This window comes from Diceros bicornis, unplaced genomic scaffold (genome assembly GCF_020826845.1).
Source record: "Diceros bicornis minor isolate mBicDic1 unplaced genomic scaffold, mDicBic1.mat.cur scaffold_95_ctg1, whole genome shotgun sequence".
Taxonomy (NCBI): domain Eukaryota; kingdom Metazoa; phylum Chordata; class Mammalia; order Perissodactyla; family Rhinocerotidae; genus Diceros; species Diceros bicornis.
The window spans coordinates 332,059-404,147 of NW_026691844.1; the positions used below are offsets into that span (position 1 = coordinate 332,059).

The window sequence follows — 72,089 nt, forward strand, 5'->3', positions numbered from 1 at the left end:
GGAGGAACCGAAAGCCTGGTTTTGACGGCAGTTTCAGTATTCCTTGTGTTTTTCCCAAAGAGAAAGTGTTAAACTGAATGCTGGTTTCCTTTGTTTTTAAAACTTCCATCAAACTTGACTTGCATCTCATCCCATTTCTACTCTGTAGAGATAACCATTTTTAACTGTTTTGGTTCTGTCTCTAGATATCATGATTATGCCTGATTTATTGGTTTTGGATCTATCTATTGAATTCTAGCTATGATAGAAGAGGATTGCGTCACTTATGCGGCATCCCCTGCCCCATTCCTAATAGTAAATCACTGTCTTTATTTCTTCTCTTGGTAAGCTTTATAACTTTGAGTAATGTGTCTTTTTTATTACGTCTTCTATTTAAAGTATCCCTTGACTTCTCACTTTCTAAGGTTAGGTATTAGCTTTTCTACCTCTGCTGCTCTTACTCTTCACCCCAAGCTTGCCAGCTGTCCTTTTGCCTTGTTGGCATCCCAAATTAAATTGTCAGGGCTTTGGCTATATATGGGATTGTTTTCAAAGCTGAAAAATCAAATAGTATTGTAAATTCTTGTCACTTTCCAGATTCAAGTTATGCTGTGATACTGTTTCTTTTCTTGTGCTACTTTTGTCTTTTTCTTGGTGTTCTCTTTCTGTTTTCCTCTTTATACGGTTCCACATCCAAACTCGCTGTTTTATTAGGTATTCTATCAAGTCCTCTTTCTTTTTGGAGACTCCTTCTTGAGGTCTTTATTTCTGTTGCTGTCACACCTGGTTCTTTAGGCTTGTTGGAAAGCTGCTTCCTGAGATTTTTAAAAATTCCTTTCTTCATTTGAGGGTACTATTTTCTGATCATCTTTCTTGGCCTAAATCCTTCCTTGGTTTTTATTCTCAATTGAATTCTTAAGAAATGCCGTGCAGGGTGTGAGTTTTCTGAATCTGTTCTACCCTTGTACACATGAGTGGTCATTAGCTAGGCATCAAGTTCGAGTTTGCAAGTTAGTTTCCCTCAAATCTTTGAAAGTGCTGTTCTTTTGACTTATGTCATCCAGTATTTTTGATGAGGTTTTTTTTTTTTTGGTGAGGAAGACCGGCCCTGAGCTAACATCTGCCAATCCTCCCCTTTTTGCTAAGGAAGACTGGCCCTGGGCTAACATCGTTGCCCATCTTCCTCCACTTTATATGGGACACTGCCACAGCATGGCTTGCCAAGCGGTGCGTCGGTGCCCGCCCGGGGTCCAAACCGGCGAACCCCGGGCCGCCGCAGCGGAGTGCTAGCACTTAACTGGTTGCACCACCGGGCCGGCCCTGTGATGAGAAGTTGAATGTTAATGTGATTTATTTATTTAACTGATACTTATGTAGTATTTAACACATACCAGGCACTGTTCTAGGCACTTTATAGATTAATTTATTAAATTGTCATAACAACCACATGACTACTACTCCTTACTATTATTACTATTACAGATGAGAAAACTGAAGCACAGAGGGGTTAAGTAACGTACTCAGGGTCACTTGGCTAATACATGGCAGAGCCATTGTCAAAATCAGGAAGGCCATGCGCTTAATTTCTATGTTCTGCTTTCGTTCTTTTGTAGTTGATCTATTTTTCTTTCTGAATGTTTTCAAGATCTTTATCCTCGGTAGTGTAAGTGTTCATGATTGTGTACTTAGGTATAGATTCTTTTAAAATTTCAGTTTATTTTGATCGGTGCTTGGCTGACTCTGAGGCTGAGGACTTGTGTTATTCAGTTCTAGGGAATGCTCCTTGATTGTTTCTTGACCTCCTTTTTCACTGCCCTCTCTGAACTCTGGATCCTGGTCCTCCTAGGCTGATTTATTTTTCTTTCGTCTCTCTGTTCTCCCCCTCCTCTCGCAGCTTTATTGAGGTATTATTGACCTACAACAAACTGCACATATTTAAAGTGTACAGTTTAATACATTTTGAGATATGTGTACATCCATGAAACCGTCACCATAATCAAGATAATGAGCGTCACCTCTAAAACATTCCTTCTGGCCCTTTGTTATTCCTCCCTACAACTGTGTGCTGCCTGTCGTTAGTCAACCACTGATTTCTGACTCTGTAGATAAGTTTTCATTTTCTACAATTTTATATACATGAAATTATATAATATGTACTCTTTGTTTTACCTGGCTCAGTTACTTTCATTCAGAATAATTATTTTGAAATTCGCCCATGTTCTTACATATATCAATAGTTCATTTCTTGTTATTTTTGAGTAGTAGTCTGTGTTGTGCATGTATCACATTTTGTTTGTTCCTTCACCTGATTGAGGAACATTTGGATTGTTTCCAGTTTTGGGCTATTAAACAAAACACTTCTGTGAACATTGGTGTACAAGTCTTTGTGTGGACATGTGCTTTCATTTCTTTAGAGAAAATACTCAGGAGTGAAATGGTTGAATTGTGTGGTAGGTGTGTGATTAGTTAAAAACTTGCCAAGCTGTTTTCCAAAGTGGTTGTACGATTTTACATTGCCGCCAGCATGTGTGCAGGCTGTAGTTGCTCCACTCCCTCTCCAGCACTTAGTCTGGTTAGTCTTTTTGAGTTTTAGCCGTTCTAGTCTAGTGTTATCTCGTTGTCGTTTTAATTTTCATTTGCCTGATGACAGATGATGTTGACCATCTTTTCAGGTGCTCATTTGCGTGCTGTATATCTTCTCGAGCAAGGTGTCTATTCAGATCTTTTGCTCATTTTTAAGTTGGGTAGTTTGTCTTATTGAATTGTAGAGTTTCTTACGTGTTGATATATCTTTTGCAGGTATTTTCTCCTACTCTGGCTTACCTTTTTACTTCTTACCAGTGCACAGAACAGAAGTTTTTAATTTTAATGAAGTCTGTTTTATATATTTTTTTTTATATTTCCGCTCTTTGTATTGTATTTAACGATCTTTGCCAAAGCCAAGGTCACTACGATTCTCTCTTGTGTTTTCTTAGAGATGTTTTATAGTTTTAATTCATCCCATGGTTTCTGTTTTAAGTTTTTTAATATGATGAATTACATTGATTTTGAAATGTTAAACTCGCCTTGCATTCCTTGGGTAAATCCCACTTGGTCATGGTATATTATTTTTATATACTGTTGGATTCAATTTGCTAAAGATTTCTTCATTTACATTTTTACATTTATGTTCAAAAAGGATATTTGTCTGTAGTGTTCTTGAAATGTCTTTGTCTAGTTTTAGTTTTTGAGTAACCTTGGCCTCAGATTGAGCTGCACGGTATATACCCTCCCCAGTTTTCTGGAAGGGTGTGTCTAGAATTGGTGTTATTTCTTGCTTAAATATTTGGTAGAATTCACCAGTGAAGCTTTCTGGGCCTGAAGTTTTGGGGGAAGGTTTTTGTCTACAAATTCAATTTCTTTAGTAGATATAGAGCTATTCAGATTATCTATTTCTTTTTGAATGAGCTGTTGTAATTTTTAACTTTCACAGGTTTTGTCCATTTCATCTGAGTAGTCAAATGTGTTGACAAAAGTTGTTCATAGTATTCCTTATTATCCTTTTACTATTGATAGAAAATGTGGTGATGTCACCTCTCTTATTTCTGATACTAATTTTGTCTTTTCTCTTTTGTTCCATTAATAGTCTGGTTAGACTGATCTCAGAGAACTAGCTTTTGGTTTCATTGATTTTTCTCTGTTGTTTCTCTGTTTTCTTTTTCATCAACTTCTGCTCTTATTTGTTTCTTATGCTCACTTTGTGTTTAGCTTGCGTTTCTTGTCCTTATTTCTTAAGGTGGGAACTTAGGTCATTGCTTTGGTACATTGCATTTTCTCTAATAAAGGTGTTGAGTGCCATAAACAGCCTTCTAGATACTGTTTCAACTCTATGCCACAAATAATGCCATGTTGTGTTTTCATTTTCATTCAGTAACAAATATTTCCTGATATCCTCTTTGACTTCTTCTTTGGCCCATTGCTTATTTAGAAGAGTATTATTTAATTTTCAAATATTTGGGGGATTTTCCAGACTTTTTTTCTGTTATTGATTTCTAATTTAGTTCCCCTGTCAGAGAACATGCTTTGCATAATTTGAATCTTTTAAAAGCTTATCTGATTTGTTGTATGTCCCAGGATATGGTCTTGGTAAATGTTTCATTTTGACTTTAAAAAGATATATGTGCTGCTGTTATTGGGTGGAGTGTTCTCTAAATGTTATCACGTTTGTTGATAGGATATGAAAGACTTGAACAACATTTACTGATTTTCTGTCTCCTTGTTCTGTCAATTATTGGTAGGGGTGTGGAAATCTCCTATTATAATTTTTTGGATTTGTTTGTTTCTTCTTTTAGTTCCATTGTTTTTTGCTCCTTGCATTTTGAAGCTCTTTTATTAGGTACATAAATGCTTAGGATTGTTATGTCTTCTTGATGAATGTACTCCTTTATCGTTATAAAGTGGCCCTCTTTATCCCTGGTAATATTCTTTGCTCTGAAGTCTACTTTGTTCAATATTAATGTAGCCAGATCTTTTGACTAGTGCTAGCATGGTCTATTTCCATCCTTTTACTTTTAGCCTGTTTGTGTCTTTATATTTAAAGTGTTTGTTTTTGTAGGCAACATACACTTGGGTCTTGCTTTTTTATAGTTTGATGATCTCTGCCCTTTTTTTTTTTATTGTGGCAAAATATATGTAACATAAAAATTGCCATTTTAACCATTATAAGGTTTAGAATTCAGTGACATTAAGTACATTTACAATATTGTGAAACCATTGTGACTCTTCATTTCTGTAACTTTTTCATCATCCTAAACAGAAACTCTATACCCATTACACAATAATTCCCCGTTCTCCCTTCTCCCCTACCTTCTGTCTTATGAATTTGCCTATTCTAGGTACCTAAGATGAGTGGAGTCATATAGTATTTGGCATTTTGTGTCTGGCTTATTTCACTTAGCATGTTTTCTAGTTTCATCCATGTTTAGCATATATCAGAGTTTCATTCCTCTTTAAGGTTGAATAATATCCCATTGTATGTGTTTATCACATTTTGTTTGGACACTTGGGTTATTTTTACCTTTTGACTGTTGTGAATAATGCTGCTATGATCATTGGTGGACAAGCATCTGTATGCCACATCAGTGCTTTGGGTGTATACCTGTGTGTGATTCCTGCTTTCATTTCTTTGGGTATATACCTATGAGTGGAATTGCAACATCATATGGTAATTCCGTGTTTATCTTTTTGAGGAACTGCCACACTGTTTTCACAATCTCTGCCTTGTAATTGGGGCATTTAGAACATTTACGTTGAATGTGATTATTGATATGGTTAGATTTAAATCTATCATCTTACTGTTTGTTTTCTGTCTCATCTGTTTTTTGTTTCCCTTCTCCATTTTTTCTTCTTTTGGTGTATTTTTTATGATCTCGTTTTATCTCTTTTTTTAGCCTTTTAACTATTAATTCATTCAACCATCAATTTCTTCACTTTGTGTCCTTGGCTCATACAGTCCTCCATTCGTTAGCTTTCTGATCTTGGGAAAATGACTTAAACTCTCCTAAACTCGAAAGAACTGGAGCTTCTTGCATTACACCACACTGCTCCCTACCATCTCTATCCTCTGGTCATTTCTGTATGAGAGCTGAAGTAAGGCAGAGTGTCACCTTGTTTGACCTCAACTGGAACGTGTGTGTTGATAGACTGAAATTTTTCACTGCTCTGCTCATGTTTGCGAATGACCATGAGAATGCTGCAAATACTGATTTGGGATTCCAAAAAACTTTTAGTGAGTAGGTGAATTCACAAATATGGAACTTGTAAATAATGAAGATCAGCTATATATGTACCACATAGGGTGGTTGTGTGGATTAAATCAATTAATACAAGTTAAGTTCTTCAAACAAAGCCTTACACAGACTCATTTGATGTTTCAGAAATTTATTTGGTAAGTGAGTTTTTAGTAGTTTGTATGTCCAGGTATAAGTGAGGATATTTTTATGTCTAATTTTTGGTGACATTGCATAGTGTAGAATTGTGCTCTTTTCATGTGGTGAAATCCAGGTTTCCTACCCTGCTTTTTTCCTGTCACTCGTCTACTTCATTTAGTCCTTTTTTTTTTTTTTTTTTTTTTTTTTTGCAAACATGCAGGCATGGCTTTAAGGGCAGGAAGGATTAATGATGAACAAAAGCGATGTTGCTCTCTGACCCTACATTCTGCTTTCTTCACTATGATGTTTTTTTTTGGAGCTGGCTACAACATTTTTTAGGCAGCTTTATTGAGATATGATTCACATACCATACAATTCACCCATTTAAAGTTTATAATTCAGTGGTTTTTTAAAATATATTCACAGATGTGTGTAACCATCACCACAGTAAATTTTAGAATATTTTCATCACCTCAAAAAGAAGCCTGAACCCTTCAGCTACCATCCCTTTATCCCCTGACCCTGTTTACCCCATCCCTAAGCAACCACTAAGCTACTTTTTTGTCTCTATAGATTTCCCTATTCTGACTTTCCTAGGAATAGAATCATATAGTATATGGGTTTTTTTTTGGCTGGCTTCTTTCACTTAGCATTATATTTTCAAGGTACATTTATGTTGTAGCATATGTCAGTATCTCATTCTTTTTTATGACCAAATAATGTTTCATTGTGTGGATATACCACATTTTGTTTATCTGTTTGTGTGTCTTTGGACATTTGGGTTGTTTCCACCTTTTGACTATTATGAGTGATGCTGTTACATTCACGTACAAGTTTCTGTGTGGACATGTTTCCATTTGTTGGATATATACCTAGGAGTAGAATTGCTGGGTTACATGGTAGCTCTATGTTTAATTATTTGAGAAACTGCCAGACTATTTTCCAAAGTGGCTGCAACATTTTACATTCCTGTGGCAGTGTTTGAGGGTTCCAGTTTCTCCACATTCTCACTAACACTTGTTATCTAACTTTTTTAATTTTAGCCATTCTAGTGGGTATGAAGTGGTATCTTATTGTGGTTTTGATTTGCGTTTCCCTTATGACTAATGATACTGAGCATCTTTTCATGTGCTTATTGGCCATTTGTATATCTTCTTTGGAGAAATATCTGTTCAGATTCTTTGCCTATTTTATATTGGGTTGTCTTTTTATTACTGAATTGTAAGAAGTTTTTTGGGGGGAGGAGGTGGGGAAGATCAGCCCTGAGCTAACTTCTGTTGCCAATCCTTCTCTTCTTGCTGAGGAAGATTGGACCTGGGCTCACATCCGTGCCCGTCTTCCTCTACTTTATATGGACGCAGCCACAGCATGACTTGATAGGCAGTACGTTGGTCTGTGCCTGGGATCAGAACCCATGAACCCTGGGCCGCCAAAGTGGAGCGCGCGAACTTAACTGCTACACCACCGGGCTGGCCCCAAGAGCTTTTTAATATATGTTCCGAATACAAGTTCCTCATTACATATATGATTTGCAGATATTTTTTCCCATTCTAGATTGTCTTTCCACTTTCTTGATAGTGTCTTTTGAAGCATAAAAGTTCTTAATTTTGATGATGACGTTTAACTTATTTATTCATTTATTTAGTTGTTTCTGCTTTTGGTGTCAGATCTAAGAGTCCATTGCCAAATACAAGGTCATGAAGATTTATGCCTGTGTGTTCTTCTAAGTGTTTTATAGTTTTAGCTCTTCATTTGAAGTGTATGATCCATTTTGAGTAAACTTTTGCTTATGGGATAAGGTTAGGGTCTAACTTCATTCTTTTGCATATAGCTATTCAATTGTCACAGCACCATTGGCACCCTTGTGAAAAATCAGTTGACCACAGGTGTATAGGTTTATTTCTGGTCTTTCAGTTCTGTTCCATTGATCTGTATGTTTGTCCTTGTACCAGTACCACACTGTCTTGACAACTGTTGCTTTGTAGTAACTTTTGCAATTGGGAAGTATGAGTCTTACACTATTTATTCTTCTTTTTCAGAATTGTTTTGTTAGCTGTAGCTTGTTGCCTTAGAATTCCGTATGAATTTAGAATCAACTTCAGAGTATGAGTTTTGCATTTCTTTGGTTAATTTATTCCTGGTTTTGGATACTATTGTGAATGGAATTGTTTTCTTAATTTTACTTTTGGGCTTTTCAATGCAAATGTATAGAAATTCAATTGGGTTTTGTATATTGATCTTGTATCCTGCAACCTTGCTGAACTCATTTATTACTTCTAATAGTTTTTTGGTAGACTCCTTAGGGTTTTCTATATACAGGATCACTTCATGCGAATAGAGATAGTTTTACCTCCTCCTTTCCGATATAGATGCCTTTTATTTCTTTTTCTTGCCTAATTGCCCTGGTTAGAACCTCCGCTACAATTTAGAATAGAAATGGCAAGAGTGGAAATCATTGTCTTGTTCCTAATCTTAAAGGGAAACCATCCAGTATGTCACCATTAAGTATGATGTTAACTGGAGATTTTTTGTAGATGCCCTTTATATTGAGGAACTTCCCTTCTGTTTCTAGTTTGAGTTTTTTTTTAAATCGTGAAAGCGTGTTGAATTTTGTCAAATGCTTTTTCCTACATCTGCTGAGATGGTCTTGTGATTTTTTGTTTTTCATTCTATTTGTATGATGTATTACATTAATTATTTTTGGATGTTAAACCAACTTTGCATCCCTAGGATAAATCCCACTTGGTCATGGTGTATAATTCTTTTTATATATTGCTAGATTCAGTTTGCTAGTATTTTGTTGAGGACTTTTACATCCATGTTCGTAAGAGATATTAGTCTGTAGTTTTGTTTTCTTTTTTTTTTTTTTTGGTGAGGAAGATTAGCCCTGAGCTAACATCCGTTGCCAGTCTTCCTCTTCTTGCGGAGGAAGATTGGCCCTGGGGTAACATCCGTGCCCGTCTTCCTCTATTTATTTTTTTTATATGGGACACCGCCATAGCATGGCTTGACAAGCGGTCCATCAGTCCATACCCGGGATCCAAACCTGTGAACCCTGGGCCGCCACAGTGGAGCGTGCAAACTTAATCTCTACGCCACCAGGCTGGCCCCTGTAGTTTTGCTTTCTTGTGACATCTTTGTCTGATTTTGGTATAGGGGTAATATTACCCCCATAAAATGTGGTGGAAAGTGTTTCTTCCTCTTCTTTTTTTTTTTTTTTTTTTTTTTGTAAGAATTGCTGTTAATTCTTCCTTGAGTGTTTGGTAGATTTCAGCGGTGAAACCATTTAGGCCTGGGCTTTTCTTTGTGCATAGTTTGTGGATTACTGATTCAATCTCTTCACTTATTATAGGTTTATTCAGATTATCTTGAGTCATTTTTGTAGTTTGTGTTTTTCTAGTAATTTGTGTATTTCCTCTAAGTTATCTGATTTGTGTACTATTATTCATAGTATTTGTTTATAATCCTTTTTGATTCTGTAAGGTTGGTAATCTTGTCCTGTCTTTTTTTTTTTTCCCTTCAGTTTTGTCTTTTTTTTTTATTGATGTTTTAATAGTTTTTAACATTGTGAAATTTTGGGTTGTACATGTTTGTTTGTCCATCACCATATATATGTCTCCCTTCACCCCTTGTGCCCACCCCCCACCCCCCACCCCCATTGCCCCTGGTAACCACATACAGTTTTCTCTGTCCATGTGTTGGTTTATATTCCACATATGAGTGAGATCATACAGTGTTTGTCTTTCTCTTTCTGGCTTCCTTCATTTAACATAATACCCTCCAGGCCCATCCATGTTGTTGCAAATGGGACGATTTTGTCTTTTTTTATGGCTGAGTAGTATTCCATTGTATATATATACCACATTTTCTTGATCCAGTCATCAGTCGAGGGACACTTAGGTTGCTTCCACTTCTTGGCTATGGTGAATAATGCTGCAATGAACATAGGGGTGCATAAGGCCCTTGGGATTGTTGAGTTCAGGTTCGTTGGATAGATTCCCAGTAGTGGGATAGCTGGATCATAGGGCATCTCTATTTTTAATTCTTTGAGGAATCTCCATACCGTTTTCCATAGAGGCTGCACCAGTTTGCATTCCCACCAGCTGTGTATGAGGGTATTGAAGTCTCCAACTATTGTTGAATTGTCTGTTTTCATTTCTGTTAAAAGTTTCATGTATTTCAATGCTCCATTAATAGATGCATGTATGTTTTTAATTGTTGTCTTGAAATGTTGACTATTTCATCATTATAAAATGTCACTGTCTCTAGTATTCTTGTTTTAAAGTCTGTGTTGTCTGATGTTAGTGCAGCCACTCCAGATTTCTTGTGGTTGCTGTTTGCATGATATTCTTCCCCATCCATTTACTTTCAGTGTTTTTGTCTCTGTGACTCTCGTGTGTCTCCTGTAGACAACATATAGTTGGATCGTGTTTTTTTAAATCCCATCTAACAATCTTTCCCTTTTGATTGTTCAATCTATTCACGTTTAATGTTACTGATAGAGTTGGATTTACATCTGCCATTTTAGTTTTTGTTTTCTATATGTATTTTCTAATGTAGCATTTTAATTTCATTAGTGATCTTTTTTTTAGTTTTTTTTTTTGAATTTTTTTAAGTCATTGCTCTGGGGTTTACTATACACGTCTCATCAGCTTTAGATTTGTACTAGCTGAATTTGGGTAATATGCAGAACCTTTACTGCTATGCAGCTTGATTCCCATTTTCCCTTTTTTTTTGGTATTGTTGTTATATGTATTATATCTGTTAATGTTACAAACTCAACATTGCATTGTTATAATTATCATTTTACCATCTGCAGTCATTTCCTTAGCTCATTGCAACTTTGCTTCCATCCACCTCCTTTTGGGCTGTTATAGGAAATACATTACACTTACATTAAATTGTGCGTTTTAAGCCATGATACATTGTGTGATATTATTTTATACAATTGGTTTTTAAATCAGTTAAGAATAGAAAGGATAAACAATATGTATAATTACCTTTCCTGGGGTCACTTGTTTTCAGCCTGAAGAACTTTCTTTAGTATTTCTTGTAAATCAGGTCTACTAGCAATGAATTCTCTCAATTTTTATCTAGCAAAGGCTTTATTTTTTCTTCATTTTTGAACAGTACCTTTCCTGAATATAGAATTCTTAGTTAACGTTTTTTCCTTCAGCACTTTCTATGTGCTATCCCACTGCCTTCTGGCCTCCCCTGTTTCTGCTGGAAGCCAGCTGTCAGTCTTATTGGGTTTCCTTGTAAGTGACTCATCATTTTTCCTCTTGATTCTTTTAAACATTTTTCTCCTTGTCTTTTACCTCCAGCATTTTTTACTCTGATGTGTCTGTTTGTGGGTCTCTTTGTGTTTATCTTACTTGGAGTTCTTAGAGCTTCCTGCATGTATAAGTTATTGTTTTTTAATAAATTTGGGAAGTTTGGGGTTATTATTTCCTTGAATATTTTTTCTGCTCCTTTCTCTCCTCTCTTTTCAGTACTCCAGTTCTGTGTATGTTCGTGCATTTAATTGGTCCCGTATTTCTATCAGGCTCTGTTTATTTTTCTTCATTCTTATTTCTCTCTGCTCTTCAGCTTGCATAAATTCTATTAATGTATCTAAGTTTGCTAATTCTTTCGCCAATTCAAATGTACTGTCAAGCCCCTCTAGTTGAATTTTTTATTTCAGTTACTGTAGTTTTCAACTCCAGAATTTCCACTTGTTTCTTTTTTGTAATTTTTATCTTTGTTGATATTCTCTATTTGATATAAATTGTCATCATAACTTCTTTTATGTACATCTCTTTAGTTCTATGAACATACTTATAATAGCTACTTTAAACTCTGTTCTGTTAAATCTAACATCTGGATGCTCTCACAGGCAGTTTCTGTTGCCTGCCTTTTACCCAGTGTATAGGTCATACTTTTCTGTTTTTCTACATGCCTGGTAGTTTTTTGCTATAAATAGGACGTTTTAGATAACATATTGTAGCAACTCTGGGTATTGGCCCCCCACCCCCAGACTCTTTCAGGGCTTGGTACTGTTATTTGTTTATATACCAGCTGGATTATTTTAGTGAGATGTATTTCTTCCTCACTGTGTTAGACCTCTGATATTGCTCTCTGGGTGGTGCAGTTTGGGGCATGCCCAGAGCCACCCTAGGATGACAGGTACAGGTAGGACTCTCTCCCACTCTTGCCCTCATTACACCCAGCAGTTAACCTCCACAATTGTGGCCCATTGCTGTGTTGTTTTCAGCAGTGCCCTGGGGCATAAATTCCTCTACAGACTAATCCAGTCAAATTGTGGCTCCTGCCGGGGATTAGTTTCTGAGGTTAATGTTTGGTACTTGTACGAACCCCAAGAGGGCTCTTCCCAGCTGTCTCATTCCCTGGTTCTCTCCTACAAACTAGCTGGCCTATAGTCTGGGCTGTATCTTCATTAGATCCAGGATTCTCTTCCCACTTGCTTTTCACCACAACTTGCACTGTTCTTGAGAGTGTCTTTAGGTTGAAACTTTTCCATGCTCTGTTGTATTGTCAATGCTGAATTTTCTTAGGTTTTTGTGACTAGATTGCTGTCTTGCCCTAGGACCGTTTCCAAGGGCTGTAAATGGTGTTATTTTAAAAAAAAATTCACTAGTTTCCCCGAGAAGCAGGTGAGCAGAGCTACTCACGCTGTCACGCTGGAAGTCGATCTCTCCAGTGTTATCTTGTGTCTTAGAGAGCGAGGATCAATTTCACACGTTTTACATGTTTTGTGTCCTCTGTAGCACTGGCTGTAGTCCTTGATGCACATTATAAATGTTCAATAAATTCATGTTGAATCTAGTGAAATTATAATCAGTCAGTCTAACATACTGGTTAAGATCCCAGCTCTGATTCAAACTGCTGGGTCTCTTGGCAGTAGTGTGACTTTGGAGAAGCCACTTAATCCCTCTCAGCATTTGTGTTCTCATTTATAAGTGGGCTACTCTGTACCTCACAGGGTTCTTGTGAGGCGAGAGGGGAATAATCCATGAGTAGAATCCCTTAGAACAGTGCCTATCACATTTTAAGTGCTTTGTAAATGTTAGTGATAATTAATAGTCTTTGTTGACTAACACGGTATAAAAATGAGGACCTAAGATACATACTACTTGAAAAAATACTAATCACTAAAGATGTTAAAATTTTCTATTTGGCAACTGTATCGGTATTTATGGCCTGAATTTTTAACCAAAATGCTGCAATTTGAAATTTTCCTTAGCCTTTTGACCATTTCTCCCCAAAATATCACCCATGTTTTGCAGTTCTTGAGTTCCAAGCTGCTTTAAGGGAAATCTAAAACCAAATGCTGTAGTTTGGCATCTGACTTCCAGTAGTGAGAACTCAGTGTTACAGTGGAACCTCAGGCGTGATTCATGGTTTTCTAATGCTGCTGTTAAATACTGTGCAGGCTCACACAAAAATGCATACGCTTAGCTGTCACTGACAGGAGTGGCTTCAGCTTTACGTTTGAGGAGCCGGAAGCCTTATTATAAGATTGGAAGAGGAAGGTGGTGGAAACTCATTTTGGGGGTTTATTTCAAAACCTGTGGAGTGTGTTTTTATACAGACTCACTATTTGCATGTTTGTACCATCTTTAATTCTTTAAATATCTTCTTTTTTTTTTTTAAACAGTTTTATTTACTTATTTTTTTGTGAGGAAGATCAGCCCTGAGCTAACATCCGTGCTAATCCTCCTCTTTTTGCTGAGGAAGACCGGCTCTGAGCTAACATCTATTGTCAATCCTCCTTTTTTTTTTTTCCCCCAAAGCCCCAGTAGATAGTTGTATGTCATAGTTGTACATCCTTCTAGTTGCTGTATGTGGGACGTGGCCTCAGCACGGCCGGAGAAGCGGTGCGTCGGTGCGCGCCCGGGATCCGAACCCGGGCCGCCAGTAGTGGAGCGCGCGCACTTAACCGCTGAGCCATGGGGCCGGCCCTTAAATATCTTCTTTATCTTGATTCCTTGGCATCTTTGTGTACAAATAGGATAATTTCCCAACTGCCTATTGGGGATAAATAGATCTCTTTCTTTTTCCGTGAAGTGGAGGAGAAGTGGGATTGCTGCTTGGCGGAACTGCTGGGCGGCCAGCCCTCTGGGCAGATGTGCGCCCTGTTGCTCTGGGGAACCGCTAGTGAGCCAGCGTACTGCGCTGCTTTTCCTACTCAAGCGCCCGGGTTTTCTGGGAATCCTGTCTCCAGTTGCCTGCTGCACGTGGGACCTGAGGGGGTGAGAGGAGAGTGCAGGGGTTGACCCACCTGGCTCTCCCTGCTGCTGGTGGTGATGGATCATCCAGAGACTATCCCTTGAGCCCCCTCTCTGGGCCTGGAGCCTTCTTGTGTTCTCCCACTGCTCGGCTGCCGAACTCCTCTCTGCCTGTTTTAGGCTGTGTGCTCCATCTTGTCAGATCTAGTTTTCCACATTTCAGGCATCCCTCATGGTTTCTCAGCCGCAGAGGGTTCTTCTGGTATTCCAGTACAGTTATGCAGTTGTGATTATTTGTTTGTTTTTAGTCTTTCATGTGGTCTTGGAGTAAAAAGGGAAGGCTGCAGTGTGTGCTCAGTTTATCATCTGGTAAATCCAAGAGATAGTGAAAAGTTCTTTGAAATGAATTGTTTTTAGGGTTCAGAGTGGCTCTCCTTTTAGCTGCCCTTTGATTGAGGATCCCTTTAATGCAGCAGGAGACACGTTGGCTTGTGTTTGGCAAGGCTCTTGAGGAGTGAGTTCCTTTGGTGAGCATCAAAATCTTCTCTTGAAGAAAGAAACTCTAAGTTTACGTAATTAATGTGTTGACTATATCTACAGTAACTCCTGAGAGGAAAGTATATTCAGTTTTCTTATTGGGAATGCCTGGAGCTCTTTTCTCAAAGTTAGGACCTCCCCATGCACCCTTCCCCGTGCTATACTTTCTAGGTAGTGGAAGTAGAAATTCTCATGTAGCTATACGCAACATCTGTGAAGAGCTACAATATGCCTAGTGGTGTGCTAGGCGCTAGGGCCGAGGTTAGCAAGCCAGTGTACAGTTTTTGTAAATAAAGTTTTACTGAAACACAGCCATACCCATTCATGTCTGTATTCTTTATGGTTGCTTTCACTCTACAAAGGCAGATATGAGTTGTTGCAACTAAGGTCATATGGCCAACAAGTCTAAAATACTAACTATCTGGCTTCCTGGGGAGCATAAATAAAGTGGGTGTGGATTCTCCTGAGTCTGGTGTCTATTTGGTGCAGGAGAGAGGAAAATGTGGACTTTGGAGTGTAGAGGTTAGTTGGATAGGCAGAGAGCCTCCTGCCTTCATAGAATTTGTTTTGTTATGTTTGGGGGTCATCAGGTTATCTTTTTCAATAGACCCCCCAAAAATTGACCTCCTGTTTTCCTTACCAGTTATCCCATTCACTGCTTCTGATTGAACCCCTCTTTCCTGATTCATAGCACGGAGTATGGAACACTGTCTGATAGCTTCTTCCCTATTCTGCCCTTAAATCTCTTTTGATATCCTTTTTTCCCAATTGTAAATCCAAACTGAAGCTCAATCTCATTCCTTTCCCTCTCTCTCAAAGATAACCACTGTCCTGAAATTGGTGTTTATCATTCCTTTGCTTTTCTAATTTTGCTTTCATTGCATATGTATTCATCCCTGAACAATACCTAATATTGTTTTGTCTGTTTGATAACTTTGAATAAGTGGTATACTGTATGTATTCTTCTGCAGCTTGCTTTTTTGTCTTAGCAATATATTTGTGACCATCCAGCTCTATTTCTTTGAATCTCACTTCTATTTGATATTCTACTATATGGACATATCACAGTTTATTAATGCATTCTTTGGGCTCTTTTTTTTCCTAATTAAGTTGACCGTTTATTTATCTATTTTTAATAGCTTTATTGAGATATAATTTATATACCATAAAGTTCACCCATTTAAAGCGTACAATTCAGTGGTTTTTAGTATATATACAGAGTTGTACAACAATCACTATTATCTAATTTTAGGACATTTACATCACTCCCAAAAGAAATGTTGTACCCACTTGTAGTTACTTCCTATCTCCCTTCCCCTTCCTCTACCCTCAGATTAAAGCTAATCTATTTCTGTCTCTATTGGTTTGTTTATTCTGGATCATATAAATGGAATCTTTCGTGGTCTTTCATGACTGGCTTTCACTTAGAATGTTTTTGAGGTTCATCCATGATATAGCATGTACATAGTGGGCTTTTAAATTGTTCACAGTTTTTTGCTGTTACAAATGATGCTTTGCATGTGTTGGGGAACTATTATTTTTTAAGTGACTTTTACTATTAGTAACAGTAAAAACCTATCTCATATTCTTATCATCTGCTGAAGCTCTGGGAGAAAAAGACAAAGGTAATGTTTATCACAGAAGTATAATTGAGTGCCTCCAGGAGTGAGTAAGGCACAGTCCTTACCTCTTGAAGAATGCACAGTGTAGCTGGGTTAGAATGACAAATTAATTATAAAACCATGGAAGTGCTACAAGTGAATAAGCAAAATTCTGTGGAAATGCAGAAGGAAGAGCAGTTCATTTCTTAGGAGATGAGTACAAAGCGTTATAAAATGAACGACATTTGATCTGAGTCTGACCCTGGAAAATTACTAAGATTTCAGGAAGTGAGTGTTGAGAGAGAGAAAGCAGTGTGCAAAGACATTGAGAGATGAGAGCGTTTTCCAGGAACTTAGACGAGATGGGCTGGACCTGAACAATATCGTGGTGGGACAGGAGACTAGGATGGGTCCAGGCTCATTGGTTTACACCCGCTATGGGAATCACTGGGAGAATCAGGCAAGATTAAGATGCAGCCTCATTTGTATTTTAGAAAAAAAAACTCTGACAGCATAGAGGGCAGGCTGGAGACGGGAGAGTCTAGAGGCGGGCAGTCCACACGAAGACCGTTCCAGTCTTGTAGGTGAGAGATGATGCCCTGATGCTGTTAGCGTTTTTCATGTTAAATTGACAGGACTTATTGGAATGGGTGGTAAGGGAAAAGAATTCTAAGGTGACTCCCCTGGTCTCTCGCTTGGACAACTGAATGATTTGGAAATTTGATAACTATCCCCCACATAGAGAAGATTAACTTGTGTTGGAAGCTGTCTCCTTTCTACAAATGAAATATCTACTTCAGTTTGCTTTAAGGAATAAGATAACTTATAATTTAAAGATTGCTTAAAGTGTTTTATTTCCAATTCAGAAATGAAACACAGGTATTTACTGAGCCTAGGTTATATCAATTTCAGACTTGAACAATCAAACTACTATTAATTGTCATTTCCTCATAGCCAAAAGAATGCAATGATGTAAAGATTCCTGTTGATGCCAGTAAACCTAATCCAAATGACGTGGAGTTTGGTAATCTGTATTTGGATATGAATGGAATCATCCATCCCTGTACTCATCCTGAAGACAAGTACGTAACCTGTTTTTGTCACTGACATCACCAGTTACTGAGGAGTACTATATTATATTACATTGTTTGCTTATCATTATAGACCGGCACCAAAAAACGAAGATGAAATGATGGTTGCAATTTTTGAATACATTGACAGACTTTTCAATATAGTAAGACCAAGATGACTTCTCTACATGGCAATAGATGGAGTGGTAAGTGCTAAAATAATTAACTTAGAGTCTTCCGTTTTTGTTTTTGCTGTGTTCCCAGTGTCTAGAATGAAAGTCAGCTAAATAAAGAAAAATATTGAGTGTGGTAAATTTGAGAAAGCAAGCCTCATCCTTCAGTCATGCATTCAAACACTTTTTATGCCTGTTTTGTACCAAGTACTGTGAAATGCTGGGGATGTTGGTGACTGCCCTTGCTTTTGAAGGGCTTACCAGTAAAGGGACAGAGACTTAGATAAATGAGTGAAGTTAGTTATTTATGGGCTTTATAGGCACTAGATAACACATGCAGCATGTTGAGGGAAGAAGGTATCAGTGCTACTAAGAGAGTTGGAAGATAGAGAGGAGGTGACTTTTGTCCCATTTCTTGAAGGATAAAGAATAATTGGAGATTGGTGGGCAGTGGAAGGGGATGGATGGGACAGATATGGGGAGGGAGGACCTTATGGACTTCTCAAATGTGGCAGGTAAACACACTCTCCATGCCTATGATCACACTGACATATTTGGGCAACTGTAGGAGTTTTAGATTGGAAAGGGAAGTAGAGTGATGACTTGAAGAAGGCCTCACCTGCCACACTCAGGAGTTTGGATTTTATCCTATAGGCTGTGATTAGTCATCACAGGACCTTAAGAGGGGAATAACTTACTGACCTATGATAATAATATCAAGTAGCTTAGGTTATAATTGGTTAGCAAACTATATACCAGGGTTCAAGGAAAATTAAGGTAAATCATAAGCCTAAATTTATTTATCCATATGCAAATAGATTCTCTTTATCTTTTAGATTTAGCAATTGTAGTAGCTAATGGAATGATTTTGAAAATCCAGAAAACTTTGGGTCCAAGAAGATTAACTTTTCTGTGAGGTTCTCTTTACTCAAAGAAAAATCTTAGCTACCTGATAACTTGTTAAGTTGTAGTTAAAGTGGAGTAAAGAATAAAGGGAACAGGAATATGTCTTATTTGGAGCATATTCCAATTCACATTAGCTAAGTTTCTTGAAGAAAATTTTTAACTTTACTGCAGTATGCCCTTACTGCTAGATCAAGTATAAAATATGTACATATTTGTGTGCGTTGTGTACGTGCTCATGTCTGTAACATGTTTTTTTCTTAAAATATAAATGTAGATCATAGAACTTGGTGCTTGAAAGAATTAGATTAGGTGGTCTCATTTTACAGAAAAGGGAACTGTTTAAAAGAGAATATAAAATAACTTATTTTTTGTAGACAGGATACTTTAGAGTCCCTTCCAACCCCAAAACTCAGTTCAGTAACTTCAGATCCTTACAGTCCAGTTCCCTTCATTTAGGTTTATCCAGTGATTTAAATTTCACTTGGTTAGAGTGATTTAAAAGTACTTTTGGTAAAAACCTTGTTCCCTGTCTCCTGCTGTGCTTGTAGAGACAGAGTGGTGATTATGAAGCTTATTGTGGGAAGTACAAAATGGAAGTGCCTTGGGGTCCTACAGATCAAGTAGTTTTCTTTTGCTTTTATAGGGCATTGTGGATCTCATTTGGAGACCGTCCTTCCTCTTAGGCAAGGACAGAAGGAAGCTCTTCCTGATCCTGGTTCTGTAGTCATTGTCTGCTGGCTGAGTCTTTGAGTAAAGTGAGCTTTCTTCTTGGGTGCTTTGAAGCACCATAACCCAGTGGAATTGGCATTAGGTCGTGGGGCCTGCACTGTTAAGTGCTGTGGCTTCATAGGATGTTTGTGCATTTGATATGTCACTCACTGAGCTCAGCTTTTAGGTTCTTGGTCCAAATTTAAGTCCTCAGGATCTCCTGTCTGTCGTGAAAGGATTATTAGACATATTACTTACCTTTTCCATTTTAGTGTACTAGTTTTATAAAAACAACTGATTCAAAATAATGTGCAGATTTAGTTGCAAATATTTTGAATAATATTATGTGAATGTGAAATACATGTTTTTCAGGAACCACGTGCTAAAATGAACCAGCAGCGTTCGAGGAGGTTCAGAGCATCAAAGGAAGGAATGGAAGCAGCAGTAGAGAAGCAGCGAGTCAGGGAAGAAATACTGGCAAAAGGTAAAGAAAATGAGTCTTGAAGGTGGACTTTTTATAAGATGTATGCAGAAGGGGGAGGGGCGGCAACTTTTTCTTTCAAATAGATAAGGTTTTAATTTACTTAGAATCCCAGAATATGCAAGGAAAATTTATGTTCACTGTTGAGGAAAAGTTGTTAATGGAATTCTTCACTATTTGTTTCCAAACTCTGTAGTAAAAGAGAAACTTGGGAATACAAGGAGAGAATTCTGGTAGGGAGAGCAGATTGTCAGTCCCTCTCAGGACAAGTGCAGCTCTTCTGCTAACTTTTCTATATCTGTAAAACAGAAATATTTTAAGTGCTTCTTACTTCTTTTTTTCTAATGGGGGCTATTAGAAAGCTAGCATTCTGTAAACATTTTCCTCAAATCAGTCTTGGTAGCTTGCCTGTTGCTTCCTCTTAGAACTCAGAGGTCTACATGAGGAGGCCTGGGATGATGTGATCCATATTCCAGGCTTTCACCAAGTCACACACACTGTCAGTCTAGATTGATGTAGCAGGAACCGAGGCAGTGAGGTACCCAGGGTTCTCTCAATTTTGAGGAGGGGAGGGGTGGGATGTGGCCATTTTTGCAATTCTTCAAAGCCTTGAAATTCCTGATGGGTACATAGGTAGGAGTTGGCTAAAGCTCAGAGAGGAGAAAGGTCAAGAGGTCTTCATGCCCACTCTGACTGGTTCTTTCCCAAGACACCTGTGTGTGAGATGGGGCGTGGTTGTAGCAGAGTGGTTTGTTTGGTGCTTTGTTACATAGGGCAATATGATAGACCAGGAAAGCCACAGTTTATTGGCTCAGGATATTACACTTGGAAGTTGAAAAAGGATACCATGGTGTAGTCAGGTCAAGCCTGCAATTATGATACATTCTATGTTATTTTAATTTGCTAGAAGTATGCGAGTATATAGTTACTTTTAGCTGTAGCTTATACTAATACTCTAAAACCTGTTTGTATCTATAACAGATTGTCTTTGATTTTAAAGATGTCTTCTTTCTTGAACATGTTATGAAATATGTTTGTGTCTTGAGAAAAAGCTAATCAGTGATACAGAGGGAAAAATAGGATTTTTGTATCCCTCTAGCTGATATTTTTATTTCTTATCATTTATTTCTTATCATAAGCTGTGATAAATTCAGCATTTTAATTTGTTTTTCTTTTTTTTTTATAATTTTTATTTATTTATTTTTCCCCCCAAAGCCCCAGTGTATAGTTGTACGTCATAGATGCACATCCTTCTAGTTGCTGTACATGGGACGCAGCCTCAGCATGGCCGGAGAAGCGGTGCCTCGGTGCGCGCCCGGGATCCGAACCCAGGCTGCCAGTAGCGGAGCGCGCGCACTTAACGGCTAAGCCACGAGGCTGGCCCTAATTTTGTTTTTCTAAGGCACCTTTATTTTAAGAACTGGTATCAAATTAGAACCCCTAACCCGTGTGTGTATTCTGCTGCAGAGGGCCTTAGGAAGAACATCATAATTTTTATATTTTTATATAACAATATAGTATCTTTTGTGTACTATATATTGTTTGACACTTCTGTTAAAGCTTTATTTAAATTTGAGGAGAGGAATCTTATTTTCTTCCCAGAAAGGGGAACATTGTTCCTCAAGTGACAATACTTCTCATTTTTTTGTATTTGAACTTACTGTTTTTGTTGTTTGGGCTTAATATTGTGTAGTTTACCTCACTTTTTATGGCGATAACAAAACATTGCCTTTTTCTCTAGGTGGCTTTCTTCCTCCAGAAGAAATAAAAGAAAGATTTGACAGCAACTATGTTACACCAGTAAGTAGTCTCAGACTTTGCTGGCTATTGCTAACTCTTAAATGATAGCTTAATTTATTTCCTTCTATCATTTTAGGGAACCGAGTTCATGGACAATCTTGCTAAATGCCTTCGCTATTACATAGCTGATCGTTTAAATAATGATCCTGGGTGGAAAATTTTGACAGTAAGTTTCACATTTTGGTACTTCAAAAAGATGAAGGTGATATTTGAGTCTATACTTTGATATGACTGATAGTATTTTTTTCTTTTTTCCCCCCTGTGAAATCCTAGTTGACTGTCAGAGGAAAGGAGAGGCTGCCAGGGTTATTAGAAATGGGATGTCTTGCATGATCCAGTTTTAGACAGTCGAATTTTCTCTCAATGCCAATTTTTTGTCCTCGTACCGTCACTATGAAGCCATAAAATGGTACTCATGGTTTAAAAAATATCTATTTATGTATGAAAGTAATTTTTAAATGAAAATTTCTATTTGAAATCAAAATATAGCAAAATTAAAGTCGTGGGTCTGCCTTGAAAGAATCACTGTGTTCTCCTAAGTATTTACGTAAAATTTAAACAAACTGTTGTGTGATTTTAGGGTCATAAGCCTATTTCCCTGTTATTAGGTGTGGGAAATTGTGTTTACTGGGTGTCTTTTATTGATTGCTCCCAGGGTTTGTGTGCTTCAGTGCTGTGTCCTTAGGTGGCAGTGAGAATGGTGGAGACTTGTGACTGGTCGGTTTTACTAATGGCTAAGTTTAACCCAGACATTTGATTTTCTATTCCATGCAATAAGTAAATAGTTTTGGTGTTTAATACACACACACCTTATTAAGAAAAATTTCCAATTAATAACATCTTAATAGAATTATCCCAGTTTATTTTAAGATACTCAGTTCTGTTGATTTTTGTCCTAGAAAATTGGAGATGAGCTGAAAGTGTTAAAAACTGTCTTTTATAGGTTATTTTATCTGATGCTAGTGCTCCTGGTGAAGGAGAACATAAAATTATAGATTACATTAGAAGACAAAGAGGAAAAAATCACTTATGAATATCTGATTGACAAGCCATTATATAGAAAATGGTAAAATGTGATATTCCTCTGGTATAAATATAATAAATATATGTTTTCTCCTCCTTTAGCTCAGCCTAACCATGACCCAAACACTCATCATTGCTTATGTGGAGCAGATGGTAAGTTTCTTCTTTGGAATTTGAGTCTCTTGGATTAAACCATAGCAAGTTGATGACTTGGTGTATAGTAATGAATTATTCATGATTGCCTGGAAATTCTAAAGTGCCTTGCTGATTTTATGTTTGAGAGGAAATTAGTACTGAGTTATTTAATCTGTGATTAATGTTTACCTATCTTTAATTTTTTTCTTACATTTTTCTACCTTTTAATATGGCTGCACATACCTTTAAAATGGACGAGTGTTGACTCCTGAGTGGTAGTCTACACTCTAGGCCCATGTATCTGGGGGACATCTTGTTGACTGAGAACTACTAGGAAGTTTTAGGCATTTTGACTTTGCTGCCTCTGTTTGTGTGCTCCTTTGGGCTTTTCTTTGTGTTGGTGTCTTGTGTTATGGTAATGTCTTATGTCTTTGGTTATGGTAAGGATCTTCTGAAAGTGCTCACTGTTCAGTGTTTTGTCATTGTTGATTGATAGCTGATCTCATTATGCTCGGCCTTGCTACATATGAACCCAACTTTACCATTATTAGAGAAGAATTCAAACCAAACAAACCCAAGCCATGTGCTCTTTGTAATCAGTTTGGACATGAAGTTAAGGACTGTGAAGGTTTGCCAAGAGAAAAGAAGGGAAAGGTAAGAAATTTGAGATGGTAGTTGCCTCATTTTTAAAAATTTTATTTTATTTTTTTTGTGATAAAATATATATAATACAAAATATACCATTTTAACTATTTTTAAGTGTATAATTGAACAGCATTAAATATATTCAGGTTGCTTCATTTTTAAAATAAAGAGAAGACTATTTTTGATTAGATTTTTTACCTACTTACTCTGTTCCCTCTCATAGAAATGTGTCTTTGAAAACTCTTTAAAGACACATTCAAAAGCATGCATGTGCTCATTCTTTCTACTCTCCACTTTTCCTAACATAGCTTGTAAGTATACGAGGCTTAAGTCTCATAGGTAATAATGTCCATGGCACATGATTTGTTTGTACAAGTAATGTTTCAAACGGTTATTCTTAAAAGGAACTACAAATCAAATATATTAAACTTGTTGATACTTTAAACTTGTTGATACTTTTAAGTTACTCCTAGTTTCTGCATATTTTGGGTTCACTTGATTATATCCAGTCTCTAAAGAGGTTTCTATCTGTTTTAAGAATATGGTACCTCTTTAAAAGACATAGTGAGTGAAAAGAGCAGGTAAGAAGTATACTGTATGCTCACAGAGAAGGGTCTAGAGGCATACACATCAAAATACTGGTTGGCTATCCGTCAGAGATTGGCAAACTCCAGCCCTCTAGATTTGGCCTATGAGCTAAGAATGGTTTTTACTTTATTTTTTATTTTTAAAGGAAGATTAGCCGTGAGCTAACATCTGTGCCAGTCTTCCTCTGTTGTATGTGGGTTGCCGCCACAGCACGGCTGACTAGTGGTGTAGGTCTACGCCTAGGATCCGAACCTGCGAACCCTGGCCGCTAAAGCGGAGCATGCCAAACTTAAGCACTATGCAGGGGGCCGGCCCTGGTTTTTATATTTTTAAAAGGTTGTAAAAACAAAATAAAACATGAAAGAATATGCAACTGAGACCCTGTGTGTCCCGCACAGGCTAAAATATATATATTTACTATCTGGCCCTTTGCAAAAAACATTTGCCGATCCCTGGTCTAGGTATGATTGGGATTATGGGTAATTTTTATTTTTAAAATGGTTTGGTGTGTTCTTTTTTTATTTAGTACTTGTAATATTAAAATGGATCTTGCTTTAAAAAAAGCTATAATGTTCGTTTGGCTGGAAACAAATTACAGGGTTTAGAGTAGACTTGTTTAATCTTCACTCCTTTTGTTGCAGCACGATGAACTTGCAGATAGTCTTCCTTGTGCAGAAGGAGAGTTTATCTTCCTTCGTCTTAGTGTTCTTCGTGAGGTATGTAGCAATAATCACTAGAATCAGCCCTCTAAAGCAGAGTGCCGTTTCATAGCTTTAATGGCAGCATTCCTTTTTGGTTGTAGTATTTGGAAAGAGAGCTCACCATGGCCAGCCTACCACTCACATTTGATGTCGAGAGGAGCATTGATGACTGGGTCTTCATGTGCTTCTTTGTGGGAAATGAGTTCCTTCCTCACCTGCTGTCGTTAGAGATTCGGTATGTGTGTTTGTGTGGGTTTTTAAACTACTGTTGTAGCCTTCTTGCTTACAGTGCGTACTGGTCCTAATACATAATGTTTGTTTCCTGGTGGCAGGGAAGGTGCAATTGACCGTTCAGTTAACATATACAAAAATGTGGTTCACAAAACTGGGGTAAGTTCATTCTTGAATAATTTCAAAACAGATGTATTTGCTTTTATAAGAAGATCATTTTACATGTATTTTATCACTTACAGGGTTACCTTACAGAAAGTGGTTATGTCAATCTGCAAAGAGTACAGATGATCATGTTAGCAGTTGGTGAAGTTGAGGATAGCATTTTTAAAAAGAGAAAGGATGATGAGGTAAAGTGTTTCTATTGCAGTAGCTAAATTGCTCCTCTCTCTAATAGGCTATGATGATCCTGTGATTGTACTTTTAACCTCTTTGAGTGCGTTGTTATATTATTATAGTGTATCAAATGCCAATGTAATCATGAGTGGCCAGTGCTTTGATTATTTTATAAAGGCTGTGATGCTTGCTGTGTGGAACTGTGTATTGCACACTGTGTGAATTGCACTGTAATTTTTTTCTCTCTTCATAATCTTGATTAACATAAAAATCCAAATACGTGTCTGATCAACAGGATGTGAAATGAGGGTTCCAAGACTGGAAGAATGCTGGGAATGAACTAGTGGATGCCATGTTTTATAGGAAAAGTTTATGCTGTGGAAGTCAGGTGAAGACCTAGGAACTCTGTACTCTGGTAGTGGAGTGTAGGGGCCTCTGGGTTAGATAGCATCAGTCTAGGCAGAGGGTTGCAGCTCTGAGTAAGCAATTAAACATAAAAGAAGGAAATAAAATAATAAAGCACTTGGAAATTGATGACATGTGATAGAGTGAGTGCTTAGGTAAGAAGTCCAGTCTGGCTTAGGCAGTTGGGAGTGTGGTTGGGCCGTTCATGAGACAGCAAGCAGTGGGGGTAGAGCAGGTTGGGGTGAGGACAAGGTAGAAATTGAGGTTCATTTTGGAGATACTGAGTTGGAGGGGTCACAGGACACCTGAGAGGAGAAAAGTCCGTGAAGCAGTTAGATGGATATGTGTAAAGCTCAGGGCAGAAGTCTTTTGGAAGGAAATTTGAGAACATTAGCAGAATACTTCACCTCATGAGTGTGAAGTTGAAATCCCTGGAGCTTTGTATGGAGTTCAAGTGCCTCCAACAGAAACCTTAAGAAGCATGGAGGTTAAGGAGAAAGGGGAGTCAGTTCTAGAGAGGTGGGAGGAAATCCTTGAAGAGATGAGAAGCCACTGGTGCTGCCAGAGGCGTCAGAGTGAGATAGGCCCCTAGATCATGGCCAGGGTTTCAGAGGTCCTGAAGCGTTAGTGGGGTGGGGGGGCAGTAGCCTGGAGGCAGAGTAGGTTGCAGGGTGATTGTGAAAGAGTGGCAAGGGAGGCAAGCAGTGGGTAAAATGAGCAGATAGTAGCTTTTTAGAAAGAGAGTGAAGGAAATCCTTTTAGAAACTGATTTTATAAAAAGTCACATGGCTATTTTGAGCAAATAGCAACATAATAATATTGCTACATTGCTTCATTATCTCCTAACAGATTAAAACATGTCATTGCATCTGACAAGATTTTATATTTTCTTCAGCTTTGTATGCTATAGCTAGTGATCTCTTTTTTAGAACCTTGGGTACCATTTTATATACCAGTGTGAGTAGACTGTAAGTGTTCTTTTTAAAGCCTTTGGTACTTGGTAATCTTCTGTGAAGGCAAGAATTTTTCACATGTAAAATTTAAATAGCATAACTGACTTTGTCTAGGATATCAAATGTCTATCAGGACAGCCATTTTTAACTAAGCCTTCAACAATTATGGTGGCTCCACCTGACCTGCTGCCATTTATGCTTCAGAAAAAACTACACAGACGGTGTAGTACTTGGTGTAAAAGCCTCACGTTAGAACAGTCCTTTTATGTGGTTTTAGGTTACTCTGTACTATTAAGTATTGGTGATATTTGCCGTTAGAGTGGGATGTATGGGATTTGATAGATACCAGAGTGCTTCAGATTTGAGTAATAAAGTTTCCAGCTGGCCTGGCAGAGAGGGCATTTTAAAGCTTTGGATCGTTTTTGGTATCCCTGACATCATATGATGTTTGTCAGCATGGTTGGACATCGGGGAAATTTATGAACCCTCAGAAATTCAATATAATAGTATCTAGGTGTGTGTATTTTCCCAGGAAGTGTGTCTCCGGCTTTTGACAGACTTCCAAAGGAGTTCATAGCACACAAAAATTAAAGATCAGTAAAGTCCAACCAGGTGTACCTATTTTGCTTATGTGTAACTACCACCCTTAGAAATAGGTATTTAACTGACCAGCAGAATACGTGGTAAAAGAGGAATATATCAATATTTATTATTAAAATTGAGCAGTTAGGTCAGAAATATGATGCTTTTTATTTTATGAGCTTTGATGTTTGCCTTTTGTCTTGCAAATCTTCTTCATTTATTCAGCATATATTTATTAAGTGTTTACCGTGTGCCAAATAGTATTCTGAGTGTTACTGATACAACAAAAAACAAAAGAAAAAAGCAGACAAAAATTCCTGGCCTCACGGAGCTGATATTCTTCCGCGGGAGATGGACAATAAACACAGAAACTGAGTAAAGTGTGTCATGTGTTAGAGAGTGATAAGTGCTGTGAAGAAAAAAGCAGATGAGGAAATATCTGGGAAGGTGGATGTGAGGACATTGCAGTTCTAGAAAAGATGACTAGAGAAGGCCTCACTGACAGATGACTTTGAAGGATATGAGGGAGTAATCATGCAGGTGTTTGCAGGAAGAGCATTTCAGACAGAAGGAATAGCCAGTGCAAAGGCTCTAGGGCAGGAGCTTCCCCAGGATGTTCACGGAACAGCAAGGAGCCAGTGTGGCAGGCACAGAGGAAGCAGAGGGAAAGTAGTAGGGGTAGGAGAGGAGGTCAGAAAGATGGTGGAGGGCCAGATCTGGTAGGACCCTATAGGTCGTTATAAGAACTTTAGCTTTCACTCTGCATCAGTGGAGGGTTTTGAGTATAAAAGTGACAAGATCTGACACATATTATAAAAGGATCACTCTAGCTGCCCTGTTGAGACTAACTGTATGGAGGCAAAGATAGAAACAGTGAGCCCAATTAGGCTCTTTTGCGATAATCCAAGGGAGCCAACATGGTGGCAGTGGAGATTGATAAGAGGTAATTGGATTCTGAACATGTTTTGAAGGTAAAACTAGTGGATTTGGCTGGTGAATTAAATGCTAGGGGTGAGAGAAGGAAAGCTATTAAGAATGACTCCAAAGCATTTTGTCTGAGCAATTGAAAAATGGTCTGAGCTGCTGTGATAAAGAAGACTGGGAGGCACAGAGCTAGGGGTGGGGATGCCATTTGGGGCATGTGAAGTTTGTACACCCAAGTGGAGATGTTGAGTGGGGAGAGGTCCTGACTGGGGAGTCATCAGCACGTAGATGGTGTTTAAAGCCGTGAGACTAGATGATCACTCCCATGAGAGTGAGAGGTCCAAGTACTGGGTGAAGAGGAACGCCAGTATTAAGGTGTTGGGAAGTTGAGGAGTGAAGGCATTCAGCAAGAGTGAAAGAGGAGAACCAGGTGAGTGTAGTGTCCTGGAAGCCAAGTGAAGAGCACGGATCAAGAAGGAAGAGTCACGGTCAGATACGGACTGAAAACTGAGTAATGGATTTCACAGTCTGTGGGTCATTGGTGAGCTAGATAAGTTTAAAAATGGGGCAAAAGCTTGATTAAAGAAATTGGTGGTGTTGCTGTCTTAGGAGGTTTTAAGGTCGTCAGTCACCATGTATCCAGCATTCAGCCCCTCTCCTGGCAGAAAGCACAAAGTTCAGATCTCAATAGGGTGTTATATTGCAGGTGGCAGTACTGACTTGGAAGTGATGGAAGTGCAGCTGCTGGTAGAATGACAGTCAGTACAGGACCTGCTGGCCCCTGTTTCAGTCCACAGCAGCAGCCCTGGCCACCGTAGCTGTCGTCTCAGTGCCTTGATGCTCACAGAAACTTGGGCGTGGGAGGAGTGCTTTCTGGGGTAAAGGAGGCCTTTCAGTGGCCCAAAGTAAGTGGGGAGTTACTTATTTGTATCTTCTCCGTATTGGTGGGCTACTTGCTCCAGGGTAAAACAGAGGGTCTTTGTTATGACTCTTGCATTCTTTCCTGAAATGATATCAAAAACTATCTGAAAAAAATTAAGAGGAATAATTAAATTGTATCTAAACTCAATTTAGAATGCTCTCTGTCTATCTAAAGTTCTGATAGGCAGCACTTTGAACATATAGTCCATTGCCTAGTTTAATTAGTTACGTTTCTGGGGTCTTCCTTTAAAACTTTGTCTCCCAAATCATTCCTGGTAATGATTTTTGTGTAATTATTTGACAGAATATGTGGATTTTATACTTTTAGGACAGTTTTAGAAGACGACAGAAAGAAAAGAGAAAGAATGAAGGTGAGTTATAATTAATTTCATCAGATTGGCAATAACATACATTTACAATTTGGGAGGAAGATAGCTTTTTATTCCTTACTCAGTAGTTTGTTAGGGACGTAATGTCTACCCAGCTGCCTCTTACCTGGAGAAAGAATGCTGGTGTCAGTTTTAAAGAAGTCCTGTCTAAGCTCTAGAGTCTGAGGGGATACACTTGATGGGCCAGAGGGGCCGGGTAGCACTTAGCTGTTTGAATTTTTTACGGTAATTGGGTATTGTTTTTGTAATAAAAATAGTTAGCTCTTTGTATCTTCTTGAAAGTTACTACACTCTGTCTATATCCTTGTCAGGTTACTCTTCCTAGAACACAACACTCGAAACTTTGTTGTTTCTCTGCTCAGAAATTACCAGTGACTCCTTAGTTCCCGCAGAATCCAGTTCTGTCTTAGTCTGGCGTGCAGAGCATACTATGATCTGGTCAAGTTCTCACCCTGCTTTTCCCCAGTTGTCTTCTAAATATACCAGGTCCCTCCTGACTCAGAGCATTGCCTTTGTTTGGTCCCTCTCAATGGGTTTCTGACTTCACGGCTCCCTCCCATCTTACATTTTCCACGAGGCCTCCCTATTGCTTCCGCTTGTAATCCAGGTTGAGCAGTCCTTCCCTTTAACTCTAGTGCTTCTCGCTTGTGATATTTGTTTGCTTAGTTAATTGCATAACACTTTATAGTCACTTAACTTCTTAAGTTTTTGTTTTTCTTGTCTTCCTTACTGGATTTTAAACAAATGGAGTTTGGGGACTACCTTTTATTATTATGTTTTATTAGAATCGAGCAATTTCAGGAACCTATAAGGGAGAAAAGTAGAGTTATTGATTGTTGCAGGTGGGTTCAAAACCACTTAGATAGGGAAGGGCATGTTTGATGTCTACCTTATGTATTATTATTTTCTTTCAGTCAGTGTCTATTTAAAAAATATCTTTTATCAGTCAGCCATGACTGTCACCTACTGTAGCTATAATCATAGCTCTAACTAATTGGAAACAAAGAGTTAAATTCCATCAAGGTGAAGGATAAATAGAAGTTGTATTTCCTAAGTATAAATCAAACTCTTGGCTTATTTTTTTACCTTAATAGTTATCTTTATTTGCCTAAAATTGTGTCTTGAATGCGTTTTGAAATTGTAAGTGAACATAAGGGAATAACCTAATGAGATTTGAATAGCTTCTGTGTATCAGAAAAGTGTATTATATGTACTTTTATAGCAGAGTTATTAAATATTACAGACTATTGTTTACAGGGTAAGTTACCATCAAATCAAACTGTAGACAACCCTGTAATGTTAACGGAAATCCATTTCATCTTTAAAGAGCTTACAGCAGGGACTCTTTTCCATTGCCTTCATTTCTTCCTGTCATCTAACTGTGTTGTGATTTAATTTTAATTTCTACATTCATTTCCATTTATGTTAGAGAGATCAACCAGCTTTCACTCCTGGTGGAGTATTAACCCCTCATGCCTTGGGTTCAAGAAATTCACCAGGTTCTCAAGTAGCCAGTAATCCGAGACAAGCAGCCTATGAAATGAGGATGCAGAATAATTCTGTAAGTAACTTGTTTTTATGTAGCATTGAAGAGTGGTGACTTTCAGATGCCTCTTACAGTTGTGTGTGAATTTATCACTTAGCCTGGCGTTGTTTTGTTTTATAGTTTTTCTCAATTTCTTTTGCCTTGAGATATTTTTAACTCTGTTAAATCCTTATTAATATGAAAATATCTAAATGATGTGAAAGAAAAGAACATACATGTAAATGTGGATAGCTAAGTGGCTGCAGTGTTTCTCTAATGCAGTCGGGCCACAGTGCTTCCTGCTTCCCCAAAGGTACTGGGTGGTGATGGTGCTAGAAGCATGACAGGACATCCAAATGTCTCATAGCTAGAGCAAGAGAAGAGGGTAGTTTTACTGCCGTATTTCCCCTTTCCTCCCAGGGATCAGTTATGGGCATTTTGCAGAATAGTATTCCTCAGTTTGTCAAATACAGGTACTCCTCACTGTCTACACTCTCACTCTCCAACTCAGATGTGGAATATATCTGAATACATATTTTAAGGTAGCTCTCATTATCCAAATTTTTTTTGAAGCTCTTTTTTTGTTGCTGGGAAAGATTTGCCCTGAGCTAACATCTGTTGCCAGTCTTCCTCTTTTTTTCCCCCTCCTCAAAGCCCTAGTACATAGTTGTATATTCTTGTTATAAGTCCTTTTAGTTCTATGTGAGCCGCCACCTCAGCATGGCTACTGTCAGACAAGTGGTGTGGTTCTGCATCCGGGAACCGAACCTGGGCTGCCAAAGCGGAGCGCGCCAAACTTTTTTGTGAGGGAGATCAGCCCTGAGCTAATATCCGTGCTAATCCTCCTCTTTTTGCTGAGGAAGACCGGCTCTGAGCTAACATCTATTGCCAATCCTCCTCCTTTTTTTTTTTCCCCCCAAAGCCCTGGTAGATAGTTGTATGTCATAGTTGCACATCCTTCTAGTGGCTGTATGTGGGACGCGGCCTCAGCACGGCCGGACAAGCGGTGCGTCAGTGCGCGCCTGGGATCCGAACCCGGGCCGCTAGTAGCGGAGCGCACGCACTTAACCGCTAAGCCACGGGGCCAGCCCTGAGCGCGCCGACCTTTAACCACTAGGCCATCAGGGCTGGCTCAGTTGCTCCCTATTTATAAACTCAGGAACTGAATGGATTTGCCTCGTGGTATTCCTCCTTATTTGAACGTTGTAATACAGACTGCAGAAGCAAATCATCTCAGCCAGCAAGGCTATGCTCTGTTCAGTAGCTTCCTGTAATGGCAGCAGACCATGAGCTCAGAGCACCCGGCAGGGCAGCAGCAGGGATAAGGGAACAGACCGTGAACTAATGTACACAGACAAAAGGTAATCAAAGCTATTGCTTATTTCAGGATAGTAGGCATGAGAGAAAGAGAGAGTGTTGTAGAGGGAGGAAAGATATTATATAAGGTACAGTATCCTATGTAAACTTTTGCTGTGATATATCCAAGGAAATTACCTAAGTTGGGACATTTAAATTTCATTATTCTAATAGTTATCCTATTGATGCTCAAATCCTTTATTACAAGGCAACCCTATATGTGAAATTTTTGCCATATCGTGAGACTGGTTGAATTTATAGTCCCATAAATTCACACTTAGAAGTTTTAGGACCTTAGATTTGGAATTTGGAAACAGATTTTGCATCTTCTGAGAGAAGCGGCTGGAGTTTCTGTTGTGTTTTTGTTCTGTTTTTGCTTTCTTGTCTTATTCCTTACACCATTAACAGAGTGGGATATGGAGAGTCAGTGAAAGGTTTTGCAATGAGATGCTTGTGTAGAATGGAAAAAGCTGATGTCCATCATTTAAGATTATAGTGACTACCGTCCTCACAGAATGAACTGAGAGTGACTAGTATTGCTAAGACCACGTTGATGATAAAATGCTTTTTTCTTATTCTCAGGGAGGCAGGTAGGTTTAAACTTTGCCAGCTATGATTGCTTTGAGAAAGATTCCAATATTCAGGCTCCACAGGATTAGACTATATTGATTAATAATGTCTGCCATGGGAATGGGAATGGGGAGATTGGTGATTAGGTTGCTTATTTGATCCTGTCTTAATTCTCCTTGAGACCGTTCTTTCTACTGGAATCTTTGCATAGAGGAGTTTTCATCTAGAATGTGTTGAATTTAAGGAAATCATGAAGCCAAATTACCAGTTTATTTAAAGGAAGGCTTTACAGTTATGGATTTTTGCTGTGTTGTTTTTTCTGAGCTGTTTGGGTGTGCTGGGCTCCAGTGCTTGACTGGTATCTACTGATGGTCAACATGGTTAATGTTTTATTAGATAGCTTCTGTTTCCTCATAAATATGTTTTTAAATTTTGCATTCTGAAGTGTAGTTTCATTATATTTGCGACCATTCTCAGTTTAATCAACTTTGATTGCAAAAACAGCTTTTTAAAAAGAAATTTGAATGAATTGGTATGACTCTGGTATGTTTAGGAAAAAATATTTCTGAATACTTTTGTTAGTAGAGATAGAGCAGAAAAGAGCAGCAGATCTTTAGCATTAAAGAGCAAACAACTTCTTTTCTTCTTTTCTTCCCTCGAAGGTATATTATTTTTGTTGTCTAAAGATAATTTATATCTTGTTTGTGAATTTGGGAAAGATTGCTTTGTTTACACCTTCTCTGTACTTAGATGATTGACAGGAATATCAGTCTCCTAATTTAATCCAAATGGATTAGTGTTGTTTAAAATCTAATAGGGACGACTTCCTGAATGGTTAACCGCCATGCGCCAGGCAGGCAGCTTTGATGGTTCACATATATTGTTTCATTTACTCCTTGCTATAACCTGTAAAGAGATAGAACAGTATCGTCCCTGTTTGAAGTTGAGGCTGACAGAGGTTAAATAAATTGCCCAAGGCCATACAGCTGGTAAAGATTGGACTTGGTATTTCAGACTCAGATGTGTCTGACTGAAAATACCCATCTCATTCTCCAAGTACAACAGTGCCTTCCTGGATTTATTTTTATTCTTTGTGGTTTGTTTTTTTTTTTTTTTGGTTTTTTTTGGTGAGGAAGATTGGCCCTAAGCTATCATCTGTTGCCAATCTTCCTCTTTTTGCTTGAGGAAGATTTGCCCTAAGCTAACATCTGTGCCCGTCTTCCTCTATTTTGTATATAGGTGGCTGCCAACGAGTGTTTTAGGTCTGTGCCCGGGAACTGAACCCGGGCCGCTGAAGCAGAGGGCCCCAAACTTAACCACTAGGCCACAGGGCTGGCCCCTGTTTTCTTTTTTCTTTTCTTTTTTTTTTTTGATAGTATTAGCCATACAGTATCATGAATAAAATTGATATTATACATTTATTAAAGGAAAGTGTTGTGAGCTCTATGTGAAATATAGTTTTGCTTTGTTGTAACTTTTCTTGGCCTTTGGTGTGAACTACCTTCATGCTGAGGTTTTAGTTACAGTATCATTAAAATAGGCTCCTGAGTTCTCGATTTAAAAATAACTTACTTGAAATATCTAATATACTGTGAATAACAGAAGAAAAACTTTACCATGAAAACATTTTCTGCCACTTAGGTTTTTGGTCATTTAACATTAAAGTTGCAGAACATTTTAATTTTTGTCTGTGTGTGTGTGTGTGTGTGTGTGTGTGTGTGAGAAAGATTGGCTCTGAGCTAACGTCTGTTGTCAATCTTTCTCTTTTTGCTGAGGAAATTTGGCCCTAAGCTAACATCCATGCCCATCCTCCTCTATTTTGTATGTAGGATGCCACCACAGCATGACTTGCTGAGTGATGTGTAGGTGTGCGCCCGGGATCTGAACCTGTGAACCCCGGGCCGCTGAAGCGGAGTGTGTGAACTTAACCACTATGCCACCAAGCTGCCCCTAATTTTTTAGTTAAATATTAAAATACTTTAGGGTGCTACTATGTTCATTGAGTTAGGTACACAGGGAAGATAATGGTAAATTTAAAGTGGTATCCAAGTCTTTGAAATAATAATAAAAGCTGCATTTTTCTAAGATGACTAATAGATTTTATTTGTACAATGAATTTTAAAACAGCATGTATAAAATAGTTTAACAGATATCTGGCGGAGTCTCATTAAACTGTTGCTTTCTAGAATGGTTGTACTAGGTTGAACCACTTACATCTAACTTTATTCTCACCAGCATTATTTTATGTATTAATTTATATACATATATATATATTTTTCCCCTTACAGCTTTGTTAGTTAATTGGTGGAACGTGATCACAAATTCATAACACGAGGGAAGCACCAAAGAAAAAAAATGTTCAAGTCCTATAATTAAAAAAAAAAAATCTATGAAATTAAGTTTTTCTTATTTCTTCTGAAGCAGTTTTTACCCTAATGTTCAAATTCTTTTGAGTCTAAGCGTAGGAGGCTTGGTACTATATTATTCTTTTTTGGAGAGGTGGAGTAGGCCAAGATCAGTCTTTATACTTTCTAAATATATTTACCATATCTATTTAATAGCTTTAAAAAAATGTATTACTGTGAAGCATGGTGGTAACAGTAGTTGGATGTAACTTCTTACGTGAAATGAATAATTAAATCCTTCCTCTGTAATGTCATAATTGTCTACAGAGTCCTTCAGTATCTCCTAATACGAGTTTCACTTCTGATGGCTCCCCGACTCCGATAGGAGGAATTAAGCAAAAAGCAGAAGACAGTGACAGTGAACCTGAACCAGAGGATAACGTCAGGTGAAGCCATTTTTTGGTAGCACTTTGTTAGCAAATTGCTGAAATAGACGCCGTCTAATTAATGCTGTTTAGCTTAGAGCAGCAGTGCCTTCAGATGCTTGCCTGTGATCTTTTTATCCACCAGTAATTAATGTGGAGGGTTAGGATAGTCAGTAAATTCCAGTGAGATGTGTAAGCTATAGCTGTTAAACCTAAGTATCTAGATTAGTATGCATGCTGTTTTTTGTCCTCCAAGCCCCTTTTCCCTCTGAGAGCAGGCACTAGATCGGCTAGACATGAGGTGTTTAGCTCTATGTGATCTGAATGTTACTGTTATGTGATTAAATTTTCAAGCTGCTTAACCCAGAAAGTTCAGTTACATTTGGTTACTTGATATAGTTTGTTTTAATCATCTCAATTGAAAAGTTTCTTCTTTAAAATGAAATATGCAAAAAGCTTTCGGTTAAGAGAGAAATGTATTTTTAAAAACCCCGAACTTGCATATGCACAACTATATTTCATGACAGAGAAGTTTCCCATTAGCTATATACTTAAAATTTATAATAGGAATATTGGATTCTTTAATTTATACAGAAGTTTGAGATCATTATATAATAAGATTAACAGCTTCTTGTGTGATTAAATCTGGATTTGAACCCTGGGCTCAAGTGCAAAGGGCCAACAACCTCAATAATTGTAACTCATTTAGAATTTTGCAAAATGATTTATTTCAAAGTTAAACAGTAGTGGTTCACAGCTCATGCTTCTTTTATAGGACGTGGATGATGTGTTTGTATTTATGATTAGAAACTTCAAAAGTGTGATGTCTGGTTCTGTATTTTCCCAACATCTTTTGATGTCAGATTCAGAGATCTGTGGTGACTTGTGATTGAGCATTTACCTGATCTGAGTTTTTATCCTCTGCTTCTGCAAGTCTTGGAGTATATTTTTTGTTTTACCATGTAGCCATCATGATCAATATAAGCTTAATAGTTAACTTGATTTTTTTAGTACTTTATTGTTTAATTTTGGTGCTGAAGATAATCAAAGTAGAATTGCTTCTATCAAGAAATGCTTGGAGTTCTTAGCATTTATTTCATTAATAGTTTCTGTAAAATAGTGATATTCAACATTATGGATAGAAGATATTTCTCCTAATTGATGTTCTGTAAATCTTTTGCGTGGGGGCAAAGTTAAAATTGCTATGGTGTAGGGGCCGGCACGGTGGCACAGCAGTTAAGTGTGCACACTGCGCTTCGGCGGCGTGGGGTTCGCAGGTTCAACCGCTTGTCAACCCATGCTGTGGTGGCATCCCCTATAAAGTAAAGGAATATGGGCATGGATGTTAGCCTAGGGCCAATCTTCCACAGCAAAAAGGGGGAGGATTGGCATTGGATGTTAGCTCAGGGCTGATCGTCCTCAAAAAAAAATGTAAATAAAAAAATTGATATGGTGTATTCTGAAACATGACTGCAATTAATTAGTAAGATCTGGCACATGGTAGAAAAGAGCCCTTAATGGAGAATCATCCTGACGTTCTTGATCGTTCTTGATTTTTTTTTAGTATTCTTTGGCATCTTTAAATCTTTCAGAGATTGAGAAATGAGTACTTAAAAAAATAAAGAAATATACTTTGAGTGAAAATGTGGTTTTTCACATTGTATTTTCAGTGATTAATGAAAATTTAGTGAATTGATGACCTCCTTCTAAGTTTTACCAGAACGTGTGTGTGTGTGTCCGTGTCCTTCACTTATGCCAACAATGCTTTGTTGAATGAGGGAGAAGGCCCAAGGATAGGGAGAGTAGGTATATACCTAATTTCTGCCTGGCTTCTAGATTATTCTTTTTTAAAAAAGTAATTTAGTTGACTTTCTTTGTGTAATTTAGATATACTTTAACAAACTGAGGAACTTGAACTATATAAAATATCTTCAGTATTTGCATCTTAAAATGTAGTTTTAGAATTGTTCTACAATCAAAAAAACATGTAAAACAGTATGAAAATCTGAGCAAACAAGTGTTGTGTATCTACTTTAATAAATGGTTATTCTCTTTTTTTTTTTACTGTAGTTTTGTAATGATCTTTCTAGAATCAGTGTTTAAGTTTTTAACGTTTAACTATCTTTAAGTTGATAATAAATCCTGTGAAAGTGGACTTTTTAGAAATAATTAAATGAAGCTATGTTAATATTCCTGTTTAACTCATTTACATTTTACCTGGATATTAAGTATAAATTGATTTGGATGATAAATTGGTAGCTAGTTACTGAAAGTGTATGAATTCAACATGAACTGGCTTTGCCTGATTTTTAGGCTTTGGGAAGCTGGTTGGAAGCAGCGGTACTACAAGAACAAATTTGACGTTGATGCAGCTGATGACAAATTCCGTTGTAAAATTGTACAGTCTTACGTTGAAGGGCTCTGCTGGGTTCTTCGATATTATTACCTGGTACAAAATGAATATTTTCCTCTAAATCTCTAGTTAATCATTTTAAGAAAATAGTTATTTCTATAATAGTGTGTGTTGTTGAGCTATATTCTGAAATTGAACCCAGACTCATATTTTCAAGCTTCCTATAAAGAAATTCATTACTTTAAATAAGATTTGTTTGTAAAGCCTTTGAAGCTCCTTAGGTGTTAATATATAAACGAAGCTAATTTTTGTTATGCTAAAGAATTTCAGCATTAAATACTGTGGTTGAGAGTACTTGGTCTTTAAAATTATTAAAGTTTATTGTTTTGTTTAGTTGGAATAAAAAATAACAGAGTAACTAATACACAGTCGCTAAATGGCTGAACAAAGGACAAAAGCCTGGAAAATAACTGGTAAGAATTTGAAAGGAATTTGAATGCTCCCATTTCCTCCATATAGTGTAGTGATGTTACATGAAGTGCATTCTCATTGGAGTAATCTGTATCTGACTTAAAGCTTTTGATAAATGAGATGTCAGATTGGTGAGAGATTAGGCGGACATATAGGGGATTGTAGCACTGATAATACCTGGTTTCGTGCTTGGGGAGTGAAGCAAATTTGATGTGACTTGGGAATAGGTGAAGTTTGTTGGAAATTAGAAAGTAATTTAATACACTAAGTATCAATTGTAAAATATTCTCATTTCGTGTTTTACTCTGACCCTCAACATTTTTCTCCCCAAAGCTGCCAGTACCTAGTTGTATATCCTAGTTGTAAATCCTTCTGGTTCTTCTATGTGGGACACCACCTCAGCATGGCTTGATGAGCGATGAGTAGGTCCGAGCCCAGGATTCAAACCGGCGAACCCTGGGCCGCTGAAGTGGAAAGTGTGAACTTGACTGCTGTGCCACTGGGCCCGCTCTGACCCTCAGGATTTTAATTCACTAGGCGCAGAGTCAAAACTCATTTCAGGAAGGCTTCTCTTTTCTTTGAATATAACTTACTGTTTTTTATAGTTAAAATAGTGAAGTCCAGAAACAAAGTAAAAGTATTTGGATTCTTCTGTATATTTTTTACTACTTTTTTTCCCCTGCTTTCCTTGGCCATCAGTACCCTACCCAGTAAATAAAAGTGATGTGTGTTTGGGAGAAATTCTTATAACAGTCATTTTGTTCTCAGCATACCTGTAAGTCATTATTTTTATTGGTTCCAGCCATGTGTGGTGGGTACCGGAGCATGAAGGCTGGTTTACCTGCAGTCACCGCTGCGTGTGTTTTGTGTCCTAGCTAGAAAGAGTGACACCCAGCTGAGAAGTAGGAATTATTAGAGTTAATAAACTCTTCACTGTCTTGGGCCCACAGTCGTCAGTTCTAAAATTCTTTTATAATAAGGCCTTTTTATTTTCATCTTTTAAAATAAAATTGTGAATTTTGTTTTTACTAGGCCCGGGATTAGTGACCTGATATCTTAATAACATTTTTTAAAAGGAATGAAACTTCATTTTCTTATCAGGCCTGATAACTTGAATGAAAGTTGTATCAAATTCTTTATAACAGAAATATGTGACTTTTGTTTTGAATCTTCGCTTTTCTCCCTGATACAGGATTCTAGTATAATTGACTTCTACCCTGAAGATTTTGCTATTGATTTAAATGGGAAGAAATATGCCTGGCAAGGTAAAATTTAGACATTATTCCTTTTTTTTTTTTTTTCCTAAGGTGAAATTTTATTTATTTATTTATTTATTTTTGTTGTTGATGTTTTAATGGTTTCTAACATTGTGAAATTTTGGGTTGTACATTTTTGTTTGTCCATCACTATATATATGACTCCCTTCACCCCTTGTGCCCACCCCCCACCCCCCACCTCCCACCCCCACTGCCCCTGGTAACCACAGTCCAGTTTTCTCTGTCCATGTGTTGGTTTATATTCCACATCTGAGTGAGATCATACAGTATTTGTCTTTCTCTTTCTGGCTTATTTCACTTAACATAATACGCTCCAGGCCCATCCATGTTGTTGCAAATGGGACGATTTTGTCTTTTTTTATGGCTGAGTAGTATTCCATTGTGTATATATATACCACATTTTCTTAATCCAATCGTCAGTCGAGGGACACTTAGGTTGCTTCCACTTCTTGGCTATGGTGAATAATGCTGCAATGAACATAGGGGTGCTTAAGCCTCTTTGGATTGTTGATTTCAGATGCGTTGGATAGATTCCCAGTAGTGGGATGGCTGGATCATAGGGCATCTCTATTTTTAATTCTTTGAGGAATCTCCATACCGTTTTCCAAAGAGGCTGCACCAATTTGCATTCCCACCAGCTGTGTATGAGGGTTCCTGTTTCTCCACATCCTCTCCAACATTTGTTGTTTTTTGTCTTGGTGATTATAGCCATTCTAACAGGTGTGAGGTAGTATCTTAGTGTTGTTTTGATTTGCATTTCCCTGATGATTAGTGATGTTGAGCATCTTTTCATGTGCCTATTGGCCATCTGTATATCTTCCTTGGAGAAGTGTCTCTTCATTTCCTCTGCCCATTTTTTGATCGGGTTGTTTGTTTTTTTGTTGTTCAATTGTGTGACTTCTTTATATATTATGGAGATCAACCCCTTGTCAGATGTATGTTTTGCAAATATTCTCTTCCAGCTGGTTGGTTGTCTGTTCATCTTGATTCTGGTTTCATTTGTCTTATAAAAGCTCTTTAACCTGATAAAGTCCCACTTGTTTATTTTTTCTTTAGTTTCCCTAGTCTGGGTAGGCATGTCATCCGAAAAGATTCCTTTAAAACCAATGTCAAATAGTGTGTTGCCTATATTTTCTTCTATGAGTTTTATAGTTTCAGGTCTCACCTTCAGGTCTTTGATCCATTTTGAGTTAATTTTTGTGAATGGTGATAGCACGTGGTCCACTTTCATTCTTTTGCATGTGGTTGTCCAGTTTTCCCAACACCATTTATTGAAGAGACTTTCCTTTCTCCATTGCATGTTCTTAGCACCTTTGTCGAAAATTAGCTGTCCATATACGTGTGGTTTTATTTCTGGGCTTTCAATTCTGTTCCATTGATCTGTGTGTCTGTTTTTTGTACCAATACCATGCTGTTTTGATTACTATTGCTTTGTAGTATATTTTGAAGTCAGGGATTGTGATGCCTCCTGCTTTGTTCTTTTTCTTTAGGATTTCTTTAGCTATTCAGGGTCTTTTGTTGCCCCATATAAATTTTAGTATTCTTTTTTCTATTTCTGTGAAGAATGTCATTGGGATTCTGATTGGGATTGCATTGAATCTGTAGATTGCTTTAGGTAATATAGACATTTTAACTATGTTTATTCTTCCAATCCACGTGCATGGGATATCTTTCCATTTCTTTATGTCATCATGGATTTCTTTCAATAATGTCTTGTAGTTCTCATTGTATAGGTCCTTCACCTCCTTGGTAAGATTTATTCCTAGGTATTTTATTCTTTTTGATGCAATTGTAAATGGTATTATCTTTTTGAGCTCTCTTTCTGTTAGTTCATTATTAGCATATAGAAATGCAACTGATTTTTGTAGATTGATTTTGTACCCTGCAACTTTGCTGTAGTTGTTGATTGTTTCTAACAGTTTTCCAACAGATTCTTTAGGGTTTTCTATATATACAATCATGTCATCTGCAAATAGTGAGAGTTTCACTTCTTCGTTACCATTTGGATTCCTTTTATTCCTTTTTCTTGCCTAATTGCTCTGGCCAAAACCTCCAGTAGTATGTTGAACAGGAGTGGTGAGAGTGGGCAGCCCTGCCTCATTCCTGTTCTCAGAGGGAAGGCTTTCAGTCTTTCCCTGTTGAGTATGATGTTGGCTGTGGGTTTGTCATATATGGCCTTTATTATGTTGAGGTACTTTCCTTCTATTCCCATTTTATTGAGAGTTTTTATCATAAATGGATGTTGTATCTTGTCAAATGCCTTCTCTGCGTCTATTGAGATGATCTTGTGGTTTTTATTCTTTGTTTTGTTGATGTGATGTATCACGTTGATTGATTTGCGGATGTTGAACCATCCCTGTGTCCCTGGTATAAATCCCACTTGATCATGGTGTATGATCTTTTTAATGTATTGTTGTATTTGGTTTGCCAATATTTTGTTGAGGATTTTTGCATCAATGTTCATCAGCGATATTGGCCTGTAATTTTCTTTCTTTGTATTGTCTTTGTCTGGTTTTCGTATCAGGGTCATGTTGGCCTCGTAGAATGATTTAGGAAGCGTTCCATCTTCCTCTTTTTTTTTGGAATAGTTTGAGAAGGATGGGTATTAAATCTTCTTTGAATGTTTGGTAAAATTCACTGGAGAAGCCATCTGGTCCTGGACTTTTATTTTTTGGGAGGTTTTTGATTACTATTTCAATCTCTTTACTTGTTATTGGTCTATTCAGATTCTCCATTGCTTCTTGGTTCAATTTTGGGAGGTTGTATAAGGCTACGAATTTATCCATTTCTTCTAGATTGTCCAATTTGTTGGCATATAATTTCTCATAGTATTCTCTTATAATCCTCTGTATTTCCATGGTATCCGTTGTAATTTCTCCTCTTTCATTTCTAATTTTATTTACTTGAGCCTTTTCTCTTTTTTTCTTAGTAAGCCTGGCTAAGGGTTTGTCGATTTTGTTTATCTTCTCAAAGAACCAACTCTTTGTTTCATTAATCCTTTCTACTGTTTTTTTGGTCTCAATTTCATTCATTTCTGCTCTGATTTTTATTATTTCTCTCCTTTTGCTGGCTTTGGGCTTTGTTTGTTCTTCTTTTTCTAGTTCTGTTAGGTGTAATTTAAGGTTGCCTATTTGGGCTTTTTCTTGTTTGTTAAGGTGGGCTTGTATCGCTATGAGTTTCCCTCTTAGGACCGCTTTTGCTGCATCCCATATGGTTTGATATGGCATGTTATCATTTTCGTTTGTTTCCAGATAGTTTTTGATTTCTCCTTTAATTTCATCAATGATCCATTGGTTGTTCAGTAGCATGTTGTTTAATCTCCACATTTTTGTCACTTTCCCAGTTTTTTTTTCATGGTTCATTTCCAGTTTCATAGCCTTGTGGTCTGAAAAGATGCTTGTTATGATTTCAATCTTCTTAAATTTATTGAGGCTTGCTTTGTTTCCCAACATATGGTCTGTCCTAGAGAATGTTCCATGTGCGCTTGAGAAGAATGTGTAGTCAGCTGTTTTTGGATGGAGTGCTCTGTATATGTCTACTAGGTCCATCTCTCCAGTTTGTCATTTAAGTCTACTATTTCTTTATTGACTTTTTGTCTGGATGATCTATCCATTGCTGTAAGTGGGGTGTTAAGATCCCCTACTATTATTGTGTTGTTGTTGATGTCTCCTTTTAGGTTTGTTAATAGTTGCTTTATGTACATTGGTGCTCCTATGTTGGGTGCATATATATTTATAAGTGATATGTCTTCTTGATGGAGTGTCCCTTTTATCATTATATATTTCCCTTCTTTGTCTTTCTTAACCTGTTTTATCTTGAAGTCTACTTTGTCTGATATGAGTATGGCAACACCTGCTTTCTTTTGTTTGCCATTAGCTTGGAGTATTGTCTTCCATCCTTTCACTCTGAGCCTGTGCTTGTCTTTAGTGCTAAGATGTGTTTCCTGAAGGCAGCATATTGTTGGGTCTTGCTTTTTAATCCATCCTGCCACTCTGTATCTTTTGATTGGAGAGTTCAATCCATTTACATTTAGGGTAATTATTGATATATGAGGGCTTAATGTTGCTGTTTTGTCACTTATTTTCTGGTTCTTTTGCATTTCCTTTGTTTCTTGTCCCATTTGTTTTGGACTGCCAATTCAGTTTGGTTGTTCTGTCTTATGACTCTTCTCCTGAAGGTTTTTGAGGTAGTCTAAACATAGTTGTTAAGAACAAGTAAATTAAATAGATCTAAGTAGGATAAAAAGTTTTATGTGAACTTTTAAAATAGCTTCCCCAAATCTTTTTGGTAACCTGAAATTTTACAGTTTTGCTAAGTTACGTTAAATGATGAGTTAAGTTAAATTCATTGAATATTCAGATCATTTCTAAATAAGATAAAATACTGAAATATTAATTACTGAACATAGGTTTATCCACATTTTGCTTTACAAAGGAATTAAAGATATTTGGGCCTATTAGTAGACATGTGTTGTGCCACACTGAGAAATTTACTACAAGAAAGCACGTTTCCAAAAATTATCAAAAGTATTTATAAATTTACCAAGCCACAGAATGCTATTATAAAAGACAGTTCATAATTGTTTACTTCTTTATTTTCACTAAAAAACTAAGGTTTTTTAGGGTTAAAAAATTCTAACACATGTGATTTAAACTACTAGAAGTAATAAGGGAAACATGTCTGTAAGCTAGGAAAGTAGGGTATCTGTTTTTGATAGGAGAAGTTATGAATGGAGATGCATTTTCTGAGGGAAAAGAAAGTAATTTTGTCCTAAAGTGAGGCTGGTTATTTCAGGATGGGAAGGAGGAGAATAAGGACTAATTAAATAGAAAATTGGGAAGAGAGAAAGGGAGAGAGAGAATCTTGCATTGTGTAAAGTTGGCTAAAATCAAATGAATTTATTATAAGAGACATAAAATTAAGTTTTAAAATCAGCAATGTATTTATGTAAAACTAGAACATAATTTTCTTTCATCTGATAAAAGGACAAGGTTTTCTTAGACTATTAGTCTGCTCCTGATTAGAGATTTCGAAAGGTTTTTCTTTACCTCTTAAGTAATCTGCTTAGAAAACAAAGAATTTGTGACCTGTCAAAATAATTTCCTGTGCTGTCTTTATCAGGTCTTTGATTACTGCTGAATCTTCTTTATTAAAAGAGTTAAGGTTTTTGACAATTGGGTAACATTCTATACTTGCATGTGAAGTCTTTAGTTGTCACTATGGTTAAATAGATAACTAGGTATTGTTACACAGTGTCCTATGATCCTGTTTGACCAAGTGTTCAAAAACCGTTCTTATTTTTTTGACAAACTTCCCAAAAATCAATTCTAAAATGAAGTCTTTTTGACCTCAAATTAACTTTGGGATTTTCCAGAGGGTTCCTGGAACATCTCAAAAGATTTGTTTTCTCTCCTTATAAAAAGAGAGATGTTAAACTAATTAGGCTTATTTGATATGTTAAATCATATGGGAAGCATTGTCAAATAAGAATTAGTACAAAGCCTCCTTTATGGTGTATTCGTATAGGTACAGGTGTGTTATAAGTGTTTCAGAAATTGTATGAAATTCCTAATGTCTAGTACATCCTGGTATAATGTTATCAGTCATAATTCCAGTTATTATCTTAAAATGTTACATGTTACAGAAATAACCAAATTTCCTTGTCAATTCCATTATAATGAACTCCCATCAGATCTTTAACAATGAGCATCTTTAAGACTTTTCACAGACAGTTATTGTTTTACTCTGATGTTTTGCAAAAGTGTTCCCACAAAAGTACTTCATCTTCAAGGAGATTCATGGAAAGGGCTTTTGACAAGTTCAAGTTTTTAATAACTTTAAAATCATAAAACTGAACTGGATAAGAATTTCCAGAAATAATGGAAAACTGGATTCTCACAGAACAAAAATTAATCACATGGGACAGACTAAACTGAGGAGGATGATTAAAATTTTAATAACTTTTTCTTTGAAATATTACCAGTTCCTTGATATTTTATTTTTCCAGATTTAAGGAAACATTTTCTCCTAAGGTGTCTATGAATACCAGCAATTTGGTAAAGTACACCCTTTTAAATAAAGATGAATCATTTACTTTTTCTCCCTACTTGATCTCTCCACAATTCAGAAACTCATGAGTATTCTTTTTAGGGCAATATAGTTATTTGCATAAGTTCAGTAAGAATCTGTTATCCTTGTAACAGAACACAATTGAACACATTGGTTATATTACTAAGGCTTTGACTAGAATGCCATATTTCGGGGAGATGTACATAGATTTGGAGATGCCCAGAAACCTTTAAGAAACTAAAGTTGGCTTTATGGAGCCAATAAAGCCCCTTGGAGAAATCAGCCTGATATCTTGCTTACAAAGTTCCAGCAAAGCAGTCTTAAAAAGAGCTTATATGGTCAATCACTATTCTTCCTGCACTTATGAAAATAATCAAGATAAGTTTAATACAAAGCAATTAGTTTTACTGTGATTATCTTTGATAAAAGAAGAGCAAACATAGAGAGAAAAACTATGCTTGCATATTTGTCTATATAAGATTCTAATCCCATTATCTCTTTGAGGTTTTGCTATATATCTGTAAACTGGACTGGATCCTGAATTCTTCCAGTTTCCTAAAATATCTGGCTATGAATCTCCAAACTAGCATTTCTAATTTTCTCCTACCCCTCTGAGTCGGAATCACTCAGAACAAAGCCTGCCCTTGGATCTCCTTGGAAGGGACTATACCAGCTCCTCCTCACCACCCAGCTGGCAGTCAGACTCCAGGGACTTGAGGCTTGGGTACACTTCTCACAGATGACAAAGCCTCCACCTGACACCTGGTCCTGTACAGATGCTGAAGACGTCCTAAGCAAAGTGACGAGGAAGAGAAGTAGCCAACATCAAGGAAGACTTGCTTCCTCCCAAGAGGCCAGATCAAGACTTCATACTTTAACTAAATGTGAAACCCTGTCCTCTTCTCTTTCTTTCTTTATGCTGACGTGGGCCTAGAAAGATAATGCCATCATCTGTATCTCCTAGGCCATTGCTAAGGGGGGTCACTTTTCAGACTGCTTCATTTGTCATCAAAAAACACATCTGTCCATAATGCTAGAGACCCCCTGGTCCGTTTCCCTGTCTCTGGTTAACAACCCCAAACTTAGGGAACTTTGCATCCAGGATCTATGCAAAGAAAGGGACACAGGCAAGAATCACCAGAATAAAACCATCTGTATGGTCTACAGACACTTAAATTTCACCGGCCTCCAAGGCTGTCACCTTTCCAGTCCTGAGCCACAGATTCAAACGGGAGTTACTAGGAGGCATTCATGATTCAGGATTCTCTTCCTTTGGCAGAACCCTACTTTCTTGGTTAGAGGTAAATATAAATGAAGCTTTGATTGGAAACCTCCTCTTAACTCTTGGAAAGATTGTAGAATCTGCTGCTAAAGCAACAACCTGCCCAGTAAAAATCCTTAGACTCTCTGGCCAAAGTGTTCTTGATAATAGGAAAGCCCTTGATTATCTTTTAACTGAGCAGGGAGGTGTCTGCGCTGTGGCGAACACCACCTGCTGCTCCTGGATTAACGCTTCTGGGGAAGTTGAAACTCAGTTACATAAGATCACTGAGCAAGACATTTGGCTTAAAAAGGTGACTCCTTCAATTGGGTCTGTCTTTGACTTGTTTGATTTTGATTGGTTTGAGTCTTGTGGACCCTGGCTTTGAGATGCACCCCAGACATTGGGAATTATCCTGCTCATGATAATCATAACAATCTTCCTGGTGTGTTGTGTTCTCTCACAAGCTTTAAATGCATGTTGCCAGCTGCTGACCACCAAACAAATGATCTCGCTAAGGGTGGAACATCAGAAAAGGAACAAAGAGAATGTCTGACTTAGAGATTGTGAACCTGAAGATGTGACCTGTGAATGTCACAGTGATTAAACAAAAAATGTCATGACCTATGGATACCACGCAAAGGATCCCCAAAAGCTGCGAGCAGTAGCTGAGAGTGGTGCTAATGCCTTAAATTTTCATCACATCTCTCAGTTAACATGAGAGTCTGATCAAAAAGGGGTAATGGTTAAAAAAGAGACAGTAGGCCCAAGATGGAGCCACTTGAGCTAAGCCCACGTCACCAAAATGTGACTTAATACCTCATCTAATTGCAGTTTCAACCTCCCCCAGGAAAGTAATCTTAACTGATCAGTCTGGAATTTCTTGGTCAGTGCTGTGAGATAATCCTCCTAATAGACCCCTTTTGTCCTTCAAAAGAAGGTGAACTTGCTCGAAAGAATCTTTTTTTTCTGTTCACGACTTCCTTGTCTCACTCCCTCTCTGCCTTCAAAAACCTTTCCTTTTGTAAAGCTCTTTGGAGCTCCTTTCTGTTTGCTAGATGGGATTCTGCCTGATGCATGAATCATCAAATAAAGCCAATTTGATCTTTAAATTTACTTCGTTGAATTTTGTTTTTTAACATCTTTGACCACCACCTCCCATCTTCCCCTCCCCCCAGCCCCTGGCAGCCACCATTCTACTCTCTGCTTCTATGAGTTTCTTCTTCTATGAGTTACTACTGTAACTTCCACATACAAGTGAGATCATACAGTATTTGCCTTTCTGTGTCTGGCTTTTTTCAAGTGTCTAGCAATGCTGATTTGAGGGACTTCTGGCCATGACCCACTGTGAAAAATACATTTTACATCACAGAGATAGAGGGAAGTGAGCCAAGTTTCAGAAATCAATATTCACCACATGCAGCATCTGATACTTTATAATTATAGTCCTTTTCATTTCTTTTAAAATGCTGGTTGTTACCTACTACGTTGGTTTCATGGCCCCGCCCCCCACCAGTTGGTCATAAGCCGCTGGTTGAAAAATACTGACCTGTAGATACTTTGACTGTGAATAAAACACACAATTCTTTCACTGTGAGCCTGGCATTTAACTGCCCTGATGTGTTTATTTTGGAGATGAGGTGTGTGGCTTGTAAAAAAGGTTGTTAATTCGCTATGCAACTTCAGTAAACTCGCTCATCTTTTTAGATTTTGTTTTATTCATTTTTAATGACAAATTGCTTATACATCACATTGGCTTCAGACTCTGTTTCTTAAAACTTTCTTATTTTAATTCACCTTAAGCCCCTTAATACACAATTCACCATCTCTTTTGAGCATGCTAAAGCATTTCAGTGAGTTCCATACTACCACTTAAAACACACATTCCTTGCCCAAGCAGAGGTGCGAAAATGAAGGTAAGATAGATGCCCCTATAACAACTTTCAATAAATAAAGCAACAGGACATGTAACGAGGTCGCCTTGAAAATTTTTCCAAAGGCAGAACATTTTTCTAGACCCAAGATCGCAAGTGAAACATTATCTATTTTCTGTGGCAAGACGCTAAACCACTTCTTACTTACCCACAAGATGAAAAGTTCTGGCTTCTCATCCAGTCTGGAAGCTTCTCAGAGCTAACAAAAGAGGAAATATGTCGCTTCTCATCTTGAGGTCCAGTTCTTCAAGGAGTCTTGTGGGTGGCAGAGAGGGCTGGGAGTGTTGGGTGGGGAGTTTTCATAATGCAGGGTCTGTTAGTTCTCTTTTCATTCAAGTAATTTAAATAGTACATTACTAGGGTGGACCCTACTAAGGTGCCTCAGAAAACGAACTTGGAAATGGTGATGGTGTCCAACGGGGAAAACCCATAATGAAGAGTGGTGTCAACTTCCATCTACACCAAGAAAATGGGTCCAACTATGTGGAGGCTCCTTTAATATGGTGAACTTCTTAGTGAGAGAGTTGAAGGCCAGGATGTGGAAGAGAGTCACTGTATCTATGTATAACCCAGTCCCTCTCACGGTATCACTTCTCATTTTACCACCTTGGGAAAATGATGTACCATATTCCTGGTCTTTGAGATAAGGTCATCCAACATAATAACACTCATCTACATGGCTGGCAAAATTCCCATTTCCATGGTGTCGTGAAATTTTCTTCTCCTTTGTATTAGAAGAACGTTTTCCGATCCAGCACAAATATGGCAAATATCCCCTAGCTTGACAAGTCAAAATACACACTTAGTGATTTACTCCTTGTCTTGGTTTTATTACATTTATGAAATGTGGCCTTATTATCCCTAACATTAACATCTTCCTTTTTATTTTCCCATTTATTTTTATAAGTAAATTAGAGCTAATGCAATAAAATATTCAACTAATCACCTAGATCTGGTTGTCTAGGTGGGCTGGCAGTCAGCTTCTCCATGTGAGACACAAAATATTTGCTTTATGTTATACTCAAAATGTTTCTTTTGAATGACAAATGAAAGAGGGTTTATGCCTATAATTGTCAGCTGGGCTAAAGTGAAAATGGTCTGAATATTAAATTGAAATGCTTAACTCCAAGAGAAGTCCCTGAAATTCTGAGCATTTCATGTGCTCACAGCCTAATTCTGCATGTGACAGATTATTTGCACAAACAGATGCAAGAATTCCCCCATTTTCGCATGTAGTCCTCCATGCTGACTTTAAATTTGGCCAAGTGGCTGGCTTTGGCCAATGAAACAGCAGCCAACAGGATGTGAGCAGAGATTTGAAAAGTGCTTGCACATTGGGGTTTGCCCTTTCTTCCTGCACTTGGAACAACAGGCCCCAGAGGAAGGGGCCTCTGTTGTCCATCATATGGCTGACCTACTTCTTGAGGAACTCCCATGTCAATATCGTTAGCTCTTTCCTCTGACAGATCGTGGGACTTCTCAGTCTCCTTAATCGTGTGAGCCAATTCCTCGTAATAAATCTCTTTATATATTTATATATCCTATTGGTTCCTATTAGTTCTGTTTCTCTGGAGAACCTGACTATTATACCACCTCATAAAACTGTTGAGATTACTGAGCAAAACACTACCATGAGGTGCTTATCACAGTGCCTGGTACACAGTATGTGCTCAATAAAATAGGTCTATTATTGTAGTTATTAGTAATAAAACTACCGTTAGTAATATATCCATGTTAGCTCAGGGCTGGTCTTCCTCACAAAAAAAAAAGGTGCAAAAGACTTGAACAGACACTTCACAAAAGAAGATATCCAAATGGCCAATAAACATAAAAAGCTGCTTAGCATCATCAATCATTGAAGATATTAGGATTAAACTACCATGAGATACCACTATACACCTACCAGAATGGATAAAATTATTTTTAAAACATGACAATACTCTGTAGGTGAGGATGGAAGCAGCTAGAACTCTCATATACTGCTGGTGGGAATTTAAAATGGTACAACAGGCACCTTGGAATACTGTTTGGCAGTTTCCAATAAAGTTAAACATACGTCTACCCCGTGGCCCTACAACGCACTCCTAAGCATATACTTGAGATAAACGAGCGCATACGTCCATAGAAAGTCTTGTAGAAGAATGTCTACAATGGTTTTATTCATGATAGCCCCAAACTGGAAACTACCAAACATTCAATTGGTAAACGGAATAAACAAATTGTAGTATATTCATGACAATGGAATTCCACAGAGCAAAAAAGAAAAACTGTTGATACACGCAACAACATGAATGAGTCTCACAATCATTATGTTGATTAAAAAAAGCCAAATAAGAAAATAGGACATGTGGTTTGACACCATTTATATGAAGCTCAAGAGGAAGCAAAACTCATCTATGCTGACAGAAGTTAGAACAGTGGTTACTCTAGGGAGCGGGTGTCGAATGGGAAAAAGTACAAGGGAACTTTCCAGGATGATGGAAATATTCTTTATCTTCAACTGGGTGGTGAATACACTGGTTTACCAACTGCACGATGCATTATGTGTTTACAATCTGGGCAGGTACGTATCTGCACGTACATTAGACCTTCATTTCACACAGCATCAAGAATTTTAGAGCTAGAAGGATCTTAGTGAAGATCTGCTCCACCCTTTAACTTCATAGATAAGGAAACTGGTCTCCAGGTCATGGATCAACGTTACATTCTGAGGTTACAGAGCCCTCGGTGGCAGGGTCAGGACAAGCAAGGCGGGGTTTTTTATCTATGACACTGCAGGCCCTCCATCTGCTTTTAGCTTTTTGCCACTCTTTAGGACAAACCCTTAGGATAGAAATTTTTTTGTGTGTGTGAAGAAGATCAGCCCTGAGCTAACATCTGATGCCAATCCTCTTCTTTATTTTTTTGCTGAGGAAGATACCCTGGGCTAACATCTGTGCCCATCTTCCTCTACTTTATATGGGACGCCACCACAGCATGGCTTGACAAGCGGCACATTGGTCTGCGCCCGGGATCCGAACCTGTGAACCCCGGGCTGCCAAAGCAGAGCACATGAACTTAACCGCTATGCCACTGGGCCGGCCCCCCAAACATATTATTAGACTACTATTTTTTCCAATTACAGCATCAAAGGCATTTAATTCGGCATTCCTTTCAACACATTACATACACTGTAAAACCTCTGTCTTACTGTTCTCAGACCAGAAATAAAAACAAGTAAGCCAGAAAGCTACGGCCACCCCTGCCACCCACCACCAATGCTGACCCCTAGAAGTTCTGAGGGTTCAGCAAACTTCTTCCTGGGGATCTTTTGCTGTCCTGAAGGGAAGAGTAAAGGAAAGCTATAATTATCACAGGCAGATCTTCCAGACGACAGACTTGGATTGCCTCTTGCTATGCTCCTCTGGTGTGGGTTAATGGGATTCTGCTGCAGACACAACACAGACACACCTCCAGAGGCTCAAAAAGGGAGGACGCCCCTACAGACCAAGATTACCTTGGGAGTTTGGGTGATTTGCTAGCTCGGGAGATTTTGGGAGATTTCTTGGCAGCCCAGTTGTCACTCAGTTCGATGTCACTGGAGTCTGAGCAGTTGCAGCTGTCGATCATGGTAGAAATCAAGCTGTTTCCATAGATTTCATCGGGTAAGATACCAACCAGTAGATTTTAGGGAAGTGACATCAGTTAGACCCTCACGACGATCATTACTAGGAACTAAGGACAGCCTGACCCTCTAGGCCACCGTTTGAAGTCTACAGGTTGAAACAGAAAGGAGCAGAGCATTGTCTGCCTTTTACATTTTTATGCCATTATATTTTCTAAGCAAAAGTAGTCCATTACTTCTACGGTTAGCAAATGGGCGTGGAATTTTAATGCCTCTGGAATGTACAACAGTCTGGCACTGTTTGCTGTGCCAAACCTGGCAACAAAACGGCCGCACTATTGTGCCTCACCACACACCAGGCTCCATCTGGGTTCACACGGGCAGCCTGGGAACCCAGGCTGGGCAAGGGGCTTGCTGACTCACTGACTCCCCCAGAACCTGCTTCTGCCCTGGGACCGGGGAAGGCCCTTGTTGGTTCTGGGCCTGCTCTGGACTCAAGACCTGGCAGAGTCGGGTCCATTTCAGGGACTCCGAGAAGTTTATGTCTGGCGTGTCAGAACCGTCTCCTGGAACCGCCACAAGGATGCTTGTGGGGGGGCAGGGGGTGGCTATCCCACCTGCTAGAGGTGCCTGCCTGCTTCGAGCAACGGCTGGAAGAAGACCTGTGTGGCAGGACTTTCAGTGGGAGCTTTGGGTTCTCCTGAGGGTGCCTGCGTGGAAGCCACTCAAAACAACCTTGTCAATTGGCCATTAGGTAGAAGATTAGTGGCCCCAAGGCAGAAGACAACAGACACAGCAACGGGGCCATCACAAAACTGCAGAGTAGATGAAGTCCATGTTTAACATCCTCCTCAAAACCCCTTCTCCTTTGCTGCCTTCCTCACACAGCCTCACACCCCCTCACATCCCTTCACCACCCAAACCCTGCTCTGCCCCACCCCAGGTCTGCCCTCACTGGAAGTACCTCATTCTTCAAAATCACTTTGTTTTGCTGACAAAAGCCTCATTCCCTCAAGGCTCCAAGAGCCTTGCCAGGCAATAAAAAAGCTGCATCATTCAATCACAATGAAATAATTTATAGACTATGAGCGATTTTACCATCCAAAAGGGCTGTTTACATTTGAAAGAATGAGTTTGTAATCCAAACTAATCTCTGTTTCTGAACACGTGGAGGTGACATCTGTGTGGAGGTGACATCTGTGAACAGGGCCTCTCTGAGGGCCCGGGAGGCAGAGCAGAACAACTTGGCGTGCTACTTGGAAGGAGACTAGCTGACGCCCGATCGGTGTTACTACATCAGCCTCTTCGTCAACTACTTCCTGAATCAGAAGGCACGACTCGTGAATCCAGCAAGCTGGAGTGGTGTGCATCTGAGTTCCAGCAAATAAAAAGGCTTAATTCACACGGCCCAAGCAGTGCTTTACATTATTTAACTTAGGAGCCCTAGATCAAAGGAAGCTTGGCCACGATTCCAAAATGCATGTAAGCCCACAGAACGCTTCCCCTGTGTTCATGAGCACAGAGCCAGTTCACCGACCTGAGGAAATTCAGTAATGTATTGTCCACTCAACTCCTGATCGACTTGCTGATGCCGGGGTTTTGTAATTGCTGGATGTCATACCCTTTGCTTTTTTCCTTTACTCACGTCTTAGTCTGTGTGGGCTGCTACACCAAAATACCACAGACTGGATGGCTTATAAACAATAGAAATTTACGTCTCACAGTGGGGAGGCTGGAATTCCGGGATCAGGGTGCCCGTATGGTGGGGTTCTGGTCACGGCCCTCTTTGGGGTTGCAGACGGCTGACTTCTTGCTGTGTCCTCGCATGGCAGAAGGGGCTACTTTCTGGAGCCACTTTTATAAGGCAATAATCTCATGATTATAAAGGCTCCGTCCTCATAACCTAATCACCTCCAAAGGCCCCACCTCCTAATTCCATCACACTGGGCATCAGGATTACAACATACGAATTTAGGGGGGCATAAGCATTCATAACCACTTTTATTTTATTGTCTGTCTCCCCAACTAGTGGAAGGAGAGTTGCCTGTCTCGCCTCCTGCTGTAACTCTAGAGACCAGAACAACGCAGAGACTCGATAAATACTTCCTGAAAGAAAAACAAGGTCTCTCCCTGCTTCCTGGCTGCACCCCAGACTAACTGCAGCAGGATCCTGGGAGTGGACGCGGGCACTGTCGATTTTTAAGGCTCCCCGGTGATTCCCATGAGCAGCCAGGGCTGAGAACCACTTGCCCAGGAGCAGAAGGACTTCCCCATAGAACGGACTTAAAGGGGGCGGCGTGAGAAGAAGGGAGTTGCTTTCTGAGACAAGCCCCAAGTCCTGCTTGTTCAGTGTTACAGTTACACACTTGGAGGCTCATCACTCTGCTCCCTGTCATCAACAACTAGAAATTCAGTGCAGCACATCAGAGTAAGACCCAGGGAGCCTGGGGGTGATGGACATCTGTACCTCTTATTTCTAGAGATTCTGTGTCATTAATTTATCATGAAAATTCTGGAAGAAACATACAAGTTGTAGATAAATGTAAGTTGATATTCCTCTTTGAGAAGAGAAGGCTGAACTGTACTGTTTGGGGCTTCACATCCCAGTTTTGTCAGTTTGCAAGAATATGCTTATTTCATCTGGGTTGAGGCCTTTTCAAAACACACAACCCAAATCAGGTATCTTTTTAGAATTTTAAAAAAATCTTTAAGCACAGTTTCAAAGCTTTTAAATAAAAGTTCTGTTTTAGTCTGCTTGGGCTACCATAACAAAATACCACAGACCAGGTGGCTTAAACAAGAGAAATTTATTTCTCACAGTTTGGGAGGCTGGAAGTCCGAGATCAGGGTGCCAGCATGCCAGATTCTGGTGAGGGCTGTCCTCCTGGCCTGCAGACAGCCACTCTCTCACTGTGTCCTCACGTGGGCTTTCCTCAGCGTGTGTGTGTGTGTGTGTGTGTGTGTGTGCAGAGAGATCTCTCTTCCTCTTCTTACAAAGCCACCAATCCTACTGGATTAGGATCCTACCCTTACAGCTTCATTTAACCATAATCACCCCCTAAAAGCCCTGTCTCCAAATACAGTCACATGGGGGTTAGAGCTTCACCATATGAACTTGTGGAGTGGACACAATTCAGTCCATACATTCCGCCCCTGGTTGCCCCCTCATTCATATCTTTCTCCCACACAAAATACATTCATTCCATCCCAACACTCCCAAAAGTCTTAACTCACTCCAGCATTAACGCTCATGTCTAAAATCCAGAGTCTCATCTAAATATCACCTCAATCAGAAATGGGTGAGAGCCGAGATACGACTCACACTGAGGCAAAACTCCCTTCCAGCCGTGAACCTGTGAAACCAGACAAGTTACGTGCTTCCAAAACACACAAGACGGCGGCCGGCCAGGCACAGGGTGACATTCTCATCCCAAAGGGAGACACAGGAGAGAAGGAAGGGCCCCAGGCAAGTCCGAAGCCTAGTAAGCCGAATTTCTAGACCTTAAGGCTTGAGAATAACCCTCTTTGGTTCAATACTCTGCCCTCCAGGCCCACTGGGGTGGCAGTGTCACCCCACAGCTCGAGGTGAGGGTCCCCACGGCTCTGTGGGGCTGGGGTCTTGTCCTCAAGGCTCCGGGTGGAGGCTGTCTGGCCTGCTAAAATTGAGGCAGTGGCCCTGATCACCTCTGAATCGCTTTTGGGGTCATTTTTCCCTCTTGAAGAATAGTGCATGTTCCTAGCCGACCAGCTCCATCATCCCGTCCTGTCAAATCCAGGAAGTCAACAGCCTTCCTTCGTCTCGGCCCGTATGGACAGGCTGAGAACTTTCCAAATCTCCAAGTTCTGGTTCCTTTTTGCGTAACAATTCCTTCTTCAGTCTGTCTCTCTCCTCTCTCATTTTACTATAAGCAGTTAGGAGGAACCAAGCCAATCCTCGAAAACTACTTAGAAATCTCTCAAATATCCAATTTCATTTGCTTGCAAGTTTTTTCTTCCACAAAACACTAGAACACAGTTCAGCCAAGTTCTGTGCCACTTTACGACAAGGATCGCCTTCCTCCAGTTTCCAATAACATGTTCCTCATTTCTGTCTGAGACCTCACCAGACATGGCCCTAATATCCATATTTCTAATGTGTACCTCAAAACCCTTCCAACCTCAACCCATGACCCAGTTTCAAAGCTGCTTCCACATTATAGGTATTTGTTACAGCAGTTCCCCACTTCTTAGTACTAAAATCTGTGTTAGTCAGGGTTCTCCAGAGAAACAGAACCAATAGGAGGCAAATACATATACACACACATACAGAAAAAGAGAGAGAGATCATAAGGAGTTGGCTCACACGATAATAGAGGCTGACAGGCCCCAAGGTCAGAGTGCCAGCCTGGCTGGGGTCTCGGCTTGTGGATGCACACCTTGCTGCGTGCTCACGTGGCCTTTCCTCAGTGTACACGTGCGTGTCGAGAGAGAGCTCTCCCTCTTCCTTTTCTTATAAGGCCATCAATCCTATCCAATTGGGACCCCACCTTCCTTAAAAGCTCTATCTCCAAATACAGTCACATTGTGGATTGGCGTTTTAACATGTGAATTTTGGGGGGGACACAATTCAGTCCATAGCAAGCTCTGACTAAAGATTTCCTTTGGAAAATTTGTGAACTTTTGCTAAACAAAAATTATTGGGATTCATGCTATGTATTATAAAACGCACACTGGTAATTCTGAGAAACACATTTGTTAAGTTACTTGGGGGACATTTACAACAGGGGATCAAAAACTTCAGACCATAGCAATCCCATGGGGCCCCCACTAAGTTGCAGATTTCTAGGCGTCGTCCCCAACGTGCTGAACCAATCTAAGGGGCAGGCCTAGGAACCTGGATTCAAGTAAGTATCCCAGGCGATCTGCGGGAAGGTGGACCATAGACCACATCTGAGAAACGACGACATGGAGGACTGAGAGAGTTCATCAGCTTCTCACGATGAGCAAGTCCTGGCTTCTCAAAGTCAGGAACCCTCTCCTCTCTGAACCAGGTTACATCTACCACTCGGTTGGCAATTAGTCATGTTCTGCCTTGTGACACATTGTCTATTTTTGTCTCGAGGTATTTAAATCTTGACTTTTTTATTGAACTTTTCAAGTGTTAAGTTGTCTTTCACCCAAAAGGGATCATGAACTCCCTGAAAGCAGAGATGCCCCGGCACTGCTTCACAACCACAGGAGACCCGAGGACCGTGTACAAGGCAGGCACTCAATACGTCCCACCTATCTGCTTTGCTTTACAACCTTTTCATTATAAAAACACAACACCTCCTTCCCCACAGGCCTGTTAGCAACTGGGCCAGCCTGTGTTGGGAGGAGCTGACAAATGTGACCACTACGGAGAAGCAGGCTGGGACGCTCAGGTCAGGTCCACGCAAGCAAGGTCTTAGGAGGCTGCAGCCTTGTCCCTACAGCACAGCCCCCGCTGCTTCTGTCCTGTTCTTCAGTGGGAAATTGACGCACAGGAGCGGGGGAACAGAAGCAAGCTCTTCACATAACTTCCCGTCAACACGGAATCCGAGCATAGGTTTTATAAAACTGCATACACGGGAGGAACCTTAGAGACAACGACCCCACTGAGAACCGGCGATGCGCCCTCAGGTTCAGGACCTTTCCCAAGTCCCCCCATCAGTCATCTCTAACCGCCATGGCTCCTGTCTTCTCTCTTCCCCTGAAACTGCAACTTCCTTCTAAGTTCACGTGCACTGCTCTCTGGCTTCTCTCACTTTGCCTTCCTTCCTTCTGAATCTTCCCTCTCCCTCCTTTCCACCTGCCTCCCTACGAGCCTCCAATTCTTCTCGCTCTCCCTGCTCTTGGTACTAGGTCATCACATGACTCAAAAGACAAAATAACTGACTAATATCCAATTTTTAAAGTATAGTTTCACTGCTTTCAATTTTACACGGTAACACTGACAGCAGAATGTTGCTACAGATGCGGAGCATTCCAATAAAGAAAAGCAGACAGCAAGTGGATCGACTGTAAAATACTGAGGTGGGCAAGTGAGGCCAAGGTTGAAAAAGCCCATTGCACGTGACACTCGGCTAACTGGTGATGCTGCACGGCGCAGCGGCTTCAGGGACAGAATGGGGGCAGAGGCCAGTCTAACGGGCGGGAGAGGGAACAGGAGATGGAAAGTGGAGAGAACAAGTATGAACTAATGAAAACAAATCTAATTCAACCCACGTTGTCCCACGGTCAGGTGCTTGCCAGGCACTGGGGGTACAAAGATGACTCAGTTCCCTCCCTCCGGGCCCTCAGGATTCAGGGACTGTGTGCCCCGAGGGATACCAGCAGCTCAACTGACTGACGGGCGATGGGCACAGAGGGGACAGCTGCTCACTCTGCTCTAGGTGACCGGCAAGATTTCACAGGGAGGCGGGGGAACGTTTGAGCCGGCAGGTACTGCTGACAGAGGCCACAGGCCTCGACTGTGACTACAAACAAAAAGAGCAAAGTCCCTTCCCTGGAGGCTCACACTCTAGGGTCCCAGAGAGAGGTGTGCAGTGAGCCCCCTGAATGCGGCAACGGAGTCATGAAGATTGGTATAAGAGAGTCTTTAGAAGGAGGGAGTGACTGTCATGCGAAATCTTTACGGACCAGCAAGAAAGTCTCCTTGGTCATCAGCTAAAAAGCAGCTAAGGGTGGCTTAGCGAGCGCAGAAGCAGGATCCCCGCAGGAGGCTGAGGAGCAGGCTGAAGGTCTGAAGCGTTTAATCCTGTCACTCGCTCTGGGGGGCAGCGACGGCATCTCACTACTGTTTTGACGGTCTCAACAGCACATTCAGGCCCTCAGTGGATACCTGACAAATAACTGAAAGAGGAGGCTGCCATTCCCAAAAGGCCCGCGCCAGCCTCCCCTTGATGACAGCCGATGTCTCCTCCCCCCACAGCCCCAGCCACACGGAGCCTCAGGAGCGCTCTTAAAAACCCGTGGGAAAGTCCACTTAGGGAATCGGTAACTTCAGTAGGATTTTGGAAACGGAGTAGCTTCAGGGATGTTCCACGCTAGCCAAACGTTCACAGATAGGCGTTACCTGTGCGTGGGCAGTCAGGAATACCAGTCCGCACCCCCCGAGAGGGGTCTGCAGTCCCTGGCGAGGCGCCCCCCTGCGTTGCTGTCTGAGCGCGGGTCCGTGATGACGAGCTCCGGCGCAGCTGGCTGACGCGCCGCCCCTCGAGGACGCGCACGAGCCCGCCCGGGTGCTCCAGGCAGAGCGTGTGGCACGGGCCGCCCACCTCCGGGCCGCGCTCTGTGCGCTTCACGGTGCGGCGCAGACGCTCGTTGCCGGCCGAGGGGCAGCTGACAAAGTCGCGCGTGTTGTCGGGGTCCGGAATCGGGGGCTGGAGGCAGGACGTGGAGAGAAAAGAGCGTGCACATCACTGATTACCCTGGCGGAGCACTGGCTGGCGGCTCGGGGAGGGTTAACTGTGCGGTGCGGGACAATGACTCCCAACTCTGGGCGCACGTCACAACCTCCTGGCAGCTTTCAGAGACCTCAGCCCGGATCCCACCACAGACGATGGAACTGGAATCTTGTGGGGGTGAGCCTGGGCACGTGTATGTTCTAAAAACTCCCCAGGCGATTTTAACGAGCAGCCAGGGTCCAGAATCACTGGTGTGGAACCAAGAGTGTAAAGCAACTTGAAGAAAATATCACAACAGATTCTAAAACTCGGATGTTTTAGGAAAAAATTAACCAAGAAGTCAATCTGATACTTAGAAGCAGAGACAGAAAACAAAAAAGAGAACACAGGAAGCAACCTACATGCGGAGGGCCAGAGGGAACAGGGAACCCACACTGGAACAGCCACAGGCAGGTCCAGTCCACATGCTACCATAGCGACAGACCAGTTCTCAAGCTCCAGTCAGCATAGAGGACGCTGACAGCGAGGGCTGGGTGAGGGTCGCCCCTCCGCACAGTGATGAGGAGAGCAGGCCCCAGAATTGACAGGGTCCCATCCTGACCGTTCCCCTAACGAGCCACAGAGCAAGTCCCTCACTTCTAAGAACGCGTTTCCTGCTTTCTCAAGAGGGGATAACGGCAGCATCTGCCAGGGAGTCAGGACTGAACAAGGCAGACTGATCATCAGGACGACAACGGCAGCCACGCTCGGGATACTGCCTCTGCCATGAGAAAGCTAATGCCTATCACACAAGGTGACTCTCTTGTGGACACTAAGGGTGATGCTAGGGACAGACTGCGCGCGTGGGAGACCGAGGTGGGACTTTGCGGAGCCGCACACCTTCATCTTGCAGAGGAGCAGACGTGACTTCTGTGCTCCTGCTCTGGGACTCTCGCCTGTGTTCCTTGTCTCGGCCCTCCTCTTGGCGAGCCTTCGGGAACAGGCAGCCAGCACGAGTGAGGAAGGAGGAGAAGGTGAGTGGAAGGGCTTCACCTTGATGGTGGGGATGAAGGCAGTGGGGAGGTGGGAGCAGAGGCGGGGGGGCGGGGTCAGCTTGCTGACATCCTTGTCCTCTCGCAGGGCGCTGGCAATGGCCTGCTGGCACAGCAGCTGCAGGCCGGACACGCGGTGCTCCACACGGACCACGTACAGGGCTGGTCCTGATGCCATCAGCAGCCACGAGTCCCGGTGTCCCCAGCAGATGGAGATGATGGGGCGCTGCCAAGAAGTGAAGGGAGACTACGCTTAAGCTGTCGCTCTTGTAAGCAAAGATCATGCACGCTTGTGTCAAGCCAATTCAAGTGACCTGATAGTTCATGAGGATATTGGTTTTAAAAAGCACAAGAGAGGATGTTAAATACCATATTACAAAAATTCAGTATTTCCATTGAAAAGCAGTTAGATCCCCAGGCCACAGCACAAAGCACTGGAAAAGTTTTACAAAGTTCTTTTACACGTATTATCTCATTTAATTTGGTGCCATAAAACCTAACTTAGCTCTTATGACGTTTCTCCCAGGAGATGCAATCAGCCTGGGGGACTGTACCGCATATTCCTTACTGAAGCTCTGCTATCTGGACCCCCAAGTAACTGGTGGTAGGTATTCCCATGGCTTGGGGAGGTGGGGAGGAGGCAGACCAGACGGCTCTTCCCTTTTGTCCCGACAGGGAGCATTTTAGAGTCAAACCATCACTGGATTTGGGGTCATGAGCTATGTGACCTGGGAACTATGATGTAACCCTTGGAAGTCTCCTACTTTCTCATGAGCAAAATGGGAGCTGTGAGGACTAAAGGAGATGAAAGACGTCAAGTGCTCTGGGACCTATCACCAGTTATAACCCATAGATATTAAGTCACTGTTATTCTCAGCCATCCTCGAGCTGATGGGGCAGAAAGAAAGGAGAAAGCTATCTGGAAAGGGGAGAGAGGGGAACACAGCCCCTGTGGCAGCTGCTCGAGGGGTCTGTGGCCATCATTTGCTTTGAAAAGGCAGGCTGAAATCCAAATGTGCAAGTTAGAAACTAGTTGTACTGAAAAAAATCCAAAGCTTTAGGGGTGCCATCTATGTAAGATGAGCCAAGGAAGAAAGAGGGAGGTGGAGGGAGTGATGGAGAAGCAGCGAGGGAATTTCTTCACTCCGATCTGGACAGATGGAGTTCTAATTTAATGAGGTCTTGAGGGGTTTCAATGATCAGAAGTGGGGCTATCAGATCTTTTATATGAATGACAGATAGGAACAGAGTTTTCCCAACACTTTAGTGACAAACATTAAGATAAAAGGAACACATGAAGACGCTTGCTTAAAATCGCCTCCAGGGTCGGCTAATCCTGGTTTGAACTTCAAAACACAATGCGGGGCTGAAGATAATTCATCTTCCATTTCCATCACAGTGAGGCCAGGCAGTCACAGCCTCGTGGACGAGGACCACGGAGCCTAGAACTCAAGTCTGGGGGCTTCCGGCGTACTTCCAAGATGGGCCTCCTTCTAAGAGGATCCCACGCGGAGGGTGGACCCCAGAGAGACGCCTGTTAATTTAGAGCAAGGCAGAATCTCTGCTGAAGACAGGGCAGACAGCACATTAAAAATACACACCAAATGTATTTGGTATCATCAACCCCCTTACGTGCAGGTTAGGACTAAAGTTCTATTCCTACCAAAGTCATGCTTAATCTTAAAGATACACGCCACCCGCCACCCCTGAGCCTCCTAAGATAATATGTACAACTTAGAGCTCAAGTCATGAAGGACAGTTTTCACTTAGCACAATCGGACTGGTTGGAACTGGCTGCAGAAATCTCAGACACTGCTTTCTCCCAATTTCCCATTACTTTTGAGCCCATTTATCTGACATGCCAAGGGTTATGATGTACGAATCACATATATATATATTTTTATCCTCCTGTGTCCTCCCTCCTTCTGGTTCTGTTTTTCATAGTAACTATCTCTATGTAACAGTTGATTACAATTTTGGGGAGGATCTTACATACTTATCATAATGACAGTTTTATATATCTCTTACGTCTTTGTACAAAAGAACTTAAACCACTTAGAGTTTCAAACTGGATAAAAATCCTCTCTGTTACATTTACATGTACAATCACTAAGCATCATAACAAAAATAACAATTATGTCTTAAAAACTTACCTACGTTCCAATAGCACATTGAGTTATCTTGATAAGCACATATATTATCTCATTTAATCTTAACTCTACCACGTAGGCATCACTATTCCTATTTAACATATGAGGAAACTGAGCTAAGAGAAGCTAAGTAACTTGGTTACAGCCAATAAACAGGAGAGCTGCAATTCTCACCCGTTTCCCTCTCAACCCCACAGCTTATGCTCATCTTACTACAAGGTGCCACCACTCTTTTTGTTTTTTTTTTTGTGAGGGCGATCAGCCCTGAGCTAACATCCATGCTAATCCTCCTCTTTTTGCTGAGGAAGACCCGCTCTGAGCTAACATCTATTGCCAATCCTCCTCCTTTTTGTTTTCTTCCCCAAAGCCCCAGTAGATACTTGTATGTCATAGTTGCACAGCCTTCTAGTTGCTGTATGTGGGACGCGGCCTCAGCATGGCCGGAGAAGCAGTGAGTTGGTGCGCGCCTGGATCCGAACCCCGGGCCGCCAGTAGCGGAGCGCGCGCACTTAACCGCTAAGCCACGGGGCCGGCCCAGTGCCGCCTCTCTTAAGTGTCAGTATAGCGATACAACCACCTGAGAACGCGTAATGGCCCACTACCAAACTTAAGTATCTGCCCATCACAGATAATAACGAGCCCAAATTCTCCCCTCTGGTCTCCTCTTAGTTCATTTGCTCAAGGCCATTTTACCCAGAAACAAACCGAACCACATGTCTGTAGAAGAGACACACAGACAAGAGGAGAAACAAGCCGCATAAACAGCCAGCCAAGGGACAAGGACCGGAATGATTCCTCACGGCAGAAAAGGATCCAGAGGTCACGTGGGCCCACAAGCAGGGATAAAGTAGCCAAGGAGTCCTGGTAGAGGAGCACGAAGCAGCAGTGGGACAGCCTGTCTCCGAGGTGAGGAAGGGCCGTGCTACTTCATGCTGGGCCTTGCATCAACGAGAAAACACAACTGCTTGTTGTGTTTGTACTTGTGATGCAGACAGACCCTAATGAAGTAAATTGTTTACTGATTTTGTTTTTATTGTTTTTGTGTCAATAGATTGTCCGAGGATTAAAAAGTAAGCAGCATTGTTTGTTGGAGAGCCCTACAGGAAGTGGGAAAAGCTTAGTCTTACTTTGTGCTGCTTTAGCGTGGCGACAGTCTCTTCTTCGTGTAAGTATGTGGTTGATATATTCAGCTTGATTATTGGGACTTGAAAAAAATATAATAAAGTACTTTTTATCCAGAATGATTCATTTAAGGAAATAGCAGTAACTAAGAATATACTTTTGGTCTTTCTTTTAATCCTCCCTGCTTGATATTTTAATGAATCTCAATATAAACGAATACTCAAGTGGTTGTGCCTTTATTACATTATTAATCTTTGACTATTATCTTTTTGTAAGTTATGTAAGTTGATGATAATTTCTCTATAAATATCTCTGACAGCATAAGTGTTTCTCTCCTGTCCTAATTTGATGCTACAGATAGGGTGACCAACTTGTCCAGATTTGCCAGGTACTTTCCCAGGTTTAGCCCTGAAAATCTTACAGCCTGGGGGACCTCCCAATCCTGGGCAAATTCGAGTGGTTGCTCACTCTAGCTGCAGAGGATGATGAATGTTTGTTTAATTAGAAATATTATGAATAGAGGTTCTTTCACTTTGAGGGAAGCCAGCGGATGAAAGCTTAAGCGAAAAAGCTGAAGTGCCGTTGTCACGTCGTCGTACGTGCCGCTCAAAGAGTGTTACAAACGATGGCGAGGACTGAGGAGCTTCACGTCATTTCAACAGTCCAAGTACACCACCTTCTGAAAGAAATGGCACTTCATCAACTTGTCAAGGTAGGTTATATTTTTGCCTGGGTCTGTTGGTATGTGTAATAGGAACCTTCATTACTGTTGTTATGAGACCTAATTTGATAAATTTGATGAGCATAATTCATTAGGTACCTCCATGTAATTTCTCTGGAATTATTTTTAGATAACACAAGAGTGGTCAGAAATCCTTGGACTACTTTATTCTTGGCTTGGCTTTTAATTGATTTGGACATTTTGCTAGCTTAAATCATTTTTTGAAGCAGGCAAGGCAAAATAAATGATATTCAGAAATTGATGTTATTTGTAGGCAGGATTGTTAATTATAAGTTAGAATTTTAGAAAACATTGATTTGTATTGTAAGACAAAATCTAGTTAGCCTCATTCATTCTTGATAAGTTTGCATGAACTTCTGAAGCCAGTATCCTGCATGAGGATGAGATATGTTTTAGGTATGATCCTTGAATAGTTCTAATTAGATTTATTTAAGTGAAATATATTAAGAATAACATAAGACTCTTAATTTTTAAAAAATATTTCTCTGGCTTTGACTATATGGAAAAGATTGGTCGTTATTTGCCTAAGACCTAGGAGACATCCTGTACACGTTGCTCTACCTTATTTCTCCGTGCAAATCTCTATCTCCATTGACAACTCCCTGGTCCAAACTACCATCTCTTGTTTAGAGCATGCAATAACTTCTTTTCCTGCTTTCACTCATGCCATTCTTTAACTAATCACTGGCAGGGAGAAAAGAGGTGGCCATGACTGACTTAAGTCTCAACGTATCCACTTCCTAAAATCAAGAATGGAGTCGTCTTCCTCTAAAGCACATGACTATGTGTGGAGGAGGGTGGCTGCTGGAACCCAAGTGTGATTCTGTTAGGAGTGAGGAAGAGGAGATGGAATAGTTACTGGAGAGGTGACCAATAGTGTTGTCTACACTGTTTTGACCCTTAGCCCTTTTGACTTTCTTTCCATTCCTTCAAAGGGTCATGCTGGGACCTCAGCTGCCTCCCTGTCTCCTGCAGGAGACTGTGCAGGGGATGGCTCTCCCTGCACAGAGGCTGGGCCCTCAGCTGCCTCCTGTTCTCCTGCAGGAGCCTGTGCAGGGGATGGCTCTCCCTGCACAGAGGCTGGGCCCTCAGCTGCCTCCTGTTCTCCTGCTGGAGGCTGTGCAGGGGATGGCTCTCCCTGCACAGAGGCTGGGGCCTCAGCTGCCTCCCTGTCTCCTGCAGGAGACTGTGCAAGGGATGGCTCTCCCTGCACGGAGGCTGGGCCCTCTGCTGACTCTCGTTCTCCTGCAGGAGCCTGTGCAGGGCATGGCTCTCCCTGCACAGAGGCTGGGGCCTCAGCTGCCTCCTGTTCTCCTGCAGGAGCCAGTGCAGGGGATGGCTCTCCCTGCTTGGAGGCTGAGGCCTCAGCTGCCTCTTGGTTTGTCTTTCCAGCTTTCTACCCTTTCTTGTTTTTGTTTAGGCCGCAGGAAGAGCAACGCGTTTCGTGTGTGGCTTCTGGCTCTGGTGTCCCACTTAGAACAGCAGTCTGTACCCCAAGATTATGCACATATTTACCGAAAGGGCTTTCTTTGATACATCAAATCTAGACTCCATCTGGGATTTTCCTATCAAATTAGAGAAATTCTATTTCAAATAAAAACAGAAAAGGAAAACCTATCAGGCCGTGCGAAAAGAAATGGGCAGAAAACACATGGCCACCTATGGCATGATTTCACTTATAGGAAACATCCTGAACAGATTTAAAAAAAAAAAGGAACAGTGACAGAAAACAGATTAGGGGTTGCCAGGGCCTGAGGGAGAAAGTGGGAGTGAGTGCTTTTATAACAGGGTGTTCTTTTGGAGAATGAAATATTGTAAACGCATACAGCGGTGATGGCTGCACAGCATTGTGAATGTACTTAATGCTCAGGAACTGTACAATTTAAAATGTAAAACAGTAAAGTGTTCAAAGATGAAAGTGAAATTTATTTTAAATAATCAAGATATAAACAATAAAATAAAGCAATGAAAGGAACCATGAAATAGAGAAACACAATTAGGAGGATGGGGAAGGAAATTTGTGGTAAGGGAGCAGGTGGAACAGGTGGGACTGGAGGTGCTAATGAGGGAGGGTCCTGAGCCAGCTCTCCCAGGCCTCAGAATTTGGCCTCAGCTGCCTCTCTGTCTCATGCAGGTGCCTGTGCAGGGCTTGACTCTCCCTGCACAGAGGCTGGGCCCTCAGCTGCCTCCTGATCTCCTGCAGGAGCCTGTGCAGGGGATGGCTCTCCCTGCACAGAGGCTGTAGCCTCAGCTGCCTCCCTGTCTCCTGCAGGAGCCAGTGCAGGGGATGGCTCTCCCTGCTTGGAGGCTGAGGCCTCAGCTGCCTCTTGGTTTGTCTTTCCAGCTTTCTACCCTTTCTTGCTTTTGTTTAGGCCGCAGGAAGAGCAACGCGTTTCGTGTGTGGCTTCTGGCTCTGGTGTCCCACTTAGAACAGCAGTCTGTACCCCAAGATTATGCACATATTTACCGAAAGGGCTTTCTTTGATACATCAAATCTAGACTCCATCTGGGATTTTCCTATCAAATTAGAGAAATTCTATTTCAAATAAAAACAGAAAAGGAAAACCTATCAGGCCGTGCGAAAAGAAATGGGCAGAAAACACATGGCCAACTATGGCATGATTTCACTTATAGGAAACATCCTGAACTGATTTTAAAAAAAAAGGAAACAGTGACAGAAAACAGATTAGGGGTTGCCAGGGCCTGAGGGAGAAAGTGGGAGTGAGTGCTTTTAGAACACGGTGTTCTTTTGGAGAATGAAATATTCTAAACACATACAGCGGTGATGGCTGCACAGCATTGTGCATGTACTTAATGCTCATGAAGTGTACAATTTAAAATGAAAAACAGTAAACTGTTAAAAGATGAAAGTGAAATTTATTTTAAATAATCAAGATATAAACAATAAAAAAAAATCAATGAAAGAAACCAAGAAATAGAGAAACACAATTAGGAGGATGGGGAGGGAAATTTGTGGTAAGGGAGTAGGTGGAACAAATGGGACTGGAGGTGCTAATGAGGGAGGGTCCTGAGCCAGCTCTCCCAGGCCGCAGAAATTAGCCTCAGCTGCCTCCCTGTCTCCTTCAGGCGCCTGTGCAAGGGATGGCTCTCCCTGCACAGAGGCTGGGCCCTCAGCTGCCTCCTGTTCTCCTGCTGGAGGCTGTGCAGGGGATGGCTCTCCCTGCACAGAGGCTGGGCCCTCAGCTGCCTCCTGTTCTCCTGCTGGAGGCTGTGCAGGGGATGGCTCTCCCTGCACAGAGGCTGGGCCCTCAGCTGCCTCCTGTTCTCCTGCTGGAGGCTGTGCAGGGGATGGCTCTCCCTGCACAGAGGCTGGGCCCTCAGCTGCCTCCTGTTCTCCTGCTGGAGGCTGTGCAGGGGATGGCTCTCCCTGCACAGAGGCTGGGACCTCAGCTGCCTCCCTGTCTCCTGCAGGAGACTGTGCAGGGGATGGCTCTCCCTGCACGGAGGCTGGGCCCTCAGCTGCCTCCTGTTCTCCTGCAGGAGACTGTGCAGGGGATGGCTCTCCCTGCACGGAGGCTGGGCCCTCAGCTGCCTCCTGTTCTCCTGCTGGAGGCTGTGCAGGGGATGGCTCTCCCTGCACAGAGGCTGGGCCCTCAGCTGCCTCCTGTTCTCCTGCTGGAGGCTGTGCAGGGGATGGCTCTCCCTGCACAGAGGCTGGGACCTCAGCTGCCTCCCTGTCTCCTGCAGGAGACTGTGCAGGGGATGGCTCTCCCTGCACGGAGGCTGGGCCCTCAGCTGCCTCCTGTTCTCCTGCAGGAGACTGTGCAAGGGATGGCTCTCCCTGCACAGAGGCTGTGCCCTCAGCTGCCTCCTGTTCTCCTGCTGGAGGCTGTGCAGGGGATGGCTCTCCCTGCACAGAGGCTGGGCCCTCAGCTGCCTCCTGTTCTCCTGCTGGAGGCTGTGCAGGGGATGGCTCTCCCTGCACAGAGGCTGGGCCCTCAGCTGCCTCCTGTTCTCCTGCTGGAGGCTGTGCAGGGGATGGCTCTCCCTGCACAGAGGCTGGGCCCTCAGCTGCCTCCTGTTCTCCTGCTGGAGGCTGTGCAGGGGATGGCTCTCCCTGCACAGAGGCTGGGACCTCAGCTGCCTCCCTGTCTCCTGCAGGAGACTGTGCAGGGGATGGCTCTCCCTGCACGGAGGCTGGGCCCTCAGCTGCCTCCTGTTCTCCTGCAGGAGACTGTGCAGGGGATGGCTCTCCCTGCACGGAGGCTGGGCCCTCAGCTGCCTCCTGTTCTCCTGCTGGAGGCTGTGCAGGGGATGGCTCTCCCTGCACAGAGGCTGGGCCCTCAGCTGCCTCCTGTTCTCCTGCTGGAGGCTGTGCAGGGGATGGCTCTCCCTGCACAGAGGCTGGGACCTCAGCTGCCTCCCTGTCTCCTGCAGGAGACTGTGCAGGGGATGGCTCTCCCTGCACGGAGGCTGGGCCCTCAGCTGCCTCCTGTTCTCCTGCAGGAGACTGTGCAGGGGATGGCTCTCCCTGCACAGAGGCTGGGACCTCAGCTGCCTCCTGTTCTCCTGCAGGAGGCTGTGCAGGGGATGGCTCTCCCTGCACAGAGGCTGGGCCCTCAGCTGCCTCCTGTTCTCCTGCTGGAGGCTGTGCAGGGGATGGCTCTCCCTGCACAGAGGCTGGGACCTCAGCTGCCTCCTGTTCTCCTGCTGGAGGCTGTGCAGGGGATGGCTCTCCCTGCACAGAGGCTGGGACCTCAGCTGCCTCCTGTTCTCCTGCAGGAGACTGTGCAGGGGATGGCTCTCCCTGCACGGAGGCTGGGCCCTCAGCTGCCTCCTGTTCTCCTGCTGGAGGCTGTGCAGGGGATGGCTCTCCCTGCACAGAGGCTGGGGCCTCAGCTGCCTCCCTGTCTCCTGCAGGAGACTGTGCAGGGGATGGCTCTCCCTGCACAGAGGCTGGGGCCTCAGCTGCCTCCTGGTCTCCTGCCGGAGACAGTGCAGGGGATGGCTCTCCCTGCACGGAGGCTGGGCCCTCAGCTGCCTCCTGTTCTCCTACAGGAGCCTGTGCAGGGGATGGCTCTCCCTGCACAGAGGCTGGGGCCTCAGCTGCCTCCTGTTCTCCTGCTGGAGGCTGTGCAGGGGATGGCTCTCCCTGCACAGAGGCTGGGGCCTCAGCTGCCTCCCTGTCTCCTGCAGGAGACTGTGCAGGGGATGGCTCTCCCTGCACAGAGGCTGGGCCCTCAGCTGCCTCCTGTTCTCCTGCTGGAGAGAGTGCAGGGGATGGCTCTCCCTGCACGGAGGCTGGGCCCTCAGCTGCCTCCTGATCTCCTGCAGGAGCCTGTGCAGGGGATGGCTCTCCCTGCACAGAGGCTGGGCCCTCAGCTGCCTCCTGTTCTCCTGCTGGAGGCTGTGCAGGGGATGGCTCTCCCTGCACAGAGGCTGGGGCCTCAGCTGCCTCCCTGTCTCCTGCAGGAGACTGTGCAGGGGATGGCTCTCCCTGCACAGAGGCTGGGGCCTCAGCTGCCTCCTGTTCTCCTGCAGGAGACTGTGCAGGGGATGGCTCTCCCTGCACAGAGGCTGAGGCCTCAGCTGCCTCTTGGAGTCCTGCGGGAGTCTGTGCAGGAGATGTCTGTCCCAGCACGGAGGCAGGGATCTCAGCTGCCTCCTCGTCTCCTGCAGGAGGCTGTGCAGGGGATGGCCCTCCCTGCACAGAGGTTTGGGCCTCTTCTGCCTCCTGGTCTCCTACAGGAGACTGTGCAGGGGATGGCGCTCCCTGCACGGAGGCTGGGGCCTCAGCTGCCTCCTGCGCTGCTGCAGGACATGGTGGGTATGATGGTTCTCCCGGGATTGAAGCTGGGTCTTCTGGTGGCTCTGAGGGTTTTATCACTGTCACTGCAGACCGTCTCCCGTTAGCTGCTGGTCCAGGCCTGTGGGACACCGGCGCCTCCATCGGGGAGATGGATGGAATATCCCCTTCCGCCAGCTCCACGCTGATCTTCTTCGTGGAGCTCTGCAAAGACAGTGACTGGCTCCGTCCCAGAGGCATCAGAGCCCTGCCCAGCTGTCCTTGCTGCTGCTTCTGCCCTCTGGTCCTAATTCTCCCAGATCAGGCACACACCTGTGCCTGCACATTATTCCACCCCTGAGGAAAGACCTACACCTCAGGGGCTTGGGATAAACCTCAGGCAGAAGGGCACCACCCCGCACTCCACATCCCACCCAGCCGGCCTTGACCTGGGCTTTGAACCTGACCGACCCCCCAAGGCTTCTAACACCTCACCGACTGCTCCTGCTCATGGTGGTCTACCCACATGAACCCGCCCTTCCAGGCACACATGGGGAGGGGATGTGGGGCTGCCCAGATGGGACCACAGTGGTAGCCTGGTTTGGAATGGCCTTCCCTGGGCCTCCCGGTGTTACCTTTCCGTCCCTCCGGGTAAACGACCAGAGCCGTCGGCCGTGAGAGGGGCACCAGCATCTGCATCGGTCTTTGGGGGCTTTCCTGGGGCTCCGGCCCCTGGTCATTGGGAAGCAGCAACTGAACATATTGCTCCTTCTAGACAAGTGCTAGAGAAGTGAGCTCGCTTGGGGGCTGTGTTTAGGATGTGGGTGCCTAGTTACCAGGGTTCCAAGTTCTATTGGGCTCTGTGAGGTCACTTCCTGGGATCTCCTTACCTAAGCTTCCTCCTCACACAAGACCTTCCTAAGGGCCCCCCGGGCTGCTGACTGCTCACTCTCCATCTCCATACCCTGTCCAGACACAGTCACACCGACACAGTCCACCCCACAGCCTCTGGGGAGGTCTGGACGCAACCAGGGCCCCAGCTTTGAGGACACAGAGTTGAATTCAGTCCCGCTCCTGCTTCTTGCCAGTGATGTCACCCTGGACAACCCTGCACCTCTCAGGGCCTCCCCTCTCAGGGTCTCTCCTGTGTTCATGTCCCTCTCTGTAGTGGGGGTCATTCTAGCATCTACTTCCTAGGGATGTCATCAGGTGTATAGACCTAGAGATCCCTTCAGAGTCTGTGAATCCCGTGGGCTGCTCCCACACGTAGCTCCTGCACAGACTTGGCAGTGCAAGGATTACAGAAAGGGCTGGCTGTGGCAGAGAATACAACGCAAAGAGGCTTGGGTCTGCTGGGCGTCTGGGAGAGGCACTTCCCCTCTTGCCTGTTTCCCAGTGTTCCTAGGGAGGGTTGAAATGAAATGACGTTCAGACATCATCTCCTTCTGGCTCGCAACCCTCCAGGGCCTCCTGTTAT

The 72,089-nt window shown here is 41.5% G+C and overlaps 3 long non-coding RNA genes across 3 annotated transcripts; all 3 read left to right on the forward strand.

Annotated features, from left to right (window-relative positions):
- Positions 1 to 17,460: 17,460 nt before the first annotated feature.
- On the forward strand, positions 17,461 to 21,393 carry LOC131403912 (uncharacterized). Its single transcript, XR_009219637.1, has 3 exons — positions 17,461 to 17,530; positions 19,484 to 19,595; positions 21,334 to 21,393. It is a non-coding gene; the product is annotated as an uncharacterized LOC131403912 (long non-coding RNA).
- Positions 21,394 to 22,495: 1,102 nt separating this feature from the next.
- Positions 22,496 to 24,574, forward strand: LOC131403909 (uncharacterized). The gene is made up of 3 exons (XR_009219635.1): positions 22,496 to 22,568; positions 23,047 to 23,204; positions 24,425 to 24,574. It is a non-coding gene; the product is annotated as an uncharacterized LOC131403909 (long non-coding RNA).
- Positions 24,575 to 30,284: 5,710 nt separating this feature from the next.
- LOC131403911 (uncharacterized) lies at positions 30,285 to 37,907 on the forward strand. Its single transcript, XR_009219636.1, has 3 exons — positions 30,285 to 30,786; positions 35,349 to 35,467; positions 37,760 to 37,907. It is a non-coding gene; the product is annotated as an uncharacterized LOC131403911 (long non-coding RNA).
- Positions 37,908 to 72,089: the final 34,182 nt, after the last annotated feature.